A 52,198-nucleotide genomic window follows, 5' to 3' on the forward strand; every position below is an offset into this window, starting at 1 on the left:
AGACAAGTGTCAACCAATCGGTGATCCTGAGCACCTGATCCCGTTAGTCGCCTTTTACCACAAACATGGGTTACTGAAGACCGATTGTAACTCGGATCTTAAGCGGCCAACTAAGAAAGGGCGATATACGGGTGATACAGACACAGTGGAAGCTGTAAAAACCGGCATCTGTCCAATCCGGCAAGTTGTCAAAACCGACACAAAATCTCAGTTCCCACCCACGGCTTGTACATTTATCATCAGCTCTACAATCTGGCACAGTGTCTAAACCAGAATAATTCTTCAGTGCCAATGACTGCCTGTTTTGACTGTATATACGTGTAGGTCAAACAATATCTGAAAGATATTTCAAAGAGACAGTTGTGACCTCAAGTGTGTACGTGGGAGGCTACCCTAGTAAACATATCATTAGAGTGCTAGGCCGGTTACACAGAAGACAACATATACCGTATTTCCTCTTTTACGCCCCTAAGATAATGCAGTGATTTAAGAAATAAGCGCCGGGTATAGACCTAAGCATCGTTTTGCAAATGCATTCTTCCTTGGTCTAAAAATACATATATTAAGGAAAAGTCCCTTACATGAGGACATCCTATCATCAACATTTCAAGGTGTAGGTTAGCGGTATTTTAATAAACGCCGGGTCTTTAATAAGCGCCGGGTCTGAGGAAATACATGTAACATTGCAAATGTGTATGTGTATTTCAAGCCAGTTGCAAATCAACATCTGAAACATTATGTAAAATATAAATAGTGCAGGCAGGAGAATAATTACTTGACAGAATTCGTTTCTTATGGAAGGTAATCATGATCAGGGACAACGTTTGTGTACAATATGCTAAAGGACTTCAGGGAATTAAATCCTCAGGAGTATTAGTTCCAATAAAAACATCAGCCGTTCTGGAATAAACATATCTGTGATGCAACCTTGAGGTGGTGATAGCTCCACTGCTCACGTGGAAAAATGCAGATATGATCAATGTACTGAGATTAGTGTTATGCGTAACTACACTGATCTATTTGACGTAATGTATGTCTCAGTTGTAAAGCGAAATACAGTGAAAGCTGTGAAAACAGGCACCTGTCCAATCCGGCAAGTTGTCAACATTGGCGTAAAATCTCACTCCCGTTCGTGGCTTGTACGTTTCTCTTCAGCTGTACAATCCGGCACATTGCTTAAAGCGGATTATTTATTCAGTCCCAATGCGTGCCGGTTTAGATAGCTCCAATGTAATGCGATCCATAATAATACTGATGATAACCATCAGTGAAGGTAGTGACGATATTCCAATGGACGATTTGGGTGGTGATAAACTCTCTTGCCTGATGACTGTGAGACCTTGTTCATGAGAGACACCTTGAGCCACGAATTCTTGAAGCTGATCATGAAATATTACACTGCTTTAAAGTTAGACAGTAATTACGTCGAGAGTCCGTACCGAGACTATTCCAAGTTCTTAATCAACAGCAACGGCACGCAGTCCTTTGAAAGAGAATATGAAGATCTATCTCATGAACACCCGCACGAGAAAAACCGCACGGTTTCCAGTTTCCCAACAGGGACATTTATGGCCGAGACGAAGCATTGAAAACCGCTAACAACATGAGTTAACTCAAGGATATCGATGAGCACATTGCTTTCGATGAAAGAACCCTCGAACAAGCAGAAGACGAGATCAGCAGACTTTGCGTCAAGGAGAGATTGCTTGACTTTGAAGACGAGAGGCGGACTTTAATCCGAATCAACCCTCCAACCACATCCTCTATCTCGATACCAAGAATGTCTATAGATGGGCTATGGATGGGTAGCTACAGGAAGTTGTGAATTGTGTGACGATGAAATCGATATAATGAGCATTGCGCCACATTCGAACATCAGCTGCATACTCGAAGTCGACTTGCTGTACCCGGCAGAACTCCACGCTGTTCACAACAGTAATACTACTACCACCACCACCACCACCACCACCACCACCACCACCACTACTACTATTACTACTACTACTACTACTACTACTCGTCAATAATTTAATGCATAGACAAACGAGGATCACTCGTGGTGCCGTTATTCCAATTCCAGTGCCTTGACAATCATTGCTTTCTTCTCCTCTGTCATGTTGATGTCGCTGCCAGCTACAAGTCTCATGCTGACAGTGACCGGCCATTGGGGTTCACTAGAGTCTACATTGTCCAGTATCGACATGACTTTCTCCTCCTTCACATCAATGAAGGCAATCCTGTTCCTGGCGTCATCATAGACAACAATAATGTAGTGTGTGTGATGCCCCTGCTGTGTTGGGGAGCGCGTCAGGTAGATGCAGTACACACCACCCCCCCTCCTTCCATATCCACCTGCATATCCCCCCGTGTACAGCACAGTAGGAGACGTTCATACAGTAGGAGTAAGGACGTCCAACTATACAATGATGCACACCCCCCTGCTCCTCCCTACACACTCCAATCTCCAGGATGAGACAGTTCTCTGAGAGTGGTTTGTCCAGATTGACCCTGTTCTCCACCTCCCAGTACTGGGGACAGCCACCCTGTAGAATGGGGACAGTACTGCATGTGCCCCAGTACATCTTCAGTCGCCCCTGCCCCTCCCCTGCAGGTCTGGTGTCCGACTCCCCGTTGACCGGGGGCCGTATTTATCAAACAACTTAAAGGTCACATGCAACCAAAAAATCAAACATAATTAAAACACAGTTTTCACTTATTCGTGATACATAAAATGCAAAACCGATAAAGAACAAAACAAATAAACAACATTATAAGGGTGTAATTGCGAATCAAAAGTGCAATATTTTGTACTCGAGTCTACCGCTCTCGAAACGAAGCGGCCGCGATACCGAACCCAGTCAGACCGAGTGGATATGCACTCAAGTGTAACGGGGAGTTTTCATTGGCTGACTCATTTTGCTGATTCACCCAGCTGTGTGCATATATATAGAAGATGGATTTTGTAAACACATGCTCATTTTTTCTGCATTTGCGTTCGATTCAGTCAACATATACTGAGATGGTGAACCACTGCATGGCTGCGAACTGTCGTTCGTCTAAGTACAAAGCATCACATGAAACTGACACTGTTAGTTTGCACCGGTTTCCGTCCGATCCAGTGATCCGAGAAAAATGGATGCAGTTTGTTCGAGAGAAGCGTTCGTGGTGACAATACAACAAGCATTCGAGATTATGCTCAGATCATTTTAGTAATGACTGCTGGAAGAAGACGTTGAATAAGAGACTGCTGTCGCCGAAAGCAATACCTTCGATCCAGAAGAAACTGACACCAAACACCGGGCCTCTACCTCTTGTTGACATGTTCGGACATCCAACAAAGCGAAAGAGAAAAGAGTCAAGCAAGGACAGGGTAAATAGTAGACTCAAATATTTAGATGTGCACATCATGAATAGTAAATTATGAAGCAAAATAGAATGTGTAATCTGTACATGCCCCGTTACTATTTATGACTACTGTTCACTCAGTAATTTTGTGTATGAATCTGCTCTTGAAATACGTTGACATTTTCAAGGATTTTGCTCTATATAGTTACCACAAAACCACCTCTGTCCAAATGTTGTTACTCCACATATGGTCATAACTGAAGCATAACTGTGAAAATTCATTTGGAAAAAAATATTTCAACATTTAAGAAATATGAGAAAAAACAAGATTCAAATTAATACTACTTACTGTCGTGTCATATTGTGAATACATTTTCTTTGTTCAGTTATGACTATAATTGTCTGATATTGGTATTGTATGAAAGTTGAAAAAATATGTTAAATATTATGCTACATATTAGCAATATTTTATAATAAATTCCGTCTGTAATGTTGGTTTGTTTACTTTGTACAGATAATTGCACAACTGCTAGCAGATGTTCAAGAAGATCTTCCCACCTGACAACCACGTCTACATTAGACCTTCTCTTAGAAGATCACAGTGGATCGTGTAATCAAGACTCTACTCCACAACCAGCTGCCACAGTGGAGGAAGCAATTCCAGATGTAGGCTCAATCTCCGTACTACCAGCAGTAAGTACAACTACTCCAGAAACACTACAATATAATTGCGTGCACAACAATATATCTGTATGCATGGCAGTCATGTGGCATAATGCAAGTAAATCAAGTATCAAAGGAGCAAATGTCTAATAATGACATATTGCTTTTGACATTTGTGTGTTTGTAATTTAAAGGCAATAATTTATCAAAATTACTTGTATATAGTTTATTCTCGCCAATTTTCCTATTTTAATGTTGACTTTTACTTTTGTTTAATAGGAGTCAGCAGCTAGTCTGCCATTATTGAATAAAATTCTGAAAGAGTAATCAGCTCAGACTTCGAAGAGAGGACATGTCTGCGAGAGGTCGGCTGCAACCCAGGCATCTGTGAAATCTGAGTGCAAAGGTACCAGTGTGTATAACATTTTGTAATCAACAGGCATCATAACATGTCATGTGTACAAGTAACACATCTGCCTGCCCATGTAATTACGTAATGTGACAGAGACAGACACAGGTGCACAAGCCATAAATCAAATTGCTTTTTTTTGTGGTGTGTAACCTGAAAGGTGTAAGTAGACAACAGGTGCACATTTTGTAATCAACAGAAATCATGACATGTCATGTTGCACATCTGCCTGTCCATGTAATTACATAATGCAACAGAGGTAGACAACAGGTGCCCAAGCCATAAATCAATGTACTTTGGTTATGGTGTGTAGCCTGAAAGGTGTTAACTGTGTATTGTATATTGTCAGACAGGCAGGCAGACACACAGGTGTCAGTAAAACATACACTGAATTTGTCTGTGACAATCAACCATTAAAATATTTCAGTTTTCAAGCTGAGCATTTTGTAACAATGAAATTAGTATATCTAATGCTACACAGAAAACCATGAAAACATGGTTTGCAATTCTGCCAACCCTGCAAAAGCAATATGTGAAAAATAATCGGGAAAAGTATGGAAACTGTGTATTTTGTTATTGACTGTTTTAAAGGTATTTGTCCTACCTACTCCAGATATGTTGAGTAATGGCCTCCAAAATAGTTTAATTGTTTTTGTACTCATTTTCTGGTCTACCAACCTAGACCTAGTAGCAGCTAGTATTACGATCTGCTACATGAAAGGTTGCATGTCAATTTGATTTTTGATACTTTATAAGCCTAAAGGTAGATGTGGAGTGCAATTGTTGTATCAGTATAAATATTCTGTATTACAAGGACTTCCACCGTGTCTGCCGTGAAGATGACATCTGTTGGAATTCAGTCTTCACTTCTACAACCACCACTGCATGATTATGACAACACGGTCAAGCCCGGATCAGCCCACGATCAGATGGACCCAACCTGGCAACCTCCTCTAGCACCAACACAGGACAGTGCTGAAGAGGACTTTGACAGCAAGTGTGACCGGTACATTTGTGACAATTTTTTTAAACTGAGTTCAGGTACATTTTAGATTTATTTTCATCCCCGCCCACCATTGTTGACTGGAGGGTGTAGAAAGGTCCAGTTTATCAATTTTCTGGTCCAGAACTCAAAAACGTAGACACTGATGTCTTATAAGCTGTAAACTGTGTCTAATATCAATGGAAACTAAAACAATGAAATATTACTGAAAATAAGAAATCTTCAGATCACAAGTTGTAGGAACACATAATGTGTTGTTTTGTTTTGGGTGCAGGGTGATAATCAGTCTTTTTTATTTCAACTGGATGAGGCAACGTTGGAGATTTTTGTTAAACAAGACATAAAATTGGTCTCATCTAAGCATAGAATGATGCAATAACTGGTTGTGCACAATGGATGCCAGGCGCTCAACAGGTGCATAACATATTTCAAATATTCACACAAGGACAATATTTATAGTTATTGTTATGAAAAGAAGATCCTAATAATGACTAATGCAATAATGAACATGAGAATTCTTTCATGCGTGACATGTTTATTGTGATTATTTCATTCCTGACAATTTGAAACACTCTTCCAGTCTCAAGTCGTCTTCACACGAAAAAGAGAAGAAGTTCCTTGTCTTTGAGAGCTGCTTATTGGAACTGTTCACCTCATGTCCTGCATGTAATCTGCCTACATCTGTGAAAAAGACCTGTGTTGGAACCTTTTTATCCATTCAACAGGTCAGTCAGTATTGTTCTTTCTCTCGTTGTTGGGATAGTCATCCCTACATAAAGAGCATTCCAGCTGGGAACATTCTGCTCTCTTCCTCGATTCTGTTTTCTGGATCCCTGCCAAGAAAACACTTCTAGTGCTGCAGTACCTCGGTATGTGTTCAAATAGTCTCAGGACTTTCTTCAACCATCAGAGGACCCTGTTACACCCAGTAATTGAGCGTGTATGGAAAGAAGAACAGAGGATGCTCCTGGACGAAATTCGATTTACAGAGGAACCTCTCATCCTGGGTGGAGATGGAAGGGCAGACACTCCAGGCCACAATGCTAAATTTGGCTCTTACACCCTGATGGAATTGAGTACCAGTAAAGTTGTTCATGTAGAACTAGTGCAGGTATATCTTATGTCGTTTCTTTGTTATTGTTCTTGCACAAAAATAGTAATTACAAATATGTATCATTGGGAATTTAATCTTTAGTGAAAGATACATGCTTACACACTGGGTCACGAAATAATTTTGTGGTGGGAATAGAATGAAATGGATTTATACCCTGCCAAGAGTAAGCTATCAGTCTAAAGATGAATATAAAAAGTGACGAACAATGAGGACATTCATTTACAACGTTCAGTAGAGTAGTGCGACAACGGTTTAAGATGTGATGTATCATGTATGTAATATCTATACAAGATCTTAAATTCTTTCTTCAGAGCAATGAGGTGAAAAATTCCAACGCCATGGAAAAAGAGGGCCTGACTCGTAGTGTTCACTTCCTCAGAGAAGAGGAGATGCACATCCCCACCATTGTGACTGACCGACATCTCCAAATTCAGAAGTGGATACGAGAAGAGATGCCTGACACTGTACACCACTATGATGTCTGGCATGTGGCTAAAGGTACTTTGAAATTATTAACAATACAAACTGCAGTTAGCTTTTGGATTATGATTTTCGTGGATCATTATTCACCAGTTTCTTTGTAATTTGCAATAATTATTTACCATTTGGACACAGCTACAGATATAAATGTATCTGCACTTTACTTTCATGTTTCTTGCAAAGAATGTACTGGTATTTCTTTAATCTTCAATAATCACTTAACTTATGAGCCAGTTTTTTATAAAAAATATAGGTTTGCGAAAGAAGATGGAGGCCTTGGTGAAAGAAAAAGACTGCAGCATAGTTGGCAGATGGATCCGCAGTATCTGCAATCACCTCTATTGGGCCGCAGCATCCACTCCTGATGGCAATGGGGACGTCATCAGAGACAAATGGTTGTCAGTAGTGAACCACATACAGAATACTCATTATGGCCATGGGAAACACTTCCCCAGCTGCCTGCATCCAGATCTAGGCCAAGATGACTAGAAGAGGAAATGGTTGAAGTCAGGTATGGTAGAAAGATATATGTGCTCATGACAATCTCATTTTGACAATTAATAGTCCACTAAATAACATTGATATTCAGTTGGGAAGAGTTGTCATTTACAATGGATCTTCCATTCTGTTGTATTCTATTATGTTATCAATGTTGTTAATGGATAGACAAATTTGTATTTCACAGGAACCAAGGCCTGTGAAAAGCTCTGTGAACTCCTTGAGCAGCCTCGTCTTCTTCGTGATGCTCAGAAACTCTCCCACGCTACCAGACATCCAAAATTGAAGCCTATCACAGTGTGGTCAATAACAGTAGGCTGTGTACCTGTACTGCCTGAAAGCAAAAAATATTGTAATTATAAATATCACAAATCAGAATGCTACTTTTAAAAACTTGATTCTCATATATCCATATTGCCTTAGGTTGTGGAGATATGAAATATTTTCTAAGATTGTTTAAACAGCGAGGTGCAGATTTAGAATTCAAAATTGGTGTCCACGAGGCCTCCAACACTAAATTAAAACTTATATAAATCAGAATCCAGTCAAAAGGAGATATAACCTTCTGAATAATTCGAAAACAGGTTTATTCATAGTACCTGTTGACAGCTTGACCAGTTACATCTCCCTCGCCATACTGCTGTCTGTACTGGAAGTAAGCGGTCTGTAGCACCCATCTGTTGCAGCACATCCCACCAAAGCCTGGGTGTAAAGTGATGCAAGTTACTGGTGGCAAGCCTTCCCTCTCCACTTCTTCCATCTTTGCCACAACTGTAGGGTTTTCCTGACAGCAGCTACACTCGTCTGCAGTTGGGTGTGCAGTACACTTGCTCCTAAATATTTAAAGCATCAGTGCATATAATTCTGAAATAAAGCTCCAGTCATCAAATACCATTCCTGACTGAACTGCATATTGTTACAGTTGCACAAGGTTCTGAAAATGTACATTTTTTTGCTGAATAACCGATGTAAATAAAGGCAAACACATTAAAAGTACAATCATTCTTGTCACAGTGGTCAATAGAATACAACTTTGCAGATTCTGATACCTTTTGGTATCCACATACCGAAATAAATCATCAAAAATGACAATTCAACCTACAACGTTGAAAAAAAACGCGATGAAAAAAAGCCCGCGAAATCGAAGTTCAAACGATTCACTAAATTCCCCCCTGCGCTGGGGGGAAAACTGGTTTCAGCTGCAATGCTGCGCTGCGCCAATAACGCATGCGCAGTGAATAGGTTGGCGGAGCTCGAAAGAGGATGTGTGCCCGGATTATAGGATCGTGAAATGGAGTAGGCTAATCTTGGTTGTATACACAAACAAGTAAATAATCTACTCGTTACGTAAAAAACATGTTGATTGTAAGAAGCAGCCTCTATCACAGAGAAAGCTTAATGTCTGGTTTATTGACACCTATGTGTATGGCTGCCTGTCTGCTAAAGACAATATGCAATGCACAGCTTCAATCATTGACCACGTGCAATTTGAACTTAACACCTATCAGACTATACGACATAAAGAAAATAAGTTGATTTATGACTCGTGCACCCGAGTCCCGTGTCTGCCACATTATGTAATCAGGCACGTGTGATACACATGACGTTTTTATTTCAGTGGGTTACAAACAAACTACATTCATTTTTTCGGATGACTGGATCTGACGGAAACTGGTGCAAACTCTTGTCAGTTTCAAGTCCTGCTTTGTACTTGGACGAATGACAGATTTCAGCCACGCGTTAGTTTACCATCTCTACTGACGTGATTTTTGATTGGATCGAGCGAAATTCGGAGAACATGTATTTTCAAAACCCAGCATCTCTATGTACATTCTTCATGGATAACGACTTCTTTTAGTTTATATGATTTTGTTTGACAACAGTATATGAATCAATACTGAAACGACGCATCAAGTATACAAAAAGAAGTTGTTATCCATAAAGAATCTTACTTTCTTGTGACTGGCTATACTTCTAAAATGCCCATCAAACAGATCATCTTTCCGTACACACAATGAACCCTCAGCATATCAGCAAATGAACCAGCCAATCGGAAGCCGTCGTTACACTTGAGTGCATATCCACCCGCTATGACTGGGTTCGGTCTCCCGAGGGCTTCGTTTCGGGGAAAGTAAGCCCAAGTACAAAATATTGCACTTTTGAATCGCGATTGTACACTTATAATTTTGTTCATTAGTATTTTTAAAGCAGCAATGTATATTATATGTCATGAATAAGTGATAAATGTGTTTTAATTATGTTTGATTTTTTGGTTGCATGTGACCTTTAACTGTTTAAGACTCCCCTTGCTAGGCTTAAATCAACTTGTTTTGACTTAAGTCATGTAAAAGAAATATGGCTGCCACGCGTAATCCAAGAGCATTTAATGAAAGAACAGACGTTCTGCATACATTAGATGATACTGAGCTGCTCCAAAGGTACAGATTTGACAGAAACAGTATTGTTTACATCTGTGATCTACTTGAACACGATTTAAGTCCCGTAACGCATCGGAGTTGTGCAGTGTCCTGCGTTACAAAAGTTCTCGTTACTTTACGTTTTCTTGCCACTGGCAAATTTCAAATGTGCAATGGCGATGACCATGGACTCCATTTCAAGAGTCGTCGAACAAACGCTTAATTCACTCACAAGCCAGCGTATGGTCAGAAGATTTGTCACCTTTCCCACGCATGCCCAAGAAATAAGACGACACCAGCGTCGATTCTATCAGACCGCTAACTTCCCCGGTGTAGTTGGTGTCGTTGATGGCACGCACGTTCAAATTCAGGCCCCATCAGTTAATGAGAATGAATTCATTAACAGGCACCACTATCACAGTATTAATACACAGGTAGTGATTGACAGCGACGACCAGATCATCGATATCGTAGCACGTTGGCCTGGCTCAACACATGACTCCCGCATCTTGACAACAAGCGGGTTATGTCGGCTGTTTGAGGGGAACCATGTTCCCGTAAGATGTCATTTGCTTGGCGACAGTGGCTACCCATGTCGGAGGTGGATTTTAACACCATTTTTACGTCCTCTTCCTGGACCACAGGCAAACTACAACAGGTATTTTGGTCATTTCTTCTAGTCAATTTCGAGTGCTAACCAACATAGAGTGATTTCACTTGGTTATATGAAATTCAACATCCAACATAAAAACGAAACGGAAGAGTTACATATCTGCTAAGTGCATTTTTCGGATAATATGTCGTACCTTGTGCACTTCCTCAGTCGTAAATGCATCCTCAGTGATTTATCAATGACATCATACGTTTGTTAAACAAACGTGAGTCATGATATAACCATTTTGACATAATACCACCCATAAACATCATAAGATCATTTGATGATTCCAGCTATATTTATTGCACATTCTCAGATCTCATAAAAGACCAGAAATTGCATGGAAAGAGGTACTGGACAACTGAAGCGATGGTTTCATGTACTACATGGAGACATCAGACTCTCCCCACAGAAGGCTTGCAAGGTATAGCATTACAAAATGTTCTTCCCAGGACTCTATTGAGGTAACAAAAATCATAATTTGAATGAAATTTAAAGACACCTATAATTTCCCCAATAATACCTTAAGGTGTTCATATGCATCGGATAAATAAAAAAAAGCTAAAACAATTATTAAGACAAACAACAACATTTACTTAATGAAGACAATAACAATAATCAAACAAGAATGTAAAAATGTCTAATACTTTCTACAGTCAACAGTAACATAAAGAGAGTGGACAAGTTAGAAATATGTGATCTTACTGTCAATAGGACCTCACTCAATACAGACAAATAATTATTTTTATCTAAAGTTGAACTGTAATAAAGATTTCATATCTCAGTAATCCTGTTTAAGAAGAATCAAGTAAGAAGTTTAGACAAACAAATATGACTGTAACTGTACTATCTATCTATCTATCTATCTATCTATCTATCTATCTGAATGGTGGCATTTTCTGTACAGCTACTAAATTAAAGTAAACGATTGCCACAGGATGAAATACTATAAGTGTGAGATTAGTAAGGTTTGGGATTTTACCAACACTTTATTATATGTGAAGTGCACCCTTTTAAAGATAATGATGCCAAAACAATTAGTTTTGAACAAATAATTTTTATAGATGAATGCCACGATGATTGATGAATAACAGGAGTTGGGTATTCAAATACAATAATTTCCATGGATGATTTTCTCACAAACATTCAAACATTTAAAATTACACGTTTCTTGGTCAAATGCATGCAACAATACGTCATCTACATCCTACATATAAATTAAATTGACAGAAGTATCTTGACCATTTGTTGTGTCCTCACTACATACCATTTTTTTCCAATATTCACCTAGGTAATAATTGCCTGTGCTGTGCTGCACAACATCAGCAAGGACAGGAATGTCCCAATGCCAGCTCCATGTGGAGGCATCGCTCAACCTGGACAGCTCAGGGCACATCATAACCTCGCATTCAACAAATGTGTCTTCAGGTTTCGGGACGTCGTAGCATCGAAACATGTGCGTCGCCAGAAATTGCCAAGAACACCAAGTAGAGAAGTAAACGCGGAGTTAATTACTTCTGATGAAACCCAGAATTACCCGCAATGAATATGCTGCAATAAATTGCATCTGCTCGTTTTAATCTGTGTATGTGTTATATATGATCATGCCTATGCTCAACTACAGTATTGATCAAATACATAATTCTTGTCACTATCAAACTTGAATTCGAACTTGTCTTGTCCACGTTCGCGAATCAAATGTGTGAAGTAAAGCCAAGCCAGTAAAACAATGTTCACTATATATTGGTTAAGCCTGTTAATCCATGTGATTATACGAATGGTTCATTCATTCCATTCTTGTGTAGTGAAGTGTGTGTGATCGTCAAATGACAGTCAGTAGAATTGATTATGTTACTGTATACATGCAGTCAAATAACTCATACCGCCTTTTCACGCGTGCGTGCGTGATTGAGTAGAGTACACGAACATCTTTCTCACACCATGGCATCATGAAAGTGCCTTGACAATCATTGCTTTCTTCTCACCCGTCATGTTGATGTCGCTGCTCACTACAAGTCTCATGCTGACAGCGAGGACACTTGGGTTATACACTGCGAACATCGGCCACAGTGCTTCAGTAGAGTCTACATTGTCTAAGGTCGACATGACTTTCTTCTCCTTCACATCAATGAAGACAATCTTCTTCCTGGCGTCATCATAGACAACACCGTAATGTGATGTGTGTGATGCTCCTGCTGTGTTGGAGAGAGTATCAGGCAGATGCAGCACACACTTCCCCTCCTTACATATATAAATGCATATCCCGTCGTGTCTAGTACATCGAATGGCGACCATACTGTAGGAGTAAGGACGTTCACTAATACAATAATGCACGTCCCTCTCCCTCTCCTCCTCTCTACATACTCCAATCTCCAGGATGAGCCCGTTCTCTGGGAGTGGTTTGTCCAGACTGACCCTGTTCTCCACCTCCCAGTACTGGGGACAACCATCCTGTGGGAGGGGGAATGAACTGCATGTGCCCATGTACCTCTTCAGTCGCCTCACCCTTGCAGATCTGGTGCGAGACTTCCTGTTGACCAGGTCCCCTTCTGTGTTGATGTGGACGTAGTCGAGATTGGCTCTGTCTTTGTCATACTTCAGTGGTGTACCTACAACATATGGATTTAGACGCAAATAAGACATAAACAGTTAAGTTCCATACTGATATATGCTACCTTCACCTGTTGGTGATGTATATGAGAAAACACGCCTCCGCGGTTTTGGTATGTAAACCCCGACTCCGATGGTTTTACATTTTCTACCAAAACCGAGGTGAAGTGTTTTCTCTAACATATATACCTTCAATGATGGGTAATTACAATGTAGATGATCATTTAATGAGATACATAACGATAACAGAAGCGCGCGTAAAATCAATTTAATGGCAATACCCACCACCTTTGTCAGCCCCATGGTCGTGCGGTGGAGCGTCTGACTACGGAACTGAGATATGTGGTTGCAATCCTGCTTAGTTTAATCTTGAACGATATTTTTCAATTGTTTTCAAACACTCTTGTATCATTTTGATTGTTGGTGTTCATTTTAAAGTTTGGAAAAGTAAAACCTGAGAAGCGGTGACCGTCTTACTAACGAAAAGTAAAACCTGTCCCTCCCAAACAAAAACCTCAAATGCGTTTGTTCTGGGAAAACAAGAGATGACTTAATATATTGTGAGAAGCACATTTAAGGTATATATCAATAGCCCATGTTCAGTGGTATACCTACAAAATAAGACACATAGTTGGATTGTGAACAAAACATGACAAGTTGCTAAATGCTAAATTTATAAAGTGATAAGTATACGAAGTGTTGTTTGAATAACTACAATATAATCGATTACAAATCGTTACACATACACACACACACACACACACACACACACATATATACACACACACACACACACACACACACACACATACATATATATCTATAATTTGCAATCCATTATCTGATAATATTTATCCGGGCTGTAGGGTGAAGTACAGCGATTCAGCGAGCTATGGTTAGGCGACTATTTCTCGAAAGTGAGTGTTTCGAAGAGGTAGAAACAATCTGCAGCAATATATCCACACACGATAATAACGCTATCTTGTCCGATATATTTGAAAATGAAATTCTAGGTTACCCACACAGATAGATGCTGGTGAGTGAGTAAACCCACCGAGAGCAAACGACAGAGTTTCTGCTCCTATACACTGTCATTTAATGAGAAAACGCATAAATGTGACATATGAGGAACCTGTTGAATGCATGTCAGACCCAAGTCGGAGTGTCACGTGACTTAATTTGACCACTCGGGAAACTGTGAAGCTATCCGTGAAAAAAGTAGACCTTGTATCACTGATCACAAAACAACGACACGCGCCTAGTTGTGAAAAGAAACTCCGTGCAACACGTGGAAATAAGGCTGAGGTGGTATTGCATAGCGAGATACTTTCTTTGATAAAATCCACGGTTGCCCCAATGTCTGTGAGTTTCTTCTGGGTTGTTCTGATTTACAAGTTAAATGTAATGTCGAGTTTCCTGCATGGAGAAGTTTACGAGAATGTTTTTAACCACCCACCAGTGAACATGAAATTCCTGGATATGACAGATAGTTATCGCAACCGTCTTTGGTCACATGGAATTCGTGGTCAGTGCTGTCCCAATATCGGGCCACCCCTTCTTTCATTTCAGCAATATTTGTCAGATTGTTCTTATTGACACTTTCCTTCATAAGCCCCCAAACAATTTCTATTGGATTTAGGTCAGGGCTATAGGTTAGCCAACGTAATAATGTCATATTTCTGTCCGAAACCAGGCCTGTGAATGCTTTGAACGATGTTTTGGGTTATTGCCCTGACTTTTCTGCCAACCCACTGCATGCAGTTCAGTTCTAGTGGCCACCTTACAGACAACCACAGTTCATCTACCAGTCGTATCGAGCCTTATCATTTCTGAACTCCTTCGCTTGTTTTTAGAATTCCAAGCCGCTTCCTGTCACCGACAGGCCTACCTACGCCCCCTGGTGCTCAGTGCCATATCCATTAGCATTTGGTTTCACAACACGATAAACAGTGGACAAAGAGATGCCTGTTCTACTTGAAATCGCTTTAGCTGATCTGATATCCTAGTTATGATACTCTAAAAATCAACTAACTCTTCTCTAAATCGTCCATAGCGAGGATCACTAAAAATATCGTCTGCCAGCAAGTAAGCAAGGGGGATAACTCTTCACAAACTAATGAAAAAGGATTAACGCAGTCGTCTCTTGAACGAAGCCAAGCACTTGATAGCTTGTCAAGGATGTTTATACTAGACATTCAAACTGAACAATTTATTGCCAATACTTTCCGGCCATAGTATACAAATTCTGTGCCACAGAGAACGTGTTCCAGCTGCTGTCGATTTGCTGGTGGAGGTTGACGCCGTTTCAGCTGTCTATAAAGATGATCCAAGAGATGTTCTATCGGATTCATATTCGATCTGGCCAGGGCAATACTTTGACGTTCACTCCTGGCAGTATGCGGACATGCATTGTCCTGTTGCAAGATCAATATGGTAACGCAACTGGTGCGACCTTTGAACAGTCAAAGTTCCATGAAGGATTACAAGTCGTGTCCTCTGCTGACCATAAATCCCGTCCCATACGGTTTTCACCAAAATGGTGCACCGCTTGGACACACTTTGGTGCCAGTCACTCACCCCTACATCTGTATACACGAACTCGCCTATCATTTCAGAACGTGTGATCTACCTTCAGCTGTTGGTGATCTATAGCCTGTTTTTATATTGTGTTATCCGAATAGTGATATCAGTTTTAACTTTGCACGCTAGTTTCAATTCAGATTGTGATATTCTACTGCTAGACACATATTAGATGATCCAGCGCACTAAACGCATTTGTGACAAGAGAGGCGGGACAACGAATTGGGCGAGTACACTTGGCTGCTACAGGTAGCTTGACATAAACATAAACATAAATAAACATATTTGCTCAGTATATTGTGTTGATTCAATTCGTTGGGATTGTACCCGTTCCCAAATCGAGTGTGCTATAACAATTCATGCGTGAAACGCACGGGGAAAATGAACATCTGGATATTTATCAGACAACCTGTCTCCCTCTTATTTCAAGTGGATCGTTCTGTGGGGCGTTCCCAAGTATGCAAATTGGGGTCATTTGTCAGGTCGTGGATCATCTTATATGTGTTTACCAGTAGTTGTTTTACTGTCCTTCGTTGACAGGTTTTACAATGTACATATATTCCTTTCATTGCTAATATTCTCGTCACGATATGGCTGAAATATTGCCTATGTTAAATATTGACTCACTCACTCGGAACGTGTTGAATCGATTCTAGTCTGCAAACAGAACTCTCTCGTTATGAAGTTCCCATTTTTTCCATACATTTTTTCTCCCGTTCGGCTCGTCAAAATCTCAGCCTTTCTGTGATGTTCTTTGTCATACTGCAGGGTTGCACTGTTCCACGTGAGTGTTTTTTGTCCAGGGGCAATTTCAGTAAAGTTCACGTTTTGTCTTCTCTGATAGCTCAGTTTAATGTTGTCTATTGCACATCAGTGATTAGAAACTAAATGAATCAGAGATCTTGTGATTGTTTGTTTAGATATTTGGAGGTAACAAAACTTTGTGAGCTTATAATGCAGGTTGTTTGTTTTGAAAATTGGACACAATCCTTCCAAGTTCCATTCAAACTATAAACTGACGAGGATAAAGATCTTCTCAGTCATTTTCACCAAGCGCAATTATGTCTTTGAAGTTATTGCCCGATAAAACTGTTAACGCTATTTTCCTGAATCAGTTTAAACCACTAACAATCTCAAAATTACTTTGATTTAAATTTTGAGATTGGCTTTTTAGCTTGATTGCATTGATTTTGCTAATGGATAAATATTTCATTGTGACAGCTGTTAAGGACTTGTTAATACTGTCAGCCATCATTAAATAATTGAATTTTTAAAGATCACAAGCAAAGTAAAACACAACTTTGTACCTTTCTGGTACCTTTCGGTATGCACTTACCGAAAGAAATCAGCAACAATGCCAATTCAATCTATAAAGTTGAAAAAAACGCGATGAAAAAAAAAGCCCGCGAAATCGGAGTTCAGACATTTCACTAAATTTCCCCCAGCGCTGGGGGAAAAACTGGTTTCAGCAGCTGTGCTACTCTGCGTCCATAACGCATGCGCAGTGAATACGTTCGGGCAGCTTGAAACAGTACGCATGCCCAGAGTATGAGGTCGTGAGCAGTAGTCTAATCTTGGTTGGGTACACAAATAAGTAAATAATCTACTCGTTACGCACAAAAACTTATTGATTGTGGTAAGCAGTCTGTCACAGAGAAAGCTCAGTGTCTGGTTTATTCACACCTATATGTCTGTCTGCCTGTCTGCTAAAGACAACATGCAGCACACAGCTTCAATCATTGACCACATGCAATTTGAACTGAACACATATCAGACTATATGACATAGAGAAAATAAATTGATTTATGACACGTGCACCCGAGTCCCGTCTCAGACACATTATGTAATTAGGTAGGTGTGATACACATGACATGTCTGTATGTCTGTGGGTTGCAAACAAACTACATTCATTTTTTTGGGATGATTGTATCTGATGGAAATTGGTGCAAACCCGTCAGTTTCAAGTCCTGCTTTGTACTTGGATCAATGACAGATTCCAGCCACGTGGTAGTTTACCATCTCTGCTGAGGTGATTGCACTTTTGAATCGCGATTGTACACTTCTAATTTTGTTTATTTGTTTTTTAGAAGCAGTAATGTATATTATATGTCACGAATAAGTGATAAATGTGTTTTTATTATGTTTGATTTTTGGTCGCATGTGACCTTTAAAGGGAATAGAATTATTACGTAATTTTGTTACGCGTTTTGTAAAAGGATAATTTGTATTTTAAACATAGGGTGGTATAAATTAGAAATTGCGATTGTTAGTGGTTGTACCCTCAAAGGGGGTTGAAGAAGCGTAAAATTATTGTCTTTGTGAGTGTGTACATATGTGTCGAAAGCACTCAAAGTCAATTGTGCTCAACCATACCATTTTTGTTACCTTAAATTCTGGCTACATCTTCCTACCGTTGTCAGCGGCTGAATGGACGATGTAAATCCAGCTAGGGTCCATGCAGGTAGCATAAGTAATGCCCTCATGGTCCCTAGTACGGTGATCTACATCCAGTTGTTGGCTATATATAGCCCCTGTTATATATATTTTGAGTCCTAATATATATATATAGCCCCTGTTATATATATTTTTTGTCCTAATATAGCTATTAGTTTTAACTCTCCATACTAAGTTTAATAGTAATTGTCATATCTTAGTTGTTTTACTGTCCTTTGACGACAGGCTTTTATAATATACACATCTTTCATTATCATTTCAATATCAAACGTGTTCTCGTGACGATTTGACTGCAATATTGCAAATGTGATGTTAAACGTTAACTCACTCACTTTAACTGTGAGTGGTCATAATGGGAATGAACACCGGGACTGCCCTAGATCCCATTATTCTAGCGACGCCGTCCATGTAGGCAGAGGCATCGTTTCGGAGCAGACCATGAAACCTGTACCGTATTTATGGTAACAAATGTGTCTGAAAGTTAGAAAGCTGCTCCCTGAGGTCATCAGGTTTATCGGCGTCCCCTCCGTCCCTACCCCCACCCCGAGCCCGCTCAACACACACACGGATGTTGCTGTGTGTTCGCCTCTTCGACAATACACGTTGATACGTTGTGGATCTTCTGTATATAAGAAGAAGCTGTCTGCACCAGCTATGGTGACTCTCTGCTGTCTAGACCTTTGCCAGTGTTATAACGTCTGTCTCAATCTGTGACGTTTCCCGTGTGTACCCCTGGTACAGATATTCACAATATCCTTGCTAAACATTGTTTCCAGACTACATGAAATCAGCTGGTGGTGATGTCCCTTTGTGGAAACGATCGAAAAAAGATCTTTCATGTACCCAAGTACTTGTCTTTTGTGGGCGTGATCAACTGTGTTCTTTCCGTTCTTTGTCTGTCCAACAAGTGCCTGATTGCTCCTTACCGCTGCATTAAGCTGGGTAAAACAACAACCCCTGGTGAGTTCGTGCTGTCGTATTGTTCGTCTACTTTTGTATCATTTTGTATTCATACTAATGGACGTGTGCCATCCATACATGGTGTCCTTGTTATATCCGTTCATTACGCTGATTAGTTTCAGTATTCCCAGCACACGATTTATACGTGTCCAAAAGGAATGAGTGGACCAATGATTCTTCCGAACGAACTCAACCGTTCACATACGGAATCTGACAAATGACAATAAGGTATATAATGTAAGGTATAAGGTAGAGAATAAATGTACTCACACTTCAGCAACATGGATCTGTCTACAGGTCCTGTGTTCAGCTTATGAACCACACCTTCTCTGGCCACACCTGTGACATAAATATGTACATCTAATTATTGCGAGGTTAGACAAGGGGCCTCTTGGTTACAGTAGGTCATGGTGACACACGGTACCGGTAGGATTTAGTATCTGACAAATTCAGCTGACCCTTCATCAGTCCACATTAACCACTTGGAAGAAAAGTACAGACTGGACGAGCGAGCATTTCGTGTAATTTTCTTGTCTCGTTTTCAGTTTTTGAACTGTGGCTACGACGCACCACGCAACAGAGGTCATGTTAGTTTAAGAATAAGTGTATTGATTAATGTTTTTTATTGTGTGTCCAATCATGTAGCATCAGTAAGTACACCACATTTCATGTTATGTCAGTAATGGTGATTTCAGTTTCGAAGAAAAACAAAATTCGCATGTCTTTACCATTATGATACAACAACCCATGCTTGCCATAAAAGGTGACCATGCTTGTCGTAAAAGGCGACTAACGGGATCGGGTGGTCAGACTAGCTGACTTGGTTGACACATGTCATCGGTTCCCAATTGCGCAGATCGATGCTCATGTTGTTGATCACTGGATTGTCTGGTCCAGACTCGATTATTTAGACAGACCTTCGCCATATAGCTGGAATATTGCTAAGTGCGACGTAAAACTAAACTCACTCACTCACTCACGACGATGACAGACACGAGCTTGTTGATAGAATTGTGAAGTAGTCTGTAGTTATGAGATCGGGAATCATCAAGGGAGAAGGCTAACTTACCGAGCAAGAAGTCAATGGTTGTTACAGTTCTATCCTCTATGGCCTCTTTCTCTTCAATGCGCTGAAAACATACCGAACCATTTACACATTATGGATTATTCCACAAAGACAGTCTATTCATAATATGTTTGCATGTGTGCTTTTACACTACGGTAAGGAACATTTACATCTGTGTCACAAAGAGTGATTCACTTAGTAATTAACGCTGGCTAAAGGTTGAGGTTTCGGGATCGAGCCCACCTGTGACCGGGTGTAAAAACCTTGGTGTCAACATTGTGTGCAGACTCTTTCAATGTTGTCACAACCTCTAGTGTACAGTACACAACCCTGTGCATTAAAAAGAAACCACGAATTGTGTCATCTGGTTATCTAGTATATATAAATATTGTTCTGAAACCAGTGACAGAGGCAAAAGCAAATGGTTTGATTTATTATTTCAAGTGAAGAACACTTATGTGTTTGGTCTATTTCTTAATTAATGCATATTTATAATTCGTTTGTTTCTGACTTTCGTAAATGTAGTTAATGCTTGTGCTTAGACATAAAAGGAGAAGTTGAACAGAAGCTAAAGGAAAGAATATCACAGGGAGAAAAAAAGTTTTAATGAGCTTCTGCATCAAAGTATTCTTCAAATTGAGAGTACATGCTACAAACCATTTGCAAGCTTCTGATTTGAGCGTTGAGCATTTCAATATGTTTCTCATCGGAATCCATTTTCGTCCTCAGTTCTGCAATGACCTGCAACAAATGTCTTCAACTACTCATTGTTGTGAGGTAGTACATACATGGTTTTCGTGATCATGATTCGGAAATGTCGAGTATGCTACTGAGTTAGAAGTTTCGTTGTAGACAAACAAAACAAATCTCAAGGGTGATCAATAATGTGACCAGTAGGGTGTCTGTATCCTTGTTAATGAAACAACATGAATTTCAGGCGAGACCTTTATTACCTGTTGTTTTGGGAGGAAATAAACTGACAAATGTTGTATGACCTGCTTCTAATATCACCCATTGCATTCGTCTGTTGTACAGACCTTGAAGCAGATATATCCGAGAAAGCCCACACAAGTCTTGGAAATGTGGAAAGTTAGAACTTAAGGTCACAGGGCTCCTTTTCATTGTATTGTATGTTTTGTACTATAAGCATTTTTACATGAAATATCTTAATTTCAGAGACTAGTTGTTAGTCTACCGTTGCATGGACTCCCTTCTAATACTTAGACTGGGTGATGTGATATTTGTCACATTGCTACTTAAATTCTTTGATCTTGTGTGGCCTTGTACTTATTTCACAATGAAGTTTTGTATGAAGGATTCATCAACTTGAATAATTCATAATGAAACAAATACTATATATTTTAGATTGCTTCTTGTTAAAAACAAATCACGACTATTTACACAAATTAGCAGGTAAGACTCATGATGTACCCTCATTGATAATACTCACAATTTTGTGTTTCATTTCCATGTCGGCCTTGTAAACATCATCAGTTTGAGCATCTGCGTCTACAAATATACGAATAAGACAAAGTCGGTGTTAAAAAGCATGTAATGGAAGTCTCTATGGAGGCTTAGTGGGCGAAGTGTCTAAGGCGCCAGACTGGGGATCCAGCGAGCTTGAAGTGAGGGGATTGAGGTCACCTGTGACCAAGTGTAAAAACTTTGTGTAAGGACCCACTTTCACTCTTGTCATCCCCCCATCGGGTATCCTGTGCACTTAAAAGAACCGTCCAATGCGGGGTACAGCAACAATTTAGTATCTGACAAATCCAGCTGACCCTTCATCAGTCCACATTAACCACTTGGAAGAAAAGTACAGACTGGACGAGCGAGCATTTCGTGTAATTTTCTTGTCTCGTTTTCAGTTTTTGAACTGTGGCTACGACGCACCACGCAACAGAGGTCATGTTAGTTTAAGAATAAGTGTATTGATTAATGTTTTTTATTGTGTGTCCAATCATGTAGCATCAGTAAGTACACCACATTTCATGTTATGTCAGTAATGGTGATTTCAGTTTCGAAGAAAAACAAAATTCGCATGTCTTTACCATTATGATACAACAACCCATGCTTGCCATAAAAGGTGACCATGCTTGTCGTAAAAGGCGACTAACGGGATCGGGTGGTCAGACTAGCTGACTTGGTTGACACATGTCATCGGTTCCCAATTGCGCAGATCGATGCTCATGTTGTTGATCACTGGATTGTCTGGTCCAGACTCGATTATTTAGACAGACCTTCGCCATATAGCTGGAATATTGCTAAGTGCGACGTAAAACTAAACTCACTCACTCACTCACGACGATGACAGACACGAGCTTGTTGATAGAATTGTGAAGTAGTCTGGCTGAGGTTTAGTTATGAGATCGGGAATCATCAAGGGAGAAGGCTAACTTACCGAGCAAGAAGTCAATGGTTGTTACAGTTCTATCCTCTATGGCCTCTTTCTCTTCAATGCGCTGAAAACATACCGAACCATTTACACATTATGGATTATTCCACAAAGACAGTCTATTCATAATATGTTTGCATGTGTGCTTTTACACTACGGTAAGGAACATTTACATCAGTGTCACAAAGAGTGATTCACTTAGTAATTAACGCTGGCTAAGGGATCCAGAGGATCCAGCGAGGTTGAGGTTTCGGGATCGAGCCCACCTGTGACCGGGTGTAAAAACCTTGGTGTCAACATTGTGTGCAGACTCTTTCAATGTTGTCACAACCTCTAGTGTACAGTACACAACCTTGTGCATTAAAAAGAAACCACGAATTTTGTCATCTGGTTATCTAGTATATATAAATATTGTTCTGAAACCAGTGACAGAGGCAAAAGCAAATGGTTTGATTTATTATTTCAAGTGAAGAACACTTATGTGTTTGGTCTATTTCTTAATTAATGCATATTTATAATTCGTTTGTCTCTGACTTTCGTAAATGTAGTTAATGCCTGTGCTTAGACATAAACGGAGAAGTTGAACAGAAACTAAAGGAAAGAATATCACAGGCAGAAAAAAGTTTTAATGAGCTTCTGCATCAAAGTATTCTTCAAATTGAGAGTACATGCTACAAACCATTTGCAAGCTTCTGATTTGAGCGTTGAGCATTTCAATATGTTTCTCATCGGAATCCATTTTCGTCCTCAGTTCTGCAATGACCTGCAACAAATGTCTTCAACTACTCATTGTTGTGAGGTAGTACATACATGGTTTTCGTGATCATGATTCGGAAATGTCGAGTATGCTACTGAGTTAGAAGTTTCGTTGTAGACAAACAAAACAAATCTCAAGGGTGATCAATAATGTGACCAGTAGGGTGTCTGTATCCTTGTTAATGAAACAACATGAATTTCAGGCGAGACCTTTATTACCTGTTGTTTTGGGAGGAAATAAACTGACAAATGTTGTATGACCTGCTTCTAATATCACCCATTGCATTCGTCTGTTGTACAGACCTTGAAGCAGATATATCCGAGAAAGCCCACACAAGTCTTGGAAATATGGCAAGTCTAGAAATTAAGGTCACAGGGCTCCTTTTCATTGTGTTGTATGTTTTGTACTATAAGCATTTTTACATGAAATATCTTAATTTCAGAGACTAGTTGTTAGTCTACCATTGCATGGTCTCCCTTCTAATACTTAGACTGGGTGATGTGATATTTGTCACATTGCTACTTAAATTCTTTGATCTTGTGTGGCCTTGTACTTATTTCACAATGAAGTTTTGTATGAAGGATTCATCAACTTGAATAATTCATAATGCAACAAATACTATATATTTTAGATTGCTTCTTGTTAAAAACAAATCACGACTATTTACTCAAATTTGCAGGTAAGACTCATGATGTACCCTCATTGATAATACTCACAATTTTGTGTTTCATTTCCATGTCGGCCTTGTAAACATCATCAGTTTGAGCATCTGCGTCTACAAATATACGAATAAGACAAAGTCGGTGTTAAAAAACATGTAATGGAAGTCTCTATGGAGGCTTAGTGGGCGAAGTGTCTAAGGCGCCAGACTGGGGATCCAGCGAGCTTGAAGTGAGGGGATTGAGGTCACCTGTGACCAAGTGTAAAAACTTTGTGTAAGGACCCACGTTCACTCTTGTCATCCCCCCATCGGGTATCCTGTGCACTTAAAAGAACCGTCCAATGCGGGGTACAGCAACATGCAGGAAAAAAATTGAATTGATGCCTGGAAAGGAAGGGAAAGCCACATTAACTCGCTGCACTAGCTGTATAATCACTGGGGAGTTGAGATTGGCCTTTGGAATTGATGTTCAGTAATCGAAGGGAGAAGAAGGCGCTTTGAGCATACATGTACATGTACTTGAGATGGAGTGTAGCGCTATATAAATACTCATATAAAAATAAGTCTTAATGCAATGCACTCAAACCATCACCACATTATATACTAACTGTACACATTCTGTATTTAAACAAACAATTACGTTTTTGCCAACTTGCATACCTTTAACAGACTGACGTGTGAAAAGGGTGGCAAATCCTGATGTGATGGACTTGAGTTTCGACATGCTGTTGCTGCAGAGAGCCGGAGGACTGTCATGTATTTCCGATCTAGCAGTGTCTTGGAATGTCTGAGTCATGTCCCTAACAGGACCCTCCATGGCCAGGATATCTAACTTTGAGCCATAGAGAAGGATTTTGTCGATGTAGTCTAAAACTCCTGTGCAAGTCTTCCCATCGTTTTCAAAAGTGTTGAGAAGAGCATGTTGTGTTGCATTAGCTTCCTCTGACTGACGTTCAAGATCGAAAAGAAATTCCTTCTCACTGTGACCAAGTTGTGATCTCAGTGTCTGGAATGTATGGCTGATCGTTTCTTTCCAAAAGGTGTGCATTCTCTGAGTAAATTCCCTTCCTTTCTTGACGCTCTTTATATTTAACTGCTGGCGATTCTGTAGCGTTGATAGAGCATCCTTATAAAGGCGCAACTGTTTTGTTATAGCATCGGCAACCACATCCAGCTCTTCAACATCATGGTTTGCGTGATCGCTAAGTCTACATCTCGCACAGATTAACTTCTGGCAGCTTTTATCAAAGAGATAAAGAGAGTCGTGTTCATGTGTGCTGCAAAATGTTGGAATGTTGGAGACAGTCGGTACCAAGTCAATGATGTCTTGAAGTACATGCTCTCTGGAAACTTTAATGCTACTGTGCATAGTCTGGCAGTATTCACAGAGAAACTCTTCACACTGCTGACACCAGCACACAGCCTGGTTGCCGTCATCTTCGTGTGTACAGAGAAGTTCTCCGGGGCGATGTCTGGCCGTCAAGTGGAATATTTCCTTCTGTCTGACTGCATCCTTCTGGAGGATTCTGTCATTGAGGTTGACCTGCCTCTGACACGTAGAGCATGTCATTTCACCACCAGCTGCAGATGTCACACACGTCTCACACACAGCGTGTAGGCAGGGTAGTAGGTAGGGGGCGGGATCTTTCAGGGTAAACTGCTGTTGACAAAGAGAGCACGTCGGGAAGACGTGCCTTCTGAAAGACAGAAAGAAAGCGTAAATGAGAAAATTACATCACTGAATGCAGTTACAAGAACCGACGCACACAATCCACCTCACCGAGAGTATATCCCCACGGTGCTTTATATGAATATAATTCAAACATGTCCAAAATCTAATTTCTGAATAGTTTAAGTCCGACTAGTCACAAACACCCATTCAAAAAATGTGTCGCCGCCTTGCAGCCATTTAAAGTGTGCGTCATATCGACAAGGAAGATCAAGTCCTCTAATGTTATATCAATCACACGGGATAACTATTATAAATCCCGAACCTGGAGGATCTTTTTAATAAAATTAGTTCTCATTTAAGTATCGCATTGTTAAAGAATAAAATTTGTTAACTGATTTGTGAAGGGATAAATATTTAATGATTGGAAGTTTCAATTGGATTGTTAGTGGGTGTATCATGGGTTTGGTGGGTGGTGAAGTACTGTTAAAGTTACTGTAAAATTGTCCTCCTGACAAGGTACGTAAGTCCCAAAGCATTCAGGGTACTTTTAAACCAGTATGTAATGATACGCATATGAATGAGTGCATTCGATAGCCTCTCTCGGGAAAGCTGCATTTGAAGTTCTGCAGTTAACTTATATTTGAAAAACTTGATGTGGACCCATTCAACACTTCCCACATTTCCGTACCGTAAAGTAAAGATTTTACAGTCAAACATCATGAAAAAAGTACCAATTCATAAATCAGGAAAACGAGGGTCTTAACGAGGGGTTTACCTGCCTGTTTTGCTCATAAAAGCATGCCTTATAAAAAGTGCTGCTACATGAAAATACTATGCCAAGAAGACGTCAATGTCTTCCCCATTTAATGAACATCGCTTGTATTTTGAGAGTCTCCGTTTTTAGTACTGATCACGTCGAAAGTTTTTCTTTTTCTAAACATACAGTAGAATTCCCAAATATTTATTGACTAAAGTGTAGGGAATGAACATATTATCTGCTGCAGAATATTTTTAGTTATAAATCGACGATTCCTTTCGTTTACACTCGAACAAATATACTAGTTTTTCAATCATCCTGGAATTTGCCAGTCTCCAAACTGTTGTTAAACAATAATGTCAAATAAGGCATTAAGACGTCCGATACGATTTTAATAGCACTAGGAGGTGTCCCATCTATGCCTGGAGATTTATTTGTTTTAAGTTAAGTGCACCAATGACTTTATCCAGTGTTGTCTCACTTCCTAGAACGTCATCGCAGTTACCACAAGTTTTACATGTGGTTGGTTTAAACGATTTTACTTCAGGGTCAAACGCGAAATTACTGAATACAACAGGACTGAGAAGATCCTTAAAATATTCGAAACACGTGTCAGGTGTGACATTGTTTACCAATTGTGAACCACATTTGCCAAATGTTTAAATGAATTCGATACATTTCATGTACAAGGTGGTGACTTTTGGTACCGGAGATGTTATATTGCCCATGAACGTGCTATGGGATTCGCTTCCTTGCATACACAACCGTTGCATTCTAGTGAGGGACTGAGTAGTTAGATGTAACACTAGTTATGCAGGTACACTGAGAAATAGACAGGCATTATCTAAGGTAATTTTGCTGGTGCAGCGCTCAGAGTGGTGTTGTTCCGAGCTGTTTTTTTCACAAGTTACTGTATGCTCCTTGTGACGTGTCCCAGATTTAGTTACTGGTTTAAGCCCTTCTTATAACTTCTCTGATGTGTCTCTCTTCTATTTGTGTATAAAGGTGTATGTATGTGTGCTCCCCTTATCCTTAGATTTTCTGTATATATGGCTTTAATTTCTGAATAACAATAAGAAAGAGTCAAACGTGTCTTACGTGCTGGGTGTTTTCTCACCAGCATCCAAATGTTGCAGACCTGTGAAAAAAAACACATTAGAGCATAAATAAATATGAATAAATTTGATCAAAGTTCCGGTATTTTTATTGCATAATATATAATCACCGCCAAAAGAAAGGTGAATAATGTGAAATGATTATACTGACAATGAGTGAAAACATGGCATTTTCTACTAACCAATGAGTTCACATTTTAGTGATGTGTGACGTCATGTTTCCCTTACAGTACATACTGATGAATTTCGCGTTTCTTTTGGCGATGAGTATATTAATGTTTTAAAGCATGCGCATACACTCATTGATTCAGGGACATACTTGAGAGGGACATGGACTAAGTTTTCTTGTTCAAAATTTCTGTTCTGTGATTTCCTTCTGATATTATTAATCCTTCTACGGAAATCACTCTTTTCAAATGTTTTATGTTTTACTTTCCTTTTGATACTACTCGCCCTAAAATGTGGTATGCTCGTCACTATATGGTCTTAAATGAAGTTGCAGGCAAATTTGTGTTCCCATCAATGAATCTCATAATTTGGGGCATGTCAAATTGGTAACAAAATGTTAAATCATTGAAAATTCCCCCCATAATAATTTCTAATTTGTCTTATTCGTGACATGTTCTCTCCACATTTGTATTGTAAACACCTTTGGCCATTCTGTTAGTATCATCATAAATGAAGATATATGAACAGTTTTTCAGAACGTTCGTGTGAATCAGAAAGAGTAAAATTCTTCCTTCAAGTGTGGAAAATAGAACGTTGAAATCTGTTACTACCGTCCCCACCATTGACGTTCCTGATAGTCATGCGTCACTGTCCTCATTTTCCCCGATTTATGAGAACGAAACCAGGAAACTGTTCCGTCTGTGTCAACAGGACATTTGCTCCCTGGACTAGTTACAGACACGGTTCTCCACGGACTGTTTGGATGATGTTGTCCCTGTGATGACTAACATTGTAAATCAATCCTTTCCGGAATTGCCTGTTCCTGCAGACTTTAAAAAGGCTTCAGTGTTTTTGTATGTCACTTTTGCTAAACAAGACAAAATAACAACTGAAGGCACAGATTATAAAACAACAACAACAAAATCCACAAAAAAAACCCCAAACACTGTAGACCTGTTTCCAATCTGTGCTGTCGAACCTACCCAGGAGGTGAGTAATCTTGGTGTCAAGTTTGATTCCACACTCACACTAAATTGTTTATTTTAAAATATTGAAATTGAATTTGTAATTTTTTAGAGAACGTGTTCGATTAAAAAAGCGGTTTGGGTGGCATTTTTTAACCCTCGTCAATCCTATAAGCAACTTCAAAGGACACGTATGATTTTGAAATGGTAGGGCATTATGTTAACATCAAGGTAGTCCAAAAGCATCAATTTTCTCCACGCATAAAAAAACTACAAAGCCTTTTATAAAAGAAGGGTTCCCATATGGAAACATTTTCATGTAAAAGGTTAATTTAACATATTGCTATAGCGACTGTGCCTTGATGCAAGAAAAAACGAAGTTATTACACGTGTCATAGAAGGAGAAAGGACTTGATAAGCTATTATTTTGGTTCAATCTGGTTTCTTTTAAAACAACTGTAATAATCTAGAGTTTGTGAATAGTGTATAAAGTTATGTTGTTACGAGTCAAATGCTCTCTGTTTTTCAGTCAGCGTCGGTAACAATATGGCAGAAATATTCCGGAAGTGACGTTAAATATTAACTCACTCACTCACTCAGATCCTCTGTAGTGCCAAACAACATGGAAATAAACAGATCACCGCGGTTTTATGTTATTACGTCTCCCTATGCCATAATCATATGACACATAACTTAACATACTCCATGGTGAAAATGGTGCCGAACACACTCGAGGCATTAGTTTTCATAACATGAACATTTCCCTTACAGCGCTTATCTTTTCTGGAATGAAGATAACCGACCGTTCAAAGACAACTGGTGACAAACTATGTGCCCTCGAATGAGAAACCCCTGATCATTATGTGCTAGGACTTGTTGTAAATCGTTTACGTACACTTTTATCAAACAGATGGCACTGCAACTGCCATCGTTTCTGCTCTTTCGTTTGGTATCAAGAGACAATAAGAGGCGAGTTTCATTATTGTGTTCTATATTAAACCGACATCATATCAGAAAGAACATTTGTGAGAAAGCTTACTTTTATGGTCACATCAGCAGTATTTCAGCCATAACGGGAACAGTTACATATTCATACTAAATACAGTAAGAGTCCAAAGAGCACTAAAACGTTTTTCGCAAAAACATCATATGTTGTATGACGTCACAGCCTTTCAGAGCCATATATACTAGCCACATAAAGAAACTGTGCATTGTCAAAATATTATCCCAGTTGATAAGTACGCTAACAATGTCAAAGGTATATATAAACTTTAATTGAGAGATCACGAGACTACGAGATGTCGGGAGAATTTCAGTTGAAAAGTCAACCACAATAAAGTCACGAGTCTACAAGCGGGACAGGGGTCAAACGACTATGACCAAGCTCAATAACGGGCCGGGTATGTCCACCATCGGTATTGAGAACAGAGAGCCTATCAAACGTGCAAGGAAGGCTTGTGGGATGTCACGCTAGATTCTCTCAGGATCTGTTGCAAGGTCAAGGACGTTACCTGGCGGATGAGGAAGACGGCGTAGACGTCATTCCATCTCGTCCCAAACATGCTCCATCCGGTGAATTTGCAGGTCAAGGCAGTAAGTCAACGTTGTGGTGTTGCAAGAAATCCATAGCAACCCTTGCCGTATGAAGGCGGGCATTGTCCTGTTAGGATGTCAACGCCATGACGTTGCAGAAAAGAAACTGCCACAGGTCGAAGAATCGGATCCCTGTTAGCCCACACCAGTTAAGCTGGCCTGAACAATCACCAGAGGAGTTCTTTGGTGTGATTCCATTCCACCCAAACTCATCATAGAACCACCACCAAAGCGATTCCTCTCAAAGACACAGGCCTGTGCATAACGTTCTCCGACACGTTTATAGGCACGTTTAAACCTGGACTCATCTGTGAATACAACATTTCTCCACCAAACAAGGGTCTGCGGACAGGATTTCTGCACCACATTCGGCGAACTTGTCAATGGCGTTGTGTCAGGATAGGTCGTATGACTGGACGTCGTGGGCTTTCCAAAGTGACAGTGTGGCATTCATTTGCTGTGTTTCTCTTTCCTAACTTTACGTGCAACAACGTATTGCACGTTTCAAGGACGAAACCACTGACATGACGAAACATGGCACGTGCATGCATGTTGGATACATGCTACTAATCTCTGAGTTTAATTCCTTGTGTGTCTACACATGTTTGATAAATTCAGATTTTAAATTTTTCAATGCACAGTTTCTTTATGTGCCTAGTATATATTTATGTCGGATAGCTTTTCTCGGCTGAGATTTTGACTCTCTATGGATAATTCTTCTTCTAGTTTTTCCTCCTGGTCAACCAGATATTTCAGAACAGTTGCTTGAACTTTATGATGTTGATATACACCCTTATGATCGGCCTCCATTGCACGTATTTGCTGCTGTAATGCCTTAAAATAGAAAACAAGCATGCACATAGAAGGAAGAGAACAAAATGTTGTTGTGAAAGACAAACAAAATACTGAGAGAAAAGTATAAGGGATCACACGAAAGCACATGTGTTCCCTTATTTTTATAAGGTTTATTCACAAGATATACGATACAAAGCTTGCGAAGAAACATGGACAAAAGGAAAGGAACGTATGCCCAGTGTGAGAGAGACTCTTTTGCATTGAAGAAATTAAAACTGACATTGTAGAATACCGATATCGCTGATGATTGTAATACCTTTCCTGTTCTTAGAACATGTGCATTATAGAGCACTCAGTTGATAAACCCTCCCTTTCAAACGACTTATAAGGACAACCAATTTTATTGAATTAAGTCATGGCACTGGAGAATTTTCATTGAAAACATAGTATGTGTACATACGTCTTGTTTTGATATCGTTGTCACATATGCTTTTTCCTCCAAAGGTGGGGACACCTTTTCCGTCTCAGTGTCCTTGGATAGACGTTTCAGGAAGGACTTCATAACAGTCGTACACTTGTCCTTATCCATGTGCAGTTCGCTAGGAAAACGGATGGATTTGGCTGAATCTTCACGTTTGTTTATCCTTGTCAGGAAACTGGCTTACAATGTTGTCTACAGTGACGTGGACAACACTGAAATCGAGATTAGTATCCTTCTTCACATGGCTAACAATCAACGTCGCAAACCTGGTGTTGTATTGAACAGTCTTGCGGTTGTCTCCATCTCCAGTCGTGAAAGTCAGCACCATGACAGGGCTTGTCGGGGAGAACACACACATATCACACAGGACAGACGCAGGTACTCGCCCCTCCCAAGATGGGTCTATCAGCTTCAGCAGGCTGCCTCCTGCGATGACGGCTGTACAGTCTCTGTCTGGTAGATCTCTCAGTCTATGTACAATATGGGCATACTCTGCGTTGAGTGTGGCGGCAATATGGGTCGGGTAAATGCTGAAGGCTGACACAATAACCACAAAGAAGTATAACCAGTGAAATTACACATACCTGTTGTCCTCTAATCATCATTGTAAGCTAAAACTTTACAACTGATTGGAGACAAAAATGTGATCAAACGATAGCGTACTTGTGTTTCTACAAGTAATTTACTTTTGTTTCAGCTGAACGAGATGTCCACAAGATGTGCTCGATGACTCGGAGATGAATGTTAAAATAGACCTGGCTTCAGTATGCCTTGAAGTATAGATAGCATAGCTTGATTTTGGACTAGTACTCAATAGTACAGACAGGTCTTGCATTGTTTGATGTACGTAAGCAACTCACATACAAAACACTCATACACACATCACACAATCACAGACAAAAGTGTAATATGATATCAGTATTTTCTATATATATTTAAACATAAAAAAATCATTTACTCAAAATTGCACAAACCAAACATCTTCTAATACGTACATGATTCGGTCGCTGACAGTTTTCTCAGTATCTGAGTTTGTTCCGTTGTGGAGACAATGCTTGATAGAAGGGCATCACCTGAAACAGGTTCATCAAATGTATAAGTCATAGAGAGACAATGATAGCGTAAATATTGCAAATCAACAAAGTCTCACCAGAAGTCTGGAATCCTGGTTCTGGATCATCAGGGTCAAAACGGTCATCATACTTCGGTAATGGAACTTCTCCTTCCGAGCTGTACCTGCTGGAAATAGTGGAGTCGTCGCTCTCGTCACTATCACTCGTCCTTCTGGTAAACTCTAAATACGTTTCCATGGTGAATGTCTGTTCGTTTGGCCTGAAATCGCTCTAACCAGGCCTCTTTGTTCATCCGATGTATAGCATTGTTTTTTACTTCATAAGCTCTTGGACCGTCCTTGTCACTGAAGATGATGCCGTCAAAACAGCCAACAGCTACCTCCAGAACACGTCTCTCTGTTCCAGGAATTCCATGTAACCTGACTTCAATTAGGTCCTCAGGAACACTATGGAAAGTTCCATTAGATAAAGCTGTTGTGTCACTTTGAAGTTTAGCTTTAATGGCTTGAATTATTTCAGATTCTTCAAATTTCAGGCAAAACCCGTCAATGTTAATAAGTTTGGTTCTATACCTCTCAATTTCAAGAGTATCTTCACTTATCCCAACAAAGTATGAACCGCCTCCCTCAACTTTGGATAAAGAGGTGACGTTTTCTTTCAGTTTGAGATGATGCCATATAAAATCAGCGAATACTGATGGACTTTCCGAAATTTGCTTTGCTATTTGATTCTTTAATTTGTCAGCATGGAGACTTTTGACCTCAATATTTCTGCTTTCATGAAGATCTTGAACATTTTCACACAAACCTTTCAGCTGTTTCTTTGTGTTTGTCTGTCTACTGACCATACATGTAAACAAACTGGCAGAGGTTAATGGCACGTTTTCAATATCGTTTCTTACTTTTGTGTTGAAATCCGCAGTAGCTACCCCGCTCGTTTCCTTCACACTCACTAGAATAAAGTCGGCATTGCCTTGAAAACCATCTATCCCAGAGAGCCATCGACGCTTATAAGTGTCCACGTATAACTCTTCGTCATCAAGGAGGTCAGAGAGAGTCCTGGTTATGAACTCATCAAATGGTTCCAGGCACTTGTCCTCGGGTAGTTGACCCTTCACATGAATTAGGATGTGGCCTCCTCCGCTGTTCCTCCAAGCTGAGACTATCTTCCCGAGTCTGTCAAGAGTTTTCTTTTTCTTTTCTAACAATGGCCCTGATTTCTTTCCAGCACAAATGATAGACCGGGTTGTGTGGATAATAATGAAATTAACACCGTGGTTTTCAGATTGGAAAGAATTGCCTACTGTCTCACATTTTGAACACCCATCTGTAAACAGACACACAAACATATTTGAAACATGTACACCCACACACACAAACACACAAACACGCGCACAGGGACTTGGTAACCATTGTCTATTGCATTGTTAAAGTCATATTCTCGTATTCATTGAACCTTCCTCTTGCAGCTATTCAGTGATTTGGTTGGTCTAGACTTGGTTGGTACATAAAATGTCCTTGACCTGGAGGTGGGTTCTGATCCGAAGTCGAACTTCTTGTCCGCATGATCAAAGAGGTTGTAATTAACCCTGTCTGCAAACTGACAATGCAAGGGAGTGATATATGGGATTACTCTACACCATGCTACATACAGGTAAGCACAGGTAAGGTTTAATATAATTCATCATTCCCTTAATAGTTCACGTATGACCCACAGTTTAACACAGCACTCACTTGATGTTTCTGTAAAATCTGGACAGACCAAAACGTGTCATGAAGGCTCATCTTGAACACGTGTGCGTAAGGTGAATGCCACAGGATTCCCACACAACATGCGTCAAATCTATTTTGTATTCTTACCCAGACATTATTACATGTATTTAAATCATATGTAACTGAGTAATAGTAAGAAAAAACATGACCTGTATATTTCTCCGCTGTGTCCGGACCCAGGGATGACATGTCAGGATGACCATAGCGATAGTAGGCCTAGATGGACATCAGCAGCATGGACCAGTCAATCTTTTTAAATCATGAAAATATGCATTGTCTGAGTGACATGACAAGTAACATAATGGGTGGACACTGGCACTTAACAAATATCCACTATTATTACTATTAACATATGGAGGATTGTTATCCTATTTTTAATAATGAAGTTGAAATCAGATGTGTGGTCCAATACTTTGACATGATATACCCATGATTACACAATACCATTTAGAAAGTGGTCAAATGTAACATATTATTCGGAATAACACTTTCTTTATCAAGAACGTTGTCCGACTTTCATTTTGTGAAGTCGCGGTGTCTAAGCGTTTTAGGCGGCTGACTTTGTGTGCTAGCGATTAGGTGCCTGACTCTGTGGGTACGGGTTTGAATCCCAGGTGGGAGTCAGCCAAAAACAGTAATAGAATTTGTACTTTACAAACAAAGTGTAATTCCAAATATGATATACGTTACATGATATACCTATACAGCATGCCCCATGAAGATATTTCTGACGTGTCCCAAAATCCCCAGACTCAGCTCCATTCAAAATCAACGGCACTGGAGACTTAGTGAAGGCACGTGAAGCAAATCTCACTCACTAACGTTTCGTGAGTGTTACAAGGATATTTTCAGCGCCAAAGAAGTTCCCTAAAACTGATATTTTCGCATGAGATAGGTCATAGTGGAAAGATTCCTTCATAATTAAAGAATGACTTGATAATCTGGTTAAGCCTGAGAAAGCAAACCTTGAACTTCTTGATTCTATCCACTATCATCCCATCTGGGTTGAACACCTCTTCTTGGATCTCTTCGAACTTCCCCTTTTGACGTTCAAGCAGCTGCAGATTCTTCTTTTTATTATTGTCGTATCAACTTTCATTTATCTGTCCTTCGTGCTTCTGAAAAAAATTGCAATAAATCCAATCCAGCATTCAACTGTGTCTGTTACCTCATGGGATCAATTCCCGTGTGGACCCGGGACAGAATGTGTCCACAGCACCCCATTGCTTGTCGTAAGAGGCGACTAAATTGGGCAACCTGTTTGCCGTGGGTTGCGTCCCGTGTCGGTGGAGGACGGGATCCTGGTGGTTGAGGGCAGTGGGAGCTTGAACATTGTTCCTTTTTGCTCAACACACCACTTCGGCCCTTACTTCACCTAGACGGGTGGTAGAATCGGCCCGATTCTATCAATCGGCTGGTCACGCCATGCCCTGAGCATGGATAATTATACGTGAGTGTTCATATTGATATTTCATGTGGTTACTATGGAAACCATGAAACTATTACTATATCACACTTTTGCCTAGAGTCCTATGCCAGAAGGCGGTGGCTCATGGGCCAATCTGGCATTAATGACCTCCGGGTTCTGTTTGTCATCAGGTAATTGTCTAGGGCCGGACCAGCCTGACCTTTTACTCTGTTTGACTATTATAGCTACCTGCGTCCTTCTTGCTGGAGTATAGCATCCTTGTAGCCCTGGTTTTGTAGTTGGCTTCCGCTGCAATTCCGTCCATGTTGACACTCCATGGTGGGTGGGGAGCAAGGGTGTCGAATATATTTTTCACTATGGCTACCCAACTACCTACTGGTTCCAGATCAAAAACTAAAAGAAGGCACATTGATAGTGATGCTGCAACATCTTCTGATGAAGAATGCATAAATAGTATTGATTCATGGCCACGATTTCTTGTTGTCGATGGAAGTGATGGTACACCCCTCAAAGTTAATCCTTTCGTTATTTCAAAATCTATTGAAGGCATTTGTGGAACTGTTAAAAATGTTACTCGTCTCCGGTCCGGTTCTCTTCTAGTTGAATGTGCAAGAAGGCAACAGTCTCAAAATCTTCTCAAAGCTCACCATTTTGCCAACACTGAGATTGTCGTATCAATCCACAAGACCCTAAATTCATGCAGAGGCATTGTACGTGATCGTGCAATGTGCCTCTCAGATATGTCTGAAGAAGAGATTGTGTCCGAAATGAAGTCTCAAGGAGTACTGTCTGTAAAACGGTTTACAAGGAGAGAAGGTGACAAAACCATAAAAACAAACACCTACCTTTTCACTTTTGCCCTTACAAAGATTCCACCTTCTGTTAAAGCAGGATATTTCAACATCGGTGTGGATGTGTACATACCAAATCCACTCCGTTGTTTCAAATGCCAACAATTTGGTCATGGTGCAAGATCTTGCAAAAACACCCAGGTATGCTTCCGGTGTAGTAAAAACCATGATGGCACAGACTGCACTGATAACATCAAGTGCGCAAATTGTAAGGGTGAGCACATGAGCTCGTCAAAGGCATGTCCTTCTTTCGTGAGACAGACAAAAATTTTGAAAGTCAAACACACAAATGACATTTCCTTTGCTGATGCAAGGAAACTGGTTGATAATGAATTATCTGCTTCATCTACTACTCTCACCTATTCTGCTGCAGTCTCCTCATCCCCTCTCAAAGTTGATTCTGGTTGTCAAACTGCTATAAACTGGACCTCGGATGACCAAGTTATTTTATACCAAGTCAGTGCTGAACATACCAGCTTGTCGCCAGCATCATCACAAACTACTCTTACAACAAATACTTTACCACTACCTAATATGACGTCTGAGCACAACAATCATCATGAACCTGAAAAGAAAACAATGTCAAAAAAAGAACAGAAACAACAACGACGAAAGGAAGCCAGGGCCCTTAAACATATTGAGGTGCCTTTACCATTAAAAGTGCCTGTAGAGGTTCAAAACACCTATGAACCGCTAGCTATGGAGACAAGCCCTTCTCAGCCATCTCAGCTTAAAGGGACTTCGTCTCGTGCACGCTCTCCTATTGAGCCCCCATGAGTTGCTCTCATAATGTTATCCAGTGGAATTGCAGAGGCCTTAGAAACAATTTTAATGATCTTCAACTATTATCACAAGATTTTAAACCATCAGCTTTTAGTTTACAAGAGACATACCTGAAAAGTACAGATAGATTTGACTTGCGCCAGTATAACTCATTTCATTCGTTTTCACCTCCAGGTGATAAAGCCACTGGTGGTGCTTCTATTTTGGTGAGGCAGGGTGTTATTCATAGCCCTGTTCCACTTAAAAGCAATCTTCAGGCCGTTGCTATACGGCTTTCTTTACAAATAACGTTCACGCTTTGTTCCCTGTACATTTCACCATCTTCAGCTGTTCAGCCGTCTGATCTTCAGGAGCTATACGACCAACTTCCCAAACCCTGTATTATCATGGGTGATCTTAATGGACATAACCCTTTATGGGGAAGTACTGCTACTAACAATAAAGGGAAAATACTTGAAGACTTCATATCTAATAACAACGTATGCATATTTAATGATGGATCAGTCACTTATTTACATCCTGGTACAGGAACGTATTCTGCACTTGATTTGTCACTCTCAGATCCCGATATATACAATGAGTTTGAATGGTCAGTCCATGATGACCTTTGTGGAAGTGACCATTTTCCAACAATTCTCACAGCTATAAATCCTACTGATAACCCACCTGCAACTAGGTGGAATTTTAGTAAGGCCAACTGGCCACTATTTCAGACACTCTGCACTGAAAACTTAAATAATGACGTTTTTGTCAATAGTCTGGATCCGATTCAGGTATTCTCTGATAAACTGAAGAATATAGCTAATGAAACTATACCTAAGTCCTCTGCAACCCCACACGTTCGTAAACCATGGTTTAATGATGAATGCAAACAGGCCAGAAAGAACAGGAAGAAGGCCGAGAAGTATTTTCGGCGACATCCTACAGTCCATAATTTAGACAAAGTTAAAATTCTAAATGCTAAGGCTCGCCGTGCCTTCAAGCAGAATAAGCGTCAATCTTGGCGAAATTATGTTTCCAAGATAAATTCCCGCACACCAATTTCCAAAGTGTGGAATATGATTCAACGAATAAAGGGTAAAGGTTGCAAATCAACTGTGCACCATCTGAAGGATGTTGACGATGTATTGACAGATAAGGGTGATATTGCCAATAAGATTGGTGTAACTCTCGCCAAACATTCGTCTTCATCAAATTACGTCCCTGAGTTTCAGAAATACCAGAAACAGCAGGAGAAGAAAAAGATCAATTTTAACTCAGACAATGGTGAAGACTATAATGAACTATTTTCATTACATGAGCTATATACAGCCCTTGAGCAAGCTCATGATACAGCAACAGGTTCTGATGGTATTCATTATCAACTTCTGAAACATTTACCTGAATCGTGCCTGGAAACACTGCTAAATATATTTGACACGATATGGACTACAGGGACCTTCCCACATTCATGGCGTAATGCCATAGTAGTTCCCATACCAAAGCCTGGCCGGGATCATACCGATCCTTCGAATTACAGGCCAATATCTTTAACGAGTTGTGTCTGTAAAACCATGGAACGAATGGTGAACAATAGATTGACTTGGTATCTTGAAACCAATAATTTTATAACAAATATTCAATGTGGTTTCAGGAAAAATCGTAGTACCATTGACCATTTGGTACGTCTGGAATCCTTTGTCAAAAACGCTTTAGTAAATAAACAACATGCAGTATCGATATTCTTTGATTTGGAGAAAGCATACGATACCACTTGGAAGCATGGCATTTTAAAGGATTTACATGACTTCGGTTTAAGGGGTCGTTTGCCTCTTTTTATCTCACAATTTTTAAAAGACAGGCAGTTTCAAGTCCGAGTGGGTTCTACCCTGTCTGACCATTATAATCAGGATCAGGGTGTTCCACAAGGCAGCATTTTGTCTGTAACACTTTTTAGCATCAAGATAAACAGTTTATCCAAGGTTTTAAATGATTCAGTCGATGGATCATTATTTGTGGATGATTTTAATATTTCTTGTCGAGGTAAAAATATGCATACTATCGAACGGCAATTGCAATTGTGTTTAAACAAAATAAATAAATGGTGTCTAGAAAATGGCTTTAAATTTTCTAAATCGAAAACTAATTGTATACACTTTTGTAGAAAATATAAGCCGCATAAGGACCCAGAACTGTTTTTAAATGGCACTCCCATCAAAGTTGTCAAGGAGGCCAAGTTCTTGGGTCTAATTTTCGATTCCCACTTAACCTTTTTGCCGCATATCAAATCACTAAAAACAAAATGCTTGAAGGCACTCGATGTATTAAAGGTGGTATCCAACTCAAAGTGGGGAGGGGATCAAGCAACTCTCCTACATTTATACAGATCACTTGTCCGTTCAAAACTCGATTATGGCTCCATCGTATATGGTGGAGCTTGCAAAAGCAACCTGAAACTTCTTGATTCTGTCCATCACCAAGGTCTAAGACTTTGTCTTGGGTCTTTTAGAACAGCACCTATCGACAGTCTCTACGTTGAGGCTGATGAACCATCTCTTGAGCAGCGCCGTATAAAATTAACTTTACAGTACATTACCAAATTATACTCTAATGAATCTAACCCTGCATTTAATTGTGTCTTCAATCCCCTGTATGAAGATTTATACAACAAGAAATCTTCTCTGGTTCCACCTCTAGGGCACAGAATGAAACCCTTTCTTTCTTCAGCCGGCATTCAGCTGGAAAACATAGCCCCCTCCCGTCTTCTTTCTTCTCCTCCTTGGCAATTGGATAGGCCACAAGTTGACCTAACATTAACTACATTTAAAAAATCAGGAACTAATGAATTACAATATAAACAGGAATATAATCAAATGAAGCATAAATATAGCAATTATACATCCTTATTTACAGATGGGTCCAAGGACGGTGGTGCAGTGGCTTGTGCCACTGTCATTGGATCCAGAACAATATCTTCTAGATTACCAGATAATAGTTCTTTTTTTACAGCAGAAGCTAACGCCATATTAACAGCTCTTAAATACATTCAAAGACACCCTAAACGTAAACAATATATAATCTATTCAGACTCCCTTTCTTGTCTTCAGGCGATTAAACATTTTTCGTGTAAACATCCACTTTTAACTGAAATTATTGAATTGTACAATGATCTTGCTACTGGCCAATACGACATCGTCTTCTGTTGGTTACCCAGCCACGTGGGCATTTCTGGCAACACAATGGCCGATCTTGCTGCCAAGGCAGCACTCAACAAATCTGTGACACCACTTCATATTCCATACTCTGATTATAAAGGTGCAATTAGAGCGTATATCCGTGATCTGATGCAGAGGAAGTGGGACACCCAAGTGGGTATCAATAAATTACATGCAATAAAACCCTATATTGGTTATACCTACTTGGGTCGTCAGTCCAGGTTTGAAGAGGTCATCTTGCGACGATGTCGTATTGGCCATACGAGATATACTCATGAATACTTATTGAAAGGTGAGGATCCTCCGTTCTGCATCCCTTGTGATGAAATAATCACGGTCAAGCATGTTTTGCTTGACTGTGTTGAATATTCCATCACAAGGGATAACTATTTTAAATCCCGAACTATGAAGGATCTTTTTAACAATAACAGTGGTCATTTAATTATTGCATTTTTAAAAGAATTAGATTTGTTAAATGAATTGTAAATAGATAAATATTTTATGATTGAATTTTGAATTAGTAACTAAGATTGTTCGTGGCTGTATCCTCGAGGGGGGTTAAAGTACTGTAAAATTATTGTCCTCCTGAGAGGGTACGTAAGTCCACAAACGTTCAAAGTAAATTCAAACAGTCCGCTCTTTTAATCGTAGTATATGTGTTCTTTTAAATGTATGGCTATATGTGCTAAATTGCTAGCGACTGAGGGGATGGTGTAAATCCAGCTGGGTTCCATGCAGGTAGCAAAAGTAATGTAAGTCCCCATGGTCCCCTGTATGGTGATCTACCTTCAGTTGTTAGCAATCCATAGCCTGTTTTTATATTGTCTTGTTCACTATAGTTAACCTGTTTTAGATGTAATCACTAGTCTTATATATCTGTGATATTTACTAGTGTTTTTACTGTTCGTTGTCAACAAGGTTTTATTTTCTTATATTCATTCTACAATGTCAGTATTACTTGTTCTCGTCACGATATGGCTGCAAGATTGCCGATGTGACGATAAATGTTAACTCACTCACTCACTCATGGGATCAATACAATGAAAAGTCTACTTTTACTCCACCTGTTGGAATACGAACTAGATCTTTCATTTCAACTGCTAATATCAAACTTGAAAACATATCTCGTTCCAACTGCTTTCATGGCAATTGGTGAGACCACTAAGAAATCTATAAAAAACTATCAAACGTATTTTCCAAAAAGAATATAATGAATTAAAAATATATTATGATACATATGTATGTATCTTTACTAATAGATCCAAGGATGGTGCCGCAGTTGCTAGAGTCAACGTCATTGGATCCAAAATCATTTTTTCTATATAGCCAAACAACAGCTTTAGCTTTACAGCTGGCACTATTTTATCTTCTCATATCAACAAACAGTCTAAATATAATCAGCATGTATATTTTGAGAACCTCTCACTTGGCTACTGACAATTAAGAGCCTGTCAGATAAACATTTACTTTTAACTGAAATTCTTGAAATTCATCATGATCCTGCTACTGGTCAGTTAGAGAACGTCCTCTCAGCAAATCTGGAATACCGCCTCTAATATCCTACAGTGACTATACGCCTGTGAATAAAATTCATATCTGTGATCTTTTTAAAAAGATGTGGGACACTCAAGCATGAATCAATAAATTACTTGGGCAAAACCAACCCTGTAATTCGCTGCACCTACTTGTGCTGCCAGTCGAGATTTGACAAGGTAATTTAAGGTGAGCAAATACACACACGAATAGTTGAGTGAGGGAGTGAGTTCAGTTTAACGCCGCTTTTAGTAATATTCCATCATTATCACCGAGGAAAAAAACAGACAATATGCTTCACACATTGTACCCAAGTGGGGAATCGAACCCGTGTCTACGGCGTGACGAGCGAACGCTTTAACCACTAGGCTACCACACAGCCCTCAATAGTTATTGAAGCTGAACCCTTGTGATGCTTGACATACGTTGACATCGATCATCATTCATCACAGGGGATAAATATACTAGCCACACAAAGAAACTGTGGCTTGTCAAAATATTATCCCAGTTGATAAATACGCTAACTATGTCAAAGGTACATATAAACGTTAATGGAGAGATCATAAGACCATAACAAGTCGGCAAAAATTTCGATTGAAAGGTCAGTCACAATGACGTCACGAGTCCTCAAGGGGGGCAGGGGTTATATGACCATTTCACAAGCTCAATAACGGGTATGTCCACCATTGACATTGAGAACAACAGTGTATCGACGACACATAGAGCCTATCAAACGTGCATGGAAGGCTTGTGGGATGTCACACCAGATTCTCTCTGGTTCTGTTGCAAGGTCAAGGACGTTATCTGTCGGATGAGGAAAACAGCGTAGACGTTGACCCATCTCGTCCGAAACATGCTGTATCGGGGAGAGATCCGGTGAATTTGCAGGCCAAGGTCGTAAGTCAACGTCGAGGAGTTGCAAGAAACCCTTGCTGTATGAGGGCGTGCATTGTCCTGTCAAAACAGGGCCATAACGTTGTAGAAAAGAAACTGCCACAGGTCGAGGAATCTGATTCCTGTGGCCCGCACCAGCTACCCTGAACAAATCACCCAAGGAGTTCTTTGGAGTGATGTCTTTCCACCCCAAATCATCATGGAACCACCACCACCACCAAAGCGATTCCTCTCCAAGACGCAGGCCTGTGCATAACGTTCTCCCACACACGTCTGTCTGTCTATCACATGTCTGTCAGGCACGTTGACGTTCATCACTGTGGGAAATAATCATCCTGCACTCGTCTGTACAACCAACATTTCGGCACCACATTTGGCAAGATTGTCGATGACATTGTGCCACGAGAGGTCGTATGGCGAGACGTCTTGGTCTGATCCCGTGATGACGTAAACGTTGTCGAACTGTGTTGGAGTGAATACAGCGGAGTCCTGGGATGATCCGAGTAGTCATCATTGCAATCTGAAACCTGTGGCGAAGATGGGTCACCCTTATCGATCTGTCATGTCTTGGCGTTACACGTGGACGTCCAGAACGTGGCCGATCGATGACGTCATTTGTGTTCTGGTGGTGTCTTGCCATTGCAGGTGTTCCTGTGGCAGTGGAAATGTGCAGCCACTTGTCGTCGAGACGTTAGCCTCGGCATGCTATGCGTTTCAATAGCCGTTTAAGTTTTTGAACGATCGCAAGGGCAGAGGTTGGGCTTTAAAAAAGTGACAGTGTTGTGTGGCATTCATTTGTTCTCATTCTCTTTTCCTGAATACACGTCACGTCACGGAACGTGCATGCTAGTTGGATTCATGACACTATTCTCTGAGTCTAAACCCTTACGTCTAATTCCTATGTCTACACAGATTTGATAAATTTAGGTTTTAAATTTTTGCACAGTTTCTTTATGTGCCAAGTGTATAATAGTGTTGAAACAGAAAAGGATCTTTTCAGTCTTGTTTGGTCTGACACATTACATCCATCCATCCATCCATACATCCATCCATACATCCATCCATCCATCCATCCATCCATCCATACATACATGCCGTTTTCCCATCCAAAAACTGATGACACTTTTTTCTTTGTTTTTTAATGGTTCACGTGATTACATATAGTGTCATGTACAAAGGAGAGGTACATATCGATGGATGATATACAGAAATTATATCGACATTATGATAATAGGCATATACAGGTTGATATAGGTGATGTATGATAGATATATAGAAACGTTCCAACTTATCCAAGTACTGGGAAAAGAGGGCCCCATTTATGACTGAAATGGTCTATCCTGTTATTTCTTTGGCATATATGTTTCTCGACTAAAAAAAAATTCTTTTAACGTTTTTGTAAATGAAGTTATGTTAGGATGTATATTCTTAATACTACATACATACGAATGTGTTTTGGCTGCAATGATGATGTGATTTAGTAATTTATTCTGGTGTAGAGTACCAAACCAGACCATATGTTTTGTAAAGTGAAATGGATGAGGGAATGAATTGTTAAGCCAAATTTGTCATTTTCTCCAAAACGTTTGTGTCACTTGGCATTCCCAGTACACATGACAAACACTCTCATTTAGATCCTTGCAGAAACAGCATATATTACTATCAACTCTCTTCATTTTAAGCAATTCTCTTTTAGTATAAATAGCACCTTGTAGAAATCTATATTGAAAATCTATGAGTTTTGTGTCTTGCAAACCTTTTCTGTATCCTCTAAATATTTTTTCCCAGTCAAAGTCTGTTTCCGGGAAAAATATTAACTACCACTTTTTACAAACATTTTGGTATATATCATCGGAAATAAGCTCATCATAAAAATTTCTGCATCCTTTAGATGTTTTTATGAGACAAATCTGGCAATAAGTTAATATTTAGATCTCAAACTGGTATTTAATGACATTGGTTTAGGGTATTTTTCCAAGAGTCTGGAAATATATGTTGTGAATATTTATAATCTAAAAAAGTACTTTGGACATCATATATTTCTTTTAAAGATTCCAATGACAATAATCCATTTTTGTAACATATATCCCTAATATTGATAATCCCTTCATCTGCCCAATTCTTTATATAGTTTAATGAATTTTTGAAATTGTGATTAAACCATAATGGTTGTGATAGAATTTCATTGATGTTATTTGGGTCAATATAATGTTTTAGGTGAAATATTTGCCATGCTTTTAGTACATCCTGCCAAAACGTGTTTTCAATCTTAATGTAGGCCTCAGAATTAGCTCCTAAATTAAATGTGTCTTTGAAAGGTATGTTGCATGCATTTTCCTTTTCACCTTTTCCGAAATGTCGTCGTAATGTAGATAATTTCAAAGCGCCTATAAATGTTTTAATATCGATCATTCTCAAACCATCTTCTTCATAGTTATTTTTATTATGTTCCTCTTTATTTCGTCATTCTTATCATTCCAAACAAATTTACAAAACATGTTTTTCTACAGGAGTAATAAACTCTGCTGGTGGGTTGGGAAGGGAATTGAAAATATGAACAAATTTGGAGATGGCTAGAGTTTTTATTACTGTTATTTTACCAACAAGTGTTAAATTTCTATTTCTCCAAGATGGTAGGAGTCTCTTAATTTCTTCCAGTCTTTTTCTAGTGGTAATTACCCATAGATCCTCAAGATCTGGTGTAAATTTGATACCTAGTACATCAAATTCACCAACTACCCATTCAACTCTTATTCATTACATATCATATCAATAGATTTAGCTTTTCATCCAATCCATATTGCTTTTGATTTCTCCAAATTAATTTTCAAACCTGACATTTTGTAAAAAGTATTAACTGTGTCTATTGCAGAGTACAAACTCTCTTCAGTCGCATTCAGAAATAGTTCAGTATCATCAGCATATTGATTCAGTTTATATTCATTGTCATTAATAACTATACCTTTGATGTTTTCATTATGTCTTATCATGCAACCACGAATCTCTACAAAGAGGAAAAGATATGGGGATAAACGGTTTCCTTGTCTACAGCCCTTTCATTTGAAAAAAATCAGATAGGTTGGATGTTGGATGACAGAAGATGTTGTTTCATACGTTAATGTATTTTTCCATCCTATCAAACTGATGACACTTTGTCTGCTAACACAGTCAGGTAATCGTGTTCATACTTTGTATGTGAGGAAAGGATATATCCAGGTGCCACGATGAAAGAAAATACTAATGAGTGAGAAATTAATGTGATTCCATTGGGTCTTCAAACCACAAAGAGTTCAAAGACAATCTTTGAAATTATGCCCCCAAAATATTCGCGACAGGTTATTATCGGAATACAGCGCAAATACAACAATTATTTTACACGTTCTGCTTCTCCATTTTTCTGTAACATACGAAAAGTCTAAATACTTCTGATATATGCATGATAAAAATAACTGTAACGTTCTTCTCCCAAGTCTTTCAACAACTGATCAATGGAGAGACACACCCTCTTCCACAACTCTCTTATGTTTGTTTTCTCACACTTACCCTTGTCTTTTAAGCCCAGTCCCGAACACTGCTAGTCCAAAGGGACCCGCATTTTCGCAGATGCAGTCAGGTGCATATTCAGTCTACGCCCCCTTGTAGATATGGTGTACGACTTCTCATTGGCTAACACTGCATCGCATGGTGATATTGAGCAAGTCGAGATTGATATTGCAGCTACACACCAACAAAACGAAAACCCAGTCCAGCGAGGAACATAGGCTGCAGTCAAACTCTGATTAGATAACAATGTCACGTGTAATTCAAAGGACGTGTGAAGTTGTTTAAGCGGTTTGCACAGCACAGATATAACCATGCAATTTCATATGGATTCCTCGTTGGGACATTGTCGGATTTGTTCGCAGTGTCGGCCTTTGAATTGAATTTTATGTTCTGCAAAAGGGTGACAATGCGACAACTGTTTTCAAGGTCGAAATGTGTTGCCTTATGGCTTTGTCGCACGAATATAAATTTATCGTTTAAGTTTTGTCGTGTAAGTGAAATGAAATTTTCGCCCGAAAAGTCAATAAAGTGAATCCCCCTTCCTTTTCGATTAAGGGTGCGCATGTTTACAAAGTGTATCTATGAACGCAGGCACAGATATTGTAATAATATTCTTTTTCAAAACCCAGTAGTCCTTTAGTAGCTCCAAAGGTTCTGAAGCCAAAGCGGCTCTTGTTGGAATTTATATGTTACAGACAGATTGAGAAAAACGTCATTTCATGAGTGTCAGCCATTTCGCGTCATGTTGTGTAACAACAATCAGTATACTTAAGTTATTTAATGAATCTTCACTTGTTAAATTAGTCTACAAAAGTGGTTCTTAATTTCAACATCAAGTATCAAATTTTTGAGGCAGCGACTATTGCACTCTAGCTTGGCTTTGAAGCATTTGCACCTGTTTGTTCGACACTTGCTGTCTCCAGAGCAGCTGCACCTCACAAACTCCTGTCCACCACATACAGATGAAATGAAATGGCATGAAATGACTGAAGCACATTGCATATTGATTGATTGTTATTACACAAAATGACGTGAAATGGCTTACCCACTCAATCTGACTCTACATATACTCTTTCCTTTATCGCTGTGTATTTTTGCAAATCCCCACATGGACACCGTTTTGATGAGTTTGATGTGTCAAAGTTAAAATTGGTCCCTTCGTATTCTTAACATCTTAGAGGCACTGGGAGTGTTATGCTGACCCAGAGTTACCACCACCGCCCAGGATCGCTACATCCGATTCAGACATCTTCATGCACGCACCATGACGTCCACAACAACCCTAATCTCTGACCAGAAAGTGTGTGTGTGTGTGTGTGTGTTCTAACAAACGTCTGAAGGAACGTTAACTGTGTACAGTAGACTAGGGCGACAGATTAGGTGGTGGCAGGTATCCATCGTAATGGCCAGACAGCTCTGCAGCACTTGGCAGGTGCACTGAATGGGATTCACTGTAGAAACAGCATTCCCTCCATCAACGTCAACGGTTCTCATGGTGAAAACGCTGGACATTTCGTCGCACTTGTTTGACAAGACTTCCTCCAGTTAAGCAATGTTCAGGTGTTACCGTGACCTTTTCGATCCCCCGATGCCCCAACTCCCGCGCGAACATCTACGGGATACTCTTGATCGCAATCCGCCAAACCTACGACATTGCACTCAAGGGTACCACAGCATTCCTGAAGAACGCAAGCGGGTCCTGTAACTGAACAATGATGTCATGTTTGGATTCAGTTATATGCGCTCAGAGATAAAACTCCAAACCAACGAGTCACGTTTCTTTTTTGCTTTTTTCTAAAAATATGTTATACATGATTATTTTTACGAAGCTGAATCTGCCGTTAAAGGTACTCGTGTAATGACGAAATTTGCTTCTTAACATATCTCCAGATACATACCCAATGGAAATTACTTATATAAGTCACCCAACTGACCAAGCACACCACACTCTCACATAAAAGGATACTTCTAAGGAATGTGCAAAAGGACAACAAAAAGAGACCTTTTTATAAAAAAAGTAATTTAGCAGCGAAGCTGGAGGATAGTCATCTGCACTAGATGTGCGGCCGATACGTGCAGATACATGTAGGGTTGATGCATTCCAACTGGGCCTGTCGTTATCAATGTACACCATATCAGCAGTCCAGTGTGTCGCATACTTCCATTGTTACATGTCTCTGACGAAAGGTAGACTATCATGTCCAGACGCTGCGTTAGGGCTGACATGAGTACCTATTTCATTATCATACAAGGATGTCAAGCTGCCACTTCAGTTATACATTTTTTTGTCGAATATAAAACAAGTGAACTCAAACCGTGAAATTTTAGATTCACTGATCATGGAGGTAAAAGATTTAATATTTTACAGTGGGGAAAAAACTGGGACAAGAAAAATGTTATAAAAGAAATACATTTTCTCACTCCATGGTGAACTTGAGCATTGAGGTTGGAGTGGGTTCAAACTCTTCTCTGAGCATGACAAAAAATGCCATCTGTATACTTACAACAAACGGACTGATTCATCCTGAGCTCTGTAAGGACTGGGGAGAGAATGGATTAAATGGTGACGCAATGGATCTGTTGAAAAGTGTCGTTATTTCATCAACCTTAGAAGTATTAATTTAGAGACAGTCTATCATTCAAAGTTTCAACAATCAGTGGGGTTTGTTTTGCCATCTTAATCCTTCCTATATAATGACTTCGTGTGACTTCTGCTATTTTTATTTCTGTCCCTACGGTGATCTACCTTTTATTGTGGGTGATCCATAGCCAGTGTTTATATCGTAGTGTCCAAATAGTGCTATTAGTTTTAACTTTTCATGCTAGTTTTAGTTTAATTCAATTTGTGGTATTCTAGTTGTTTTACTATCCTTCGTCGACAGGTATGTGTTGACTAATGTGATCGAGTGGTCAGGCTCGCTGACTTGGTCGACACATGTCATCGGTTCCCAGTTGCGCAGATCGATGCTCATGATGTGGATCATTGGACTGTCTGGTCCAGATTCGATTATTTACAAACAGCCACCATATAGCTGGAATTTTGCTGAGTTCGGCATAAAACTAAACTCACTCCATGTCAAACATGTTCTCGTCACGATATGACTGAAATGTTGCCGATGTGACGTTAAATATTAACTCACTCACTATTTGTGTTTCTTACTTACTACTTGGCCTCATCCAGTTATGTCCCACGTGTAATCAGCCACCTGCTGTTGTTAATAGTCAGCTGCTTATCACAACATACTTGTCTGTCATCACTTGGCTGCAGTCACCATCATCACGATATCAACACTGAAACGTCGCTGTATGCAATGAACAAGAGTGAATGCAAGTGAATTCAGGTTTACGTCACACTCGATAATATTCCAGATATATGGTGTCTGTACATAATCGAGTCAGGACTTGCAGACTTGGTAAATGTCACCCGCGCGTTGTTGTGCGACTCCGCACGTTTTGAATATATACATCTTTTGACAGAGATTGGGATAATGCTTTTCTGACACTACACATTGTCCGGCACCCGCGGCGAACCTGTACCCGCGGCAAGTCGGCACCCGTGGCGAGCCACCTCCTCGTGGTTGAGTGCTGGGTAACGGTAAGAGCTCGCCAACGCCCCACTGTGGGCTCGGGGGCACATTAGATCCACCAACCCTTTTGCCATGGGTTGCGGCCCAGTGTCGTTGGAGGAAGGGATCCTGGTAGTTGAGGGCATGGAAGAAAGGCCAGTGCTCATATTGCTCAACACACCGTTGTGGCCCTGACTTCACCTAGACGGGTGGTTGAATGGGCCCGGTTCAACCAATCGGCTGGTCACGCCCAGCCCTGAGCATTACATTCTGTAATGTCGTTCAAATTTTGAAAATTGTAACATGCTCTTTTTAAGTTTTGGCGAATTTGTAGAATTTCATAATTTCAAATACTCATTCTCATGCTCTTGCCGAGAGTCGTATGCCAAAAAGCTGCGGCTCATGGGCCAGTCTGGTAGAATAAATAACCCTTTATTTTTTTATGCTGGAGTATATCATTCGGGTATTCTTTGTGCTGCAAGCTGGAGCATTGCTTGCCCTTAGCATTGTCCTTTTGATACTCCGTGGGTGGGTGGTTATCGACATTCTTGACAAGACTCCTTTAAAATTGTCTTTTGACAACAGACTTTTATAATGTCATACTATACAGTTTTCATTTCAATATCAAACATGTTCTCTTCACGATATAGCCAAAATATTGCCAATGTGACATTAAATATTAACCCACTCACACATTTTCCAGTGTGAGTGAGTAAGGTTTGGTCTTGCGCCGCTTTTAGCAATATTCCAGGAAATCAATGCAGGGGACACCAGGAAGGAACTTCACACATTGTACCCATGTGTAGAATCGAATCTGGGCCTCCGGTGTGACGAACTAACGCTTTAACCCCTCCGCCAACCCACCACCTCACATTGTCCAGAAACGTTCCTATTGTGTTCAACTAGTTTGAAGGTTCATTCGCTGCCCAGACAGCGTGTGCAGGGACAAGAGCCTTTAGTTCATGATGAGTCTGTCAGCCCTCTTTCCTGCATTTATATAAACCAATCCATAAATAATAATTACAGACGATGACTATAAAGATGATGGCAATGTTAATGTTCACCTGCTTGTAAATAGTGCCTTTAAATCTTCACCCTCAGTTGTCAAAAGCTAAGCCTTTAACCCAGTCCATAGACCAGTGTGCAGAGACTATTTCGCCGCCATCTCCTGGTCTATAGCTCTCGATCATGAACACTCACGCTCATAGTGTGACACCTGCATTGTTATCAGTGCTGACCTCCTCTGGCACCAATGCATTCAAATGATACCCCGTGAGTATCCATGATTAGAACAGGCTTTCAACAACCCATGCTTGTCGTAACAGGCTACTAAAAGGATCGGGTTGTCAGACTCACTGACTTGGTTACGTAGATTCATGCTCATGTTTTTGATCACTGGATTGTCTGGCCCAGACTCGATTATTTACAGACTGGAATATTGTTGGGAGCGGCTTTCAACAGCTATCCGACAAACACTATCCAGATGATAACATTACATTTAGTGAAGAGTGCATGCGTTTCATTTATGGAGAAGCGACATTCACTCTTGTATGCACTCAGTATACAATACGAGGTACAACCAGTGAGAACGAAGAACAACATTATCATAGTGAGTGAGTGAGTTTGGTTTTACGCCGTTTTTAGCAATATTCCAGCAATATCACGGCGGGGGACACCAGAAAATGGGCCTCACACATTGTACCCATGTGGGGAATCGAACCCGGGTCGTCAGCGTGACGAGCGAACGCTTTAACCACTAGGCTACCCCACCGCCCCAACATTATCATAAGGCCGCATGTTATTTCATCAATATCATTGTGTTGGGCCCCCAACAAAGAATGGCAGCACGTCATACTCTTCATCCTGTCTATTATGACAGACGTTTCAGCATCATGATTATCGATGAGGGTTGAGAAGAATTCATCTCTCCCTGAAAGTAGATATACA

General features: G+C 39.9%; 3 protein-coding genes and 2 pseudogenes across 3 annotated transcripts; 2 read left to right on the forward strand and 3 right to left on the reverse strand.

Moving 5' to 3' along the window:
* Window positions 1-2,065: 2,065 nt before the first annotated feature.
* On the reverse strand, window positions 2,066-2,582 carry LOC137269872 (uncharacterized; annotated as a pseudogene).
* A 3,429-nt stretch (window positions 2,583-6,011) lies between these two features.
* Window positions 6,012-7,774, forward strand: LOC137269775 (uncharacterized). Its single transcript, XM_067803602.1, has 4 exons — window positions 6,012-6,531; window positions 6,846-7,032; window positions 7,268-7,525; window positions 7,700-7,774. The coding sequence occupies exons 1-3, from the start codon at window positions 6,292-6,294 to the stop codon at window positions 7,501-7,503; spliced, it is 663 nt and encodes a 220-aa protein (XP_067659703.1). The 5' UTR covers window positions 6,012-6,291; the 3' UTR covers window positions 7,504-7,525; window positions 7,700-7,774.
* Window positions 7,775-9,867: 2,093 nt separating this feature from the next.
* LOC137269873 (putative nuclease HARBI1) lies at window positions 9,868-12,130 on the forward strand (annotated as a pseudogene).
* LOC137269772 (uncharacterized) lies at window positions 10,864-32,955 on the reverse strand. The gene is made up of 12 exons (XM_067803599.1): window positions 32,764-32,955; window positions 32,609-32,686; window positions 27,595-27,634; window positions 24,728-25,764; window positions 24,123-24,181; window positions 23,329-23,412; window positions 22,656-22,716; window positions 21,705-21,763; window positions 20,912-20,995; window positions 20,258-20,318; window positions 19,459-19,527; window positions 10,864-13,193 (listed from the first exon to the last, which is right to left on the reverse strand). The coding sequence occupies exons 1-12, from the start codon at window positions 32,921-32,923 to the stop codon at window positions 12,532-12,534; spliced, it is 2,454 nt and encodes an 817-aa protein (XP_067659700.1). The 5' UTR covers window positions 32,924-32,955; the 3' UTR covers window positions 10,864-12,531.
* LOC137269874 (uncharacterized) lies at window positions 32,931-46,733 on the reverse strand (the record flags this gene model as incomplete). Its single annotated transcript, XM_067803710.1, has 4 exons — window positions 46,686-46,733; window positions 35,424-35,576; window positions 34,608-34,707; window positions 32,931-34,012 (listed from the first exon to the last, which is right to left on the reverse strand). Coding segments are annotated over exons 3-4 (1,122 nt in total), but the record flags the coding sequence as incomplete, so codon positions are not given.
* Window positions 46,734-52,198: the final 5,465 nt, after the last annotated feature.

Source organism: Haliotis asinina, unplaced genomic scaffold (assembly GCF_037392515.1).
Source record: "Haliotis asinina isolate JCU_RB_2024 unplaced genomic scaffold, JCU_Hal_asi_v2 scaffold_17, whole genome shotgun sequence".
NCBI classification, from domain to species: Eukaryota; Metazoa; Mollusca; class Gastropoda; order Lepetellida; family Haliotidae; genus Haliotis; species Haliotis asinina.

Excerpts from the sequence above, each read along its gene's own strand:
- LOC137269775 (XM_067803602.1), top strand. The coding sequence starts at position 6,292 with ATGTGTTCAAATAGTCTCAGGACTTTCTTCAACCATCAGAGGACCCTG. Across the intron at positions 6,532-6,845 it reads TTCATGTAGAACTAGTGCAG|AGCAATGAGGTGAAAAATTC; the intron begins GTATATCTTATG and ends TTCTTTCTTCAG. Across the intron at positions 7,033-7,267 it reads TGTCTGGCATGTGGCTAAAG|GTTTGCGAAAGAAGATGGAG; the intron begins GTACTTTGAAAT and ends TAAAAAATATAG.
- LOC137269772 (XM_067803599.1), bottom strand. The coding sequence starts at position 32,923 with ATGGAAACGTATTTAGAGTTTACCAGAAGGACGAGTGATAGTGACGAG. Across the intron at positions 23,413-24,122 it reads TGGAAATGAAACACAAAATT|GTCATTGCAGAACTGAGGAC; the intron begins GTGAGTATTATC and ends CATTTGTTGCAG. Across the intron at positions 21,764-22,655 it reads AACCATTGACTTCTTGCTCG|ACGCAGATGCTCAAACTGAT; the intron begins GTAAGTTAGCCT and ends GTATATTTGTAG.